We start from the raw sequence: 72,089 nt of genomic DNA, 5'->3' as shown, positions 1-72,089 counted from the left end.
GAAGGGCATCTAGGTTGGTTCCACAGTTTAGCTGTTTCAATTGTGCTGCTATAAACATTGATGTGGCTGTGTCCCTGTAGTATGCTATTCTTAAGTCTTTTGGGTATAGACTGAGGAGAGGGATAGCTGGGTCAAATGGTGGTTCCATTCCCAGATTTTCAAGGAATCTGCATACTGCTTTCCATACTGGCTGCAGTCCCACCAGCAATGTATGAGTGTACCTTTTCCCCCACATCCTTGCCAACACTGTTGTTTGTCTTCATAATAGCTGCCATTCTGACTGGAGTGAGATGATACCTTAGAGTAGTTTTGATTTGCATTTCTCTAATTGCTAGAGATGATGAACATTTTTTCATATATTTGTTAATTGATTGTATATCCTCTTCTGAGAAGTGTCTGTTCAGGTCCTTGGCCCATTTGTTGATTGGGTTATTTGTTTTTGTGGTGCTTAGCTTTTTAAGTTCTTTATATACCCTAGAGATTAGTATATAATATCTGATGTGTAAGGGGTAAAAATTTGGTCCCAGGATGTAGGCTCTCTTTTCACCTCACAGATTGTTTCTTTTGCTGAGAAGAAACTTTTTATTTGATTCCATCCCATTTATTGATCCTTGGTTTTAATTTGTGTGTTATAGGAGTCTTATTAAGGAAGTTGGGGCCTAATCCCACATGATGAAGATTAGCAGCCCCAAAGTTTCTGTGTTAATGCATATATGTTCAACATGAGATGATTAGATTATGAGAGCTATCATCTAGTCAGTCCATCCTATTTTGAATGGACTAGTTAGGTAGCAACTGGAGGCAGGAGGGTGTGGATGGAGAAAGTGGTTCACTGGGGGTATTCCCTAAAAGGGTTCATCTTCCCTGAGACCCCTTCCCCTGTCTCTCACTGTTTCCTAACTATAATGAACTGAGCAGCTGTCCTCCATCATGATGCTCTGCCTCACCTCAGGCCCAGAGTTATGGAACTAGCCAACCATAGACTGTACCTCTGAAACCATGAGCCAAAAGAAACTTTTTCTCCTCTAAGTTGTTCTGGTTAGATATTTTGGTCACAGCAACAAAAAGTTGAGTGAAATTCCCATCTTCCCTTTGTTTACTGGGGGATGGCCACACCAGCCCCTCCTGGAAACTGAGCTCCAGGCCAGGAGTTCCCCACACACATTCTCCTCTCTACTCCTAATGTGGTATAGCCATGTCTTCCTCAGACTAAATGTCATCTCCTCAGAGAGGTCTTCTCTGACCTCTTTATCTAAATTAAGAATAAGTTCCCATCCCCATCCCATTATTCTGTTCAACACACTGCTTTATTTATAACATTTTTCTCAATTTTATCAGTTTTCCTGACTAGAATGAAAATTCTAATAATAAAAGCCAAAGTGATTTTGTTCATTGTTGTTACCCACCACCTAGCAGAGTGCTTGTCACAATAGGCACTCACAAAATAAGTGAATGACTGGCCTAATTCTTTCTTTTCTGGTCGAAAGAATGATGTGTAACTAAATTAAGAGACTGACAAGAATTAATAGCAAGTTTGGGCCTTGCATACATAACCTCAAACATTCAGATGCATAATTCTAAAAAACATGAAGTTGAAAATGTGTTATCAAAGGACATTCATTGATCATGCCCTGGACCCAGAGAACAAGCATCAGGAATTTGGGCAAGTACATGCATAAGTGTCTTATTAGTGCATTTAAGTACAGCTAGAATCATTTGGTCTGGTGCAGCGGTTTCTTGCTTTCAACATTACTGGAATTTTGGACTGAACAATTTTGATTGAGAGGAAAGGTTATGTGCATTGTAGGCTATTTAATAGTACCTCTGGCCTCTATGCACTAGATGCTAGTTACACCTAACTCCTAGGTGTAAAGAACCAAAAATATCTCCAGAAATTTCCAACTATCTCCTAGATGGCAAAAGAGTTCCAGTTGAGAATCAGTGGCCTAGAGGAACATTTACATCTTCAGATGTATTATAGCAATTGACAAACTCTTGGGTGCTGCAAATGGAAGAGAAGAGAAAAACATATGGGAGATAGATGGCTTTTTATTCCTGGCATGAGGGCAAGTGCAAAGTATTCAAAGGCCTGAATGTGTAATCAATCCAGCTTTAGCCTCAGAAATAGACAAAAGATCTACAGGATGAAGCCTGGAGCTCACTAGAGATTTCCAAAAGAAGAAGGAGGTAAATTAAATATGACTAGATAAAATAATTCATGCAACAGTGACAGGATTTAATTATGGGTGACTGCAGTCTATGAATGTGAATCAAAAAAGTGCCAAAGGCAGGCTGTGCAATAATGACTAAAATGATGCTCACCATAAATGACTGGCTTGTGAACCAGGCTTATTGGGTGGAACATGTGGAATAAGCTGCTCTCGCAGTGGCCTTAATCGATAGGCAAGTCTAGGTAAGCAGTTCAGAAGCTGCTAAACTGATGGTATCATTGGCCCATGGCACTGAGATGAGAGTGCTTTATAAATCGTCTTGACATCAATCCAAGCACTAGAAAACCATAACTGAGGCTCCAGATCTTAAGTCTGGAAGGATGTGACAAATACCTAGATAAATCAAGTACAGAAAAATGATAAGGATGGGGACAGAAGCAAAACATGCCCAATTTATATGAAATAAACTTCAAAATCGCATTGCAGAAATTTGTCAATGCAAATTTAGACACAGTAAAGGCATCAAAACAGTTAAGCCTCGAAGGAGCTTGGAATGGAAAAATGATTACAGTACAGAGTCCTCCCAAGGAAAACAGGAAACACGCTGCACTGGGGGAAAAGCACAAAGCCTTTCTTAACAGACAATCCTACATGCAAGTGGAAACTTGAAAGGAGATACAGAGCTGCAAACCCTCACACAAACACTCAGTAACCACATAACAGCTGCCTGATGCAGAGCAGACTCTGTGAATATGTCTTTGAAATTATCAGTGGCAACAGCTGAATAGGACAGAAGCTGTGAAGGCTTCTACTCTGTAAAGAGAAGCTTTTAGAAAAGAGCTGGGAGACCGTGGACTTCATGATTTCAGCAGCAGGGGAAAAGTGTTGTGAAGCTCTAAACCACAGCTTGAATGTAAGAATCAGTAAGAAAATTAAGTTTAATTACGAAGAAATCAGCACAAATTTTCAGTGGGGAAACTGTCCTGTAAACCCTTGAGGTTAACCGGCAAAAGAAAATGTTAATGGATGAAGCAGCCTAGCCAAATCATTTAAACACCTTTCTGGAAAGCATTTGACACCATTCTTCATAAAAACTCTAATCTGCAAAAATATATACTGGCATTTACAAGGCAAGCTATTTTAACTACAATGAGAAAAAAATCCCACAAACCAATTTTGAGATAGGCTATCATATTACAGTCAATACTCTGGCATGGCAGGAAGAACACTGAAGCTCATTTGAAATACTGTGTGCGGCTCTGATAAGGACATAAATATGGAGAAGGTGGAGCAGAGAGCAACCAAGTGATAAAGAGACTCAAAGGAGACATACTTTACATTAGCACGTATCTTGCAAAATCAGCAACTGCACAGCACTTGGTCAGCAAAGGAGGGGATTTATGAGAGAATTTCATTGAGGTGTTAAGAAAAAAAATCAAAAGGGATTACAAATGATAATGCAACAGGGCTGCTTGACTTTGGATGTCAGACCAGGGTCTGCAAATTCAGGTGAACAACAACAAAAACATTTTTAAAATTTTTTTTCCTGTTTATTAAGGGAAGTTTTAGAGTTTTTGAGGCAGGAAATGGGGTCTTGAGCAGCACTGAATGGGAAAGAGGGTTAGTGAGTAACTACCAGCACAGTGGAAAGGATAAAGAAAGAAGAAAATAAATTTTATAGCACCATACAATGCATTTTAGAATCATCCTACCTTAGACTGGAGAGAGAGACATTTGCGGGTCTACTTCAAGGATTTATATATATATATATATATATATATATATATATATATATCACATTTTTTTATCCTTTCATCTATTAATGGACACCTAGGCTGGTTCTATAGTTTGGCTATTCTAAATTGTGTTGCTAGAAACATGGGTATGCATGTATCACTGTAATAAGATGACTTTAATTCTTCAGGGTAAATACCTAGAAGTGGTATAGCTGGGTCATATGGTGGTTCCTTGCCTAGTCTTTTGAGGAGCTTCCATACTAATTTCCATAGTGGTTGCACTAATTTACCATCCCACTAACAGTGTATAAGTGTTCCTTTTTCTCTACCTCCTCTCTAGCATTTATTATTTGTATTCTTGGTGACTGCCTTTCTAATTTGTGTGAGATAGAATTTCAGTGTTGTTTTGATTTGTATTTCCTAATTGCTAATGATATTAAACATTTTTTATATATTTCTTGGCCATTTTTATTTCTTCTTTTGAGAAGCGTCTGTTTAGTTCATTTGCCCATTTATTAAATGGGTTATCTGATTTTTTTGGTGTAAAGTCTTTTTTTTTTTTGTACAAGGAATTGAACCCAAGGGTGCTTAACCACTGAGTCACATTCCTAGCCCCCCATCCTTTTTTTATTATTATTTTGAGACAGGGTTTTGCTAAGTTTCTTAGAGCCTTGCTAAGTTCCTGAGGCTGGCTTCAAACATGCAATTCTCCTGCCTCAGCCTCCCTAGCCTTTGGAATTTAAGGCATGTGCCACTATCCCCAACTGGTGCAAAATCTTTTGAGCTCTTTATATATTCTAGATGTTGATCCTCTGTCAGAAGAGTAGCTAGCAAAAATTTTCTCCCATTCTGTAGGTTCTCTTTTCACATTACTAAAATTGTTTCCTTTGTTATGTAGAAGCTTTTAAATTTGATGCTGCTCCATTTATTGATTCTTAGCATTACTTCCAGAGCTTTAGGGGTCCCATCGAGAAAGTCATTGACTGTGCCTAAAAGCTGGAGTGTTGAACTTACGTTTTCTTCTAAGATTGGCATAGTTTCTGGTCTAATTCTGAGGTCTTTGATCCATTTTGAGTTGATTTTTATGCAGGGGGAAAGAGGGTCACAAAATATTGAGAGAAGGCCAGGAAATAAACCTGGCAGTCTAACAGAGAGATTGTCTCTTCATTACAAAGTTTTGCTATCTCTCAAACGTTAACATGGGATTTAAGTACCAGGCATAGTTCTACATCCTTAAAATATAGAACAACCATCTAAGGTAAGAACTGTCATCCCCATTTTACAGATGAGGAAACCAAAGTCTGAAACCCCCAGACCTTCTTTCCCTCCCTGACAGCTGTCAGTGTAGTCTCTTCTGCAAAACAGTAGGAGCTCTAACATAAAAGAACTCAAATGTCCTGGCTCAAAGACAACTAGAAATAAAGACTGCCCTTAAATATTTATAGGCCCCTGACCTCACCAGACTGATAGAAGACAATCTGTGCATGAGTACAAAAAAAATATGTCAACTCAACATAGATTTTTATTCCCTTTTATTTTTCTAGGATTTAGATTGGGGGGAAGGGAATCATTGGTTTTTTAAAAAACTCAATTAGGAAACTCTTCTTCCTTTTGGCAAGTAGTTCTCTGGCTATATCCACATCTGATGATTATCCTCCATACTGAGTTGGGGAGAGGAGAACATGTTTTTTTTTTTTTTCATAGTTCTGCTTTTACCCATTTTTATTTTTTTCCTGTTTGACTTAAATTTTCAGTGTACCACAAGTCTTTGAGATGAGTTAATACTGTCACAGCAGAAAAGTTCAGAGCACAGAGAAGCTCAAGAACTTGCCTGAGGACACCCACCTGGTAAGAACTGAGCTGGGATTTGAACTGGTGATGAATTTCACTGGAAGTGACAGTAGCGGGACTGCCAAGACTGAAATTGATCTTGTCTTGGAAATTCTAGTTTTTAAATGAAAACTCTCCTGTCAGTATGCAACTTTGTAACTTTTGACAAGCCAGGAACAGGGACATTGATAAACTGCCAGTCCTTCAGCCCACTGACCTGACATCATTGAATCCCTGACAGTATCACCATAGCAAGCCACAGGCAGGCCAGGCAGTATGCTAACACTACCTGAGGTCCACAGTGGAGGGCTTCCCAGGCACCTACACTCCACTCTGAGGGGCCAAGCATGTGGAGTAGGGCAGGACCTGCATAAGCCACTGGAATGTATTGAATTTATAAGGATAGAGCTCCATTTTGTTAGAAAGGTTCCCACAAGGGAAAAAAAGTTGTGCATCTGGACAACAGCAAGCCCTCTCTGTTCTCCACCAACAGATGACTTAATTTACCACTTTTACTGAGCCACTTTGGCTTATAAAAATGTTCCTAATAATAGCTGCCATTCTAGCTGGAGTGAGATGGTATCTTAGGGAATATTTTTCTCATAATATGCAATAAGAATATATTAATTTCTGAATTTTTTTTAAAAATAAGGATTAAGCAATGATAAATTTCCATTAAAAACTTAATTATACAGAAGGCATAATGAAACAACAATCTGTACTTAATGTTTGGCCATGTAAAATGTAATGTGAAAACACCCTGTAGTCGACATAGTCTTTGAAAATAAAAATTTATGCAGCAATATAAAAAAAATGTTCCTAATATAATCTGCTGGGAAACAAGTCTTGCTGTGATGACAAGTGGCCTGCCTCAGAGCAAGATCTGAACTCCTCATTTTGGACATCTCATTTTAGAACCCCTTAAAACAGTCCAGCTGGAAATAAAAGTGAAAGAGGAAAGCAACCATCCCAGGGAATGGCACTGAAATGCAGATTCCCTGTAGTTACTCCAAGAGCAGTTAAGCAAAACACAGTTTGGGAGCTGCTCCTATTTCAACCCTTCCCTTCCTTGGGTAAGCTACCACAGGTCATGTCCTACTACTCCTCAAACTTGAATGTGAGTTACTTTAATCGACAATCACAGTTCATCAAATCCAAGACTAAGGGAGATAGGAAGGCATTGATGTTACTTAAGACAAGTATTCAGATTCCTTCAAACTTGAATGTGTTACTTTAATCAACAATCATAGTTCATCAAATCCAACACTAAGGGAGGTAGGAAGGCATTGATGTTACTTAGATAAGCATTCGAATTCCAGGGCTTTACACTGGCTATGCACATCTTTGTAGGTACTTAGCTTCTATGCCTGGGTTTCTTCATTTGACAAATGAGTGTAATATGTCCATCTTATTGGCTGATGTGTTATGTGGCTACATATGTCATAACAAAGTACCCAAAACAGCAGGAATAGCTTGAAATAGCATGTTTCTGCAAACCAGAAATCCAAAATCAAGGTACCAGCAGGGTTTGTTCCCTCTGAAGGCCCTAAGGAAGAATTCTTCAAGCTTCTGGTGATCCCAGGCATCCTTGACTTCAACAGACCTCCAGTATTTGCCTCTGATTTTATGGGGCCATCTTCTGTATCTACATGTCTTTTTCTTACTCAAAAGAATACCAGTCATAGGATTTAGGGCCCACCCTAATCCAGAATGATCCCTTCTTGATCCTTAAATAACTCCATCTGAAAAAACCCAAATAAGTCAAATTCTGAGGTTCTAAGTGAATGTAAATGGGAGAGATACATCAATACACAATAGGGGTTATGTAAGAAGATACCTCACACAGTACCTATGTGGTATAGGCCTTTGATAGGGTGCGGTTCTTATTGTTTATGTTATTAACAGAGAAAGGTTTGATTTAGAAATGGAAGGGCAGACCTGAGGAGTAGTGGGGAAGGGGTGGCATAAAGGCCCAGCACAGAAAAAGGGAGAGATTCAGAAAGGGGAAGAAAAAGTGCTAGAAGACAGTGCTCCATGGGGTTTGCTTGGTCCTGTGCCCTCAGATGCCAAGGCCCAGGATAAACCATTTGGACTGGATGGGAAAACTGAACACAATCTGGCCCAGTCTGGCACTGTCCCTCCAGTGTGGTCTTACTTCCCTGAGAGAAAGTAAACAAAGAAGAATAGAGTGTAAGAAACTATGTAAGTTCCCACTTCTCCCTTCCCTTCTGTTATAAGCATTTCAAAATCTTTTTCATGAGAGTAGGAGGAGAGAAGATTCTGGAAGAAACACTGCCAGGGTGCTGAGGCTTCTCACTGAGAAGCAAGTAAACCTCAGTGATTTCAGAAGATTCCTGAGCCCTGGAAATGAATCAAGCATAACAAAAAATATGAAAGCAGCTGGGAAAGCTAGGCCTCTTCCTTCCCAAAGCCAGGATGACAGGCACACTGGATGCTCTGAAATTTAGTCAACATAATTCTGAATACACCAAAATTTCCTCTGATGTAAATTATACTCTGCCAAGCATGATAGTAAACAGTTTGATATAAGTGTGGCATATGTTTATGTTACCAGAAGAAATGGAAGGGCAAGAGTTGAGTCATGACTAAAATTTATTAAAGACAAAGATTCAAGATTCACTCCTTCAAAGACCATCCTAGTAGCCTCCCAGCCAGGTATGTGTAATGCCTTTTTTTTTTTTTTTTGGTATCATGAACCTTTTGACAGTGTGATAAACTCCACATAATCTTTCTCAGAATATTGTTTTAAACTAAATAAAAATATATAACAATACAATGCAAAATAGTGATTTCAAAAGACTAGTAATTGGGCTAGGGAACAGCTTGGTGGAAGAGTATTTGCCTAGAATGTGTCAGGCCATTGGTGTGATCCCCAGTATCAGGAAAAACAAACAAACAAACAAAAACCACAACAAAACATATATTAAAAGGCAGTTATTAAAATACCAACAACACAAATCACACATTTGTAATATGGTTCTATATGTGCTTCTTTATTAATGCACTAAATAACAATATCTAGAAGCATGTTCTATAGCTACTGTAATTTTAAAGTAATGAAGGATGTAAACAATATTTTAAGATATCTGCCATAAGTGTAGTAGGATCTGCAAATATCTGTGATTTGTTGCCTATATTCATAATTGAACAAAATGCTAAATTTCGCTTGGAGGCAAGTAAAAATAAACATGTTGTAGTTCTCAAAATTTATGGAGATTTGTGGCACCTCAAGAACCTATTCTAAACAAACTTTTCAAAGGTACCCAGTTTTTGGTGGGACTCTTCCAGCTAGCCTGAGCAACAACTCAGTTATGTTTGCAAAGGATGCCCCCTGCTGGGCAAAAAACTATTATTATTCTCCCCAAAACTCAATTGGCCATGTTAGAAAACAATAGATCAGGCAATTAATTCACTGACACATCAAGAAACAGAGCAGGAGGTTGCTTGTCAACCAGGCCACATGGCATCTAATCAGTACAGATTTTTTAAAAACCTTAGATATAAGAAAAAAGTGCTGATGGCTGGTGCTGTTGGTTATTAGCAAAGGGACCAAAATGCCAGCCTGGCAGGCTATTTTGAGGGTGGCTGATTTCCCCATTATTGTTGGTCAATAATAGCAAAACTTTGCATATTGAATCAAGGTTATATTTCCCAATGGGCTTCTCTGACCAACTTCTTTAGGATCTGCTTTCAATGCTTGCAGCTTAGAGCCAAGTGGAAAGGAAGGAGAGGGGAAATGAATTCAGAACTTATTGTTTGCCAGAAACTAGCTAAATAATTTCACATGTGTTATTGTATTTAATTCCTAATGCAATCCTGCATCAAATTTACTGTTATTGTTATTCTTATTGAGAGAGGTAACTAGGGCTTAGAGAGGAAAGTCACCACTTACCCACGCTCACTCTGAATGAATGGCAGTGTGGGTTGGTTGCTGGAGGTGGGGAGCCCATTTCTAGTCCAGTCTCTATCATCAGGGGTAGTGCCACAGATTCCAACAGCAGTGCCTACTCCTGTGAGTGTAGAGTTCTGGAGCCTATTGTTTGGTTTGGATCCCAGGCTTCATTGCTGCCCAGTAGTATAAACTTAGACTAGTTTTTCAATTATTTTGTACCTCAGTTTCACTCTCTGTAAAATAATACCCATTGTACCCATTGTAAGGGTTGTGAATGTTAAATGCAATGCTCCTAGTGCACCCAATACTTGTAAACCTTCAATTATTGCCAAATTTTTAAAAAATAAAGATGAAAAAAGACTTCTTCAGAGATAAAATATGAAGCTGTTACCAATAGACATGTTCCATAAGAACTGTTCGCTATCACTCCTCAAAGACAGTATTGCCTCTTGAGATCCCAAGAAGTCAACAGCTAACCCAATACTTCTCAATCACATTCAATTTTGTTCCCCAGGGAAAAAAAATGCTGCAAATAGAAAGGCATCTAAAGGGGAGAGGCCAGAGATATCGTTAAACATTCTATAATGCACAGGACAGCTTCCCACAGCAAATGATTATGTGGTCCCAAATGTTAATAGTCTGAGACTAAGACTCCCTGCCCTAAAATGGAACACCAATGAAGCACAGAATATTATAACTATGTGCTGAGCTGCTAAAGTGAAATTCTAATAGGAGGGGATACAGACAATAAATAAATAAATGAATAAATATAAGTAGATCATAAATGCGATGATAAAAACAAAACAGTGTAACAGGATAGAAAAAGATGGATTGGCATTGCTTTAGACTGGATGGTCAGGAAAGTCTTAGAGGAGGTGATATTTCAACTGAAACTGAAAAATAGCAAGTGATCAGCCCTTGAAGATCTGAGCAAAGAACATAGCTGGCAGAGGGGATGGTTCCTGAAGAGCTGCCAAGGTAGCGACCACATTGCTGTGAGAGAGAAATAGAAAGAATGGGAGGTTAGAAGGAATGGGAGGGAGGAAGGGGAGGGAGTCAAACTCCAATGAGTCCTCACAGAATGGCTTCCCTTGGTCAACACTACTTCTTGGTGAGCTCTCCAGAGAGGAAAAAATGCCTCTGAGTCTTGATAACTAAAATATGTGATTGCTTATGTGCTGTAACTTTAAATTGGTTTTAAAGTTGGATTTTTGTTTTCATCTTTTTAAATTTTTTGTTTTTCTGCTTTAAGAAGCAATAACAGGAAGTCTCTTTCCTAGCAGTGAATTGGTTACCCAGGTCCATTATTGAATTTGGTTTGAGATAAAACCACATGGTGTTTTCCTGTTCTCTGGAATATAGAGGGTTATTCAGAGGCAGTATTATAAGAAGGAAGTTAAAAAGAAGAGAGACCTGAACATGGTCCTATTTTGCCCTTTTGAAATCTTTTGGCTGCCCAGTCAGATGCAATATTGCAATGAACATCTGAGAATCAATAAAGCCAGGATGAAAGGATGTGGGCAGGGCAGGCAGGTGTGCTCTTGAACCCATCTAGCTTTGCCCATGGCTGCTCTGTATCACAAAGTCAGAGACTAAGTGTGTTAGTCATCTTTCCTTTACTGTAACAATATCTGAGATAATCAGATTATAAAGGGGAAAGGTTTATTTGGCTTATAGTTTTGGAGGTATCTATCCATGATTGCTTGGCCCCATTGCTTTTAGGCCTGTAGTGAGGCAGCACTTCATAGTGGGAAGTATGTGGCCAAGTAAAGCTGTTCAACCCATGGCCACGATGTGAAAAAGGAGACAGAGAAAGAAAATGGGGCCTCATAATTCCCTTCAAGGGCACATCGCCATGGACATTGAACTTCCCATTAGGCTCCATCTCCTAAAGTTTCCACCACCTCCCAGTAGCACAGATCTGGGGAGCAAGTCTTTTGACCTGGGGGCCACTTAAGATCCAAACTACAGCACTAAGGAAGAGTCAATAAAGGAGCTGATCAGCTGACTCTACTACTATTCTGGAGGATCCTTTTACATGAAAGTAAAAAGTATGGCAGAATGCTTTGTCTACTTCTCAGAAAAGGCAGCAGTAGTGAGATACATGGTAGCAGTTGTAGGATGTCCGTGCCTACATCTTCTCACATAAGAGTGAGCTAGATTTGTAACTTACTAAACAAGTAATTAAGTACATTTCGAATGAATGTTCATTGGACTGATTGGTTTACAAAATGGGAGGATGGGGTGTTTCCATCTTTGAAGATGGGATAAACTTAACCAGGGTCCTCCAGCAGGAAAGTATATGGTGTAAACAATAGGATGCAAACCATCAAAGATCTGGATGTATCAGTTTGATCAAAAATTTTTCTTTGACTCCTCTATTTCATATAAGTATTTAAGACTATTACCAGACTCCAGTTATATACCACCACGGGATCTCTAAGCACTGGCTCTCAGTGAAGTTAGGAAAAGTGATCCTGCCTGTGATTTGGCAGGGTCGTACTGGTTCAGGACTCAAGTAAAAGCAGAAAAAATGACTAGTCATCTATATGACGTCATCTTCCCCTCCTCTTTAAGTTTTTTTTGAGGCAACAATATACACTCAGCTAAAAAACTATTTCCTAGTCTCACCAAAATTATGTATAGCCATATGACTAATTCCTCATCAGTGAAATTAAGTGTATTCTGGTGGGGGGATAGCATCTTAAAAGATAGCCAAGATATATACCCTTTTCCCATTCTTTCCTTTCCTCCGTTTTACTACCTAGAACATGGATATGATGATTGAAGCTCCATCATTCATTTTGTACTGAGGTCAAAGGTCATAACCTAAGGAGGACAGTTGTAACTAGAGGAGCCTGGATCCCTGAATACTATGTAGAATTGGCATAACAGCCCAAAGAAGCTTATCTCTGGACTTTTATTAGTGCAAGAGAAATCACCTTTTTTATTTATTTTTTTATTTAAATAAATTTATTTATTTAAATCACCATTTTTAAAAATTTTTGTTTCATAGTCAGAACTAAGCCTTAAATGATACACCAACCATTTGCATAACTGTTCATATCATGAGATTAAGTGACAAGATCAAGCATTCATATGTCTAAGTTTCTTAAAATCATTATTTTGAACCAATGAACAATATAATCAAATCAACCATATATAAGGTCTTAGTTGACCAGTTGTGATGTCATTTGGTGCCCCCATTAACCTAAGGGGTATAATGTACCTTGGCAGAATTCATCAAATGAAAAAAAAATGGAATTCAAGTGCCCTATAGTCCTTTTCATTTCAAACTGGTTTGACATGTGTGATCACTGACATACAGAAAGAATGACCATCATCCTCAGGGTCCTGGAACACAGTGTTTACTAATTCTCAGCTAAAAACATATAACCAAATATCTAGAAATTTCCTTTTCTTCTGAGCCTCCTGATATATCTAATAGAGTAGTATGTGATTACTGGCTTCTAAAGTAGCCATTCCTAAGGTTAAACAAGAGAAACAATTATTGTTTGTATGTGGTAATTATCATCGCTCCTCATCAAATACTTCAGACTCCACCTTCTAGGAACACGGTGCAATTGTACTTTCTGGATCCCTGTGGTGGAGTATGGCCATGTTTTGGCTATGGAACTGTATTACTTCCAAGTTCCATATTTAATTGCTCATGCAAGATCCTTTAGAATTATATTTTTTTGCCACAGTATCAGGTAATAGCTTCCCATCAGCCTGTATCCAGAGAGAATGTTTAGCTACCGTATCTCTTACTGGACATGTAATTTGAACAAGAAATTTAACAAAATTTTTGCTTATTTCAATATATTGAGATTTAGAGGTTGTTTGTTACTGCAGCATTCTATATTATTCTGATTGATGATCATATGATTTAAAAGAAGCATTCAGAGGATGGGAGGAATCACAGACACACTGAATGGTATAATCTATGGTTCCAGCAATCAAAGAGATGTGGGTACATCTCCTTCACTTTGCTCCATCCATGTCAATCTTTTAACATCAACAAATTATATTTGTAAAACCTTTTTGTGTGGAGCAATTTCTCACTACATATCTATCTACAAAAATTTGTCAGTAAGCAAAGCAATCTTCCCACTCCTCAGTGGCTTCAGATCTTTTCAAACCTCCTGCTAATACTGACATTTAGATTCCATACACAATTAGCTCCACCATGTGGTATTTAGAATAAATGACATTTATATAGGATTATAAAAGCAAGGTCACATATCCAATACCATATACTCCTTGAGAGAGGGAGTGTACATAATAAAAATGACAAACAGCTTGCTAGGGTATCAAATCAAAAGCGAAAGAAAATGTTCCTTTCATGCAAACTAGAAAGTTCAGTAAAAGTAAGGCATGCTCATTTATTCATTCAACTAGCATTTACTGAGCTCTATTATGTGTCCAATATTGTTTTAGGCACTGGGAATATAGCAAGAACAAGACAGAAAAAGTTCCTGCCTTAATTTAAAAGACATACAAATAAATAAATACTGCAATGTCACTTGGTGACATAAATGCAATAAGCAAACAAAAGAACAGGGAGTAATGGGAAAGGGATTATTTATTTCAGAAATAAAGACAAACAGACCACATTTCACATTCCCAGAATTTTTTTAGATAACTGATTCCAATATCAAATAGACATAAGCATGAATATTCCCTTTCATACTTAGAATATGAATACTCCTCAAGATGATCAAATCTTGATTTTGAAACTTCACCATACTCAACACATTCAAGAAACCAGCACTCCTTGGAGAAATAGATGAGAAATATTCTAGGATATGTTTTTATGCCAGAAAAGACAGTACTTAAAGATTAACATCAGGTCACAGGAGTCTTCAGTCTGCTGTGAGGACAGGTTACAGGGGCTCCCACTGTCAAAACTGGAGAATATTTAAGCACCAGCACAAATAAGTGTAACTGATATTATGTCAAATGAATAAAAGTTCACAAATTTGTAGTGATACTTAAGAAAAAGATTAGGGCTCTGTTTTATAGAAGAAGGTCAATAGAAGGTGGCACAGAATAAAAGAATCATAATTTTACAATGTATATTGTAACACTGATTCATACAAGGATGAATTGACATCTTGTATGTCAATTTCTTTTTGCTGATGTAGCAAACTTAATGGCTGACCACACATAGATTTATTATTTTGCAGTTCTGGAGACCAGAAGTCCAAAATGGATGAACATGCCTACATTTTTTAAGTGACTCTAGGGAAAATCTGTTTCTCATCTTTTTCAGTTTCTACATCTATCCACATTCTTCAATCTCATAGCCCCATGTCCTTCCAACCTCTACTTTCATCATGACGTGTACTTCTAACTCTGACCTTCCTGTTCCTTATGAGGACACTTGTGTTCACGTTGTGCCTACCCAAATAATCCAGAATAACCTCCCGATCACAGGATTATTAATTGAATCATACCTGCAAAGTCCTGTTTTTCCATTTAAGACTACATATTCACAGTTTCAGTGATTAGGATGTGGAATGGGGTGTGGGTCCTTCAGCCTACCATACTTTGCAAAAAGTTGCTTCTAAGCAGAATATTGATGTTATCTGTTTTAGTTAATTTTTGTGTCACTGTGACCAAAATACCCAGCAAAAATAACTTAAGAGAAGGAAAAGTTTATTTTGGCTCATGATATAAGAAGTCTCAGTCTATAGATGGCAGGCTCCATTGATCTGGACCAAGATGACGCAGCACATCTTGGCAGAAGGGCATGGTGGAGGGAAGCTGCCAGGAAGTAGAGACAGAGAGACGAGGGGGAAAGGGCCACCAGGAAGACGCACCCTTCCAGGGCATATCCCCAGGAATCCACTTCTAGTCATGACTACCTGTCCAGTTAACACCCAGTCATTCCATTCAATCTAGGATTGACTGATTACAACTCTGTATAATCTAATATCTAATTATTTTACCTCTGAATATTCCTGCATTAGTAGGAGCTTTTGGAGGAAACTTCATATCCAAACCATAACAGAGCATCACCTCACAGATTACTTATTAATGACTTTTATAACTAAGTGTTCTCATTATCATCATCTTAAACCATGGGACAATGAGAAATTATATACCAACTAATGTTATATAATTTAAAGTACAGAAATAATTTATAAGATAATCTTACCAAAAAATTTTAATCTGGATTTAAATAAGCTTTAGCTCTAACTTCCAGCATAAAGAAATGATACCACAATAAAATAATCAAACACATTCAGGAAATGAAACTTATTGTATGTCTACTACTCTATACTCCTCAAAATTGCAATGTCATAAAAAAGGATGGGAGACATTCTAAATTTTTAAAAAGGATGGAAAAGACATAATAAACAAATGCAATATGTAAACTTAAAATGGATATTGATACTTAACAATCATTTTAAAGACAATCAGTGGAACTTTAAATATAGTTTAAAAATTAGATCACATTATGGAATACATTAATAACAGCTTCTTATCAATTTATAGATGATGTCCTTATTTTTTAGAAACACACAATTGTCCCATAGTTTAAAATGATGATAATGAGAACATTTAGTTATCCTTATCATCATATTATAATATTTAGTTATAATTAAACTGAGGTATATGATGAGACTCTATGAAGTCAAGCAAAAAGTGATCAAGGGTTGTGAGCTGAACAGTTCCCAGAAATCCTATAATTTGGGGAATTAATCTGAGTTACCTCTAGCCAGCAGAGAGTCTTATCCTATTTGACCCATTTTGGACTTCTGGTCTCCAGAACTGAAAAATAATAAATCAATGTTATGGTACACCACTTTGTAGTAGCTTGTTACATCAACAACAAGAAATTAATACACACGACGATCCTTGTATGGATCAGTGTTACATTATAGTTTGCAAAATCATGATTCTTTATCACCTTCTATTGGCATTCTTCTATAAAACAGAGCCCCAAACCTTTATTTTTCTTAAAAATCACTACACATTCATGAATTTTATTCATTTGATACACTGTCAGTTACAGTTATGAACATGCTCCTCTTTAAAATGGAACAGAACTCTATTACATAGATTAAAAGCTACTGTAAGTAGACCCAAGCAAAGCTTAACAAAATCCTCAAAATGATCAAATTGAACCATAAATAACCCTAGTCAATGTAACTTGAAGCATACCAAGGCACTTTGAGGAAAAAAAAGAAAAGAAAAAAGGCTTCTATTCCACCCTGATTTACTCTGCTTTGTCAGGCAATTCTGACAATATCCTATGTAAAAAATNAAAAAAAAAAAAAAAAAAAAAAAAAAAAAAAAAGAAGAAGAAGAATAAAGAAAGAAAATTGTCAAATCAAACTCTGCCCAAATTTCCAATTCATGAGTAAAATGATTGCCATCTACTAAATTTTGTTACATAACAGGAAATAACTGGAATAATTTTGTACATGCCAGATGTGATAAATGCTTGACTTTTAATCCTTATCAATTTTTATAATAATGAAATGAGTTAGTGCCCTAATGACTTCCAAAGGTATCCCAAAACGTTTTTGTTTGGAATTACATTCGGAACTAACGGCTTTTCAAAACATGTGATGTATTTCAGCCCATAGAGCCATTATTCTTATTGATGTTCACATTGGCTGTCCTTGCCCAATGGAAGCCCTTTCAAGTTGGCCACTGTGTCCTTTCAACATTATTTTTGTTATCTTTGATCATTTCCCTGCTTTCTTGCCCAAGAATATCTCATTTGTTTTTGTTGTTGTTGTTCAAACCTGGAATTGATCCCAAAGACTGCTTTCTTTTACTAAGAAACCACATACAAAGACCATCATCTATCTGGACATTAGACATCCACCCACCCCCAGCAGAAATATAATTTACAAACAAACATGTACATTGATTATAAATCACACATTCCTCATCCATTTTTAAATCTCTGAATTAGAAATGTATATTCAAATTGATGTCATGTTGCAATTTTTAGTAATATGTACCTTATCTATTATCTACTTCATTTAAGATATCTTTCATCTAAGATTAACTGAAATAATACGAAGATTAGGCCTAAGATTAGATGGAATCTAGATTAGCTTTTTATACTTTATAAAAATAAAACATTTCATCTTATTTTCCTACAACTTATTTTTCTTGCTATACATTTTATTTAGGAATAATTTGCATAAAACACATAAAATGATTAACATATCAGAATGCTCCCACTTTAGGTCCACAGTTTGATGAGTCACAACTTCATAGAGCCGTGTAACCACACTACAATCAAGATACATGCAATTACCATCACCCCCCAAAATCTCTCTTGTACACATTAGCAAATCAAACTGATCTATCTCACAACCATCTCTCCCACCCAGCCTCAACCCTAGGCAATTATTTGTCATACAAACTAGTTTTACCTTTTCTAAAATTTCACAGGAATAAAATTATGCAACAAGTATAATATGTACTCTTTTATGTCTGGCTTCCTGCACTCACTTGTATATCCTTTCATCTACTGAAGATTTGGGGTCTTTCCAGTTTGGAATCATTAAGCAAAAAGCTGCTATAAACATTCATATACGTTTTTATGTGTATGTTATGTTTTCATTTCTTTTGGGTAAATATCTGGGAATAGAATTGCTGGATCCTATGGTAAATGTATATTTAACTTTATAAGAAACTGCCAAACTATCTTCCAAAGTGGCTGCACCACTTTGCATTCCTACCAGCAATATGTGAGGAATTCCAGGTGCTCCATGTCATCACCAATACTTGGTATTGGCAGTAGCAATGATTAGTATGTGGTTTGAATGTGTCTTGGTGCTTCATGTGTTGAAATCTAATCCCCATTGTGGGGTATTAAGAGGGTGGACTTAATCTACTGTATTTGGAGATGGGGTCTTGCATAAGGTCATAGGGTATTAACTACCATGACTGAATTCAAGTGGTTTTATCAGGAGAGAGGACAGGCTGGGTGCAGTTGCACATGTCTGTAATCCCAGTGGCTTGTTAGGCTGAGGCAGGAAGGTTACAAGTTTAAAGCCAGCCTCAGCAACTTTGTGAGAGCCTGCCTCAAAATAAAAAAAATTTAAAAGCTGGGAGCATGACTGTGAATGTAGCTCAGCAATATAGTATCCCTGGGCTGGGCTTGATTTCTAGTACCTAATAATAATAATAATAATAATAATAATATAAAGTGAGAGAGCAGGGGGAGGGGACAGGCACATGGGTGTTTCCTATACCTAGCCATAAGGTCCTACAAGAAAACTATCATTGAATGCAGCTCCTCTACCTTGGACCTCCAGAACCAAACCAAAATAAACCTCTTTTCTTAATAATTCACCCAGTCTGTGGTTATGTCATAGGAAACAGAAAAAAAGATTAATGCAAGCAATTTATGCCTTTTTGGTGGATTTATAGCAGTTTCTTGTGTTTTGCTTTCCTAATGTCTAAGGATGTTTAGCATTCTTGTCAACTTGAGTATCTTTTATAAAGACTCTATACAAAGCTGGGCATGGTGGTACATGTCTGTAGCTACTCAGGAATCTGAGGCAGGATTCCAAGTACAAGACCAGCCTGGGCTATGTAGCAGGACCCTGTTCCAAAATAAAATAGAAAGGGCTGGAATGTAGCTCAGTGGTGAAGCACCCCTGGGTTCAATCACCAGTTCTGCAGTGGTGGAGAAATTTATTCAAATCTTTTGCCCAATATTTATTGGGCTACTTGATTTTTCATCATTGAGCTCTAAGCATTATTCATATATTCTAGATACGTCCTTGGTCAGATGTATATATTAAAAAGTTTCTCCTAATCTGTGAATTGCTTTTTGATTCTTGAACGAGTGTCTTTCAAAGAGCAGTTTTAATTTTAATAAATTTCATTTTGAAAATTTCTTTCATGGTTTATATTATGATCTAAGAAATTTCGCCTATTCCAAGAGAGCAAAGAATTTTTCCTTCTTCTTTTTAGAATTTCTAGTTTGGGCTTTTGTTTAGGTCTATGATTCATTTGAAATCTAGTTTTACACTAAAATTGTATACAAAATGGAGCAAGAATTGAGGTTCACTTCCTACGTGAACAAATGGTAATTCTGTTTGTTGAAAAGACCATCTTTTGTTTATGAATTACTTTGGCATTTTTATCAAAAACCAATTGTCCATATACACACAGGTCAATTTCTGAACTCCATATTGTCCATGGGTCCTTAAGAATTCTTATGGAATGTATCTATTGCTAACAAATTCTCTCACGTTTTCTTTCTGAAAAATCTTATCTTTAATTGTGAAGAATATTTTTGCTAAACACAGAATTCTGGGACAGCAGGAGTTTTTGTTTTTCTCTCAGCACTTATTACATGGAGGTCTCTCACTCGGAGGAATATGTAGACATTCTTATCTTGATTCCTCTGTATGAAATGTCTTTTCCCCCTGCCTTTCCATCTGCTTTTACAATTTTGTTTTGCTTGCTTTCAATAATTTCATTTTGATGTACTTGATGAGGTTTCTTTGTTTTAAGTCTTAGTTTGCTTGTTGAATTTCTTAACTCTGGGCTTATAGTTTTTATCAATTAGGGAAAATTTCAGTCATTTTTGTCTCCCTACTCCAACTTCCAGGACTCCAAATACAAGAATGCTAGACCAACAACAGGTGGCTGAGGCATTGTTCTATTTTTTCTTTTCTTTTTTTTCCTCAAAGTGCCTTGGTATGCTTCAAGTATCCTACTTCAGTTCTGAAACGGACAATTTGCTATAAATCCATCCATCCTTCCTATCTAGCTAGAGACCAGAAAGTAACAAATACTAGCAGTGCTTTTAAAAAATAAATTTTACATACTGTTGGATTAATGGTATAAATGTGTTGGCCATAATAGCTTATTTAAGGACTCTTAATTTAGAAATTGCTAAGTAGTTTTTTTTTTAGTAACTTATCATGTCTATTAGTTTGTAGAGATATAGAGTCAGAAATTATATTAAATATGACACTAATAATGTGTTGTGATTTTTTTCACTTTGACCTCTTTTGAAGAAGGTGATAACAATCTGTGGAAAATGCTTTATTGTATCATGTCAATATACTGCAAGGAGTATTTCAAAATAATACAAAAGTAATCCACACACTTGATTAAGTGAAGATCAGATCCAAATTTTTTCTTCCTTAGTTCTTTATAGCAGTTGCTAAAAGTCCATAAGCTGATTTTTTCCAAGAAAGATTATTCTAGTAACTTTGAGTGTTCAATCCGTGCAATGGTCCAGTCAGGCTTTACTCCTTGTGTAAACTCCCTCTGAAATCTAAGAAAAACATTACAAATGTCAACCTTGCATCAGTCCAAATATTTCTTGGATAATATATAAATTGCAAGTGTGTACTAAAGGCAGTTTTTAACAGTAAGCTAATTTAATAGTGGTAAATCAAAAATCAAAACAAAAAAGTTTAATCTGCCAATTCAATCATAAAAATATACTGGCCAAATTGCAGTACATTCTCAACTGAAGTGAATATTTTTGATGTTCAACATCTGCTAGCCCCTGAAAGAAACCTGGATATAATTCTGTTACTAAATACTAGTTAAATCCTGTCTAATATAAGCAGAAATATACTGGATTCTGGTGAGGCAAATAGCATTTTAAACATAAGATCTAGTAAACAGGAAAAGCTATTCTTCAAATAACTGTTACCAATTTAGTAATAAGCAGTGGAATTTACTTAGCGACATTAAATCAATCTTAAAAATAGCAGAAGAGACAAGATTTAGTATTGATAGTGATCTTTAATTATAAAAATGTCTTCAAAAAGAGATAATCAGGGCTGGGGTTGTGGCTCAGAGGCAGAGCGCTTGCCAAGCATGTGTGAGGCACTGGGTTCAATCCTCAGCACAACATAGAGTAAAAAAAAAAGACATTGTGTCCACCTATAACTAAAGAAATAATTAAAAAAAAGAGATAAACAAAAATTTACATGAAATAAGTATTTAAATATATAAAATATTTTTAGTAATTATATATAAAGCAAGTTTTTTTTTTTTTTTAAACATACTTCTTTTGGGCTGGGGTTGTGGCTCAGTGGTAGAGTGCTCGCCTAGCACGCGCAAAGCCCTGGGTTCAATCGTCAGCACCACATACAATAAAAAAAGTATTGTGTCCAACTACAACTAAAAAAAAAAAAATAAATATTAAAAAAATACTTCTTTTAAGAAAAATAAAACAAATGAGAATATAATTCTCTTTTACCTTAGTGAAACAAAACATTTTCTTTCTTAGGTTATAACCTTTTTGGAATATGTTATTTTAAAGCAAATTTGTATAACTTTGGCAATATACTAATAGTATCCTCTTTAAAAATTAAAGAGACATATTAAATTATGTTTCCGGACTTGACCCAGTTGTTCAGTTTCAAATTTTATCAGCACAAACATATAATACTTCTTTTAAATAAGTTGCTAACTTTCTACAAGTATCTCTTTAAAGGCAATGTCCCTTCAGTTTTGCATTTAAACCCCTACCACAAGATCTGGCACATAAATGATCAATAAACAATGAATGTTCCACATAACAATTATGACAGATTTTATTTTCTGAAGATGACTGCGACCACATCTCCCTCCCAGGTGTATTCAGCAATGTGACACTGATGACTGTTGTTCCATAAAGTGGTGGCTTGCTTCATACCCTTTAAATTGTGCAGGTCATGTGACTGCTTTTATTAGGAGACTGGCAGAAATGATGTTATTTTAATTCTGGGTATATCCCTTTGCTAGCCTAGCAGTTTCCATTTTCTTTCTTTTAGAATATAATTATCAGGTAAAAGATATGACTAGCTTGAAACTACCATAAGCCCAAGCCATGAAGAGAGGTACTGGAGAGTGGTGCACTGTAGAGAAGCCAAGGGGTACCAAGGTGCCACATGTGAGAGAAGTCATTGTGGAAATAAATCCTCCTGCCTCTGCCACCCCAGATGATGTCAAGTGAAGCAGAGAAAACCCCACACCTGAGCCTTTGTATAGTTTCTGAGTAGTGAACTAGAAGGCGAAATCAATGGCTGTTTGAAGCCACTGACTTTTGGGAGTGGTTTGTTACTCAGTAAAAGACAGCTGAAATACCCTCTGATAAAATTCAGCAATATTACCTCTTTCTAATTTCTTTACACTACTAGTTCATATTCAGTGTCTTTACGACCTTTTTTCTTCATAAATAACGTATTAAATTTTAATCCTTTTCTTCCTAAAGCTATCTGTAGTTTTCATACCTTCATATGGCCTTCCATTTTCTAGAGAAAGGAAACACCAAAGCACAATTGCACTTACTCATAGCTTGCACTAAGAAGCTGTTTAGTTTCCACGTTCTGATCCCCCAATTTAACCTGGAATACACTGGCTCCACTCAAAGTTTCACTGGGGATGTTGGCACTGGTTAGATACCAAAAGCACATCAGGATGTTAACGAACTTCCTTCCTTAGAGAAAAAAACAAACACACACACACATACACAAATACAAATCACAATAATCTATCATCCATATAGCCAGACTAAAATCAGAAATTGGCAGTAGTTATATAGCTATTATAGATCAAAGTTTATACAAATTCTGGTATACTGTTAAGATACCTAGATTGATACTTTATTTATTTATTTTAAAATATTTTTTTTAGCTGCTGATAGACCTTTATTTATTTATTTTTAATGTCGTGCTGAGGATTGACCCCAGTGCTTCACACATGGTAGGCAAGAGCTCTACCACTTAGCCACAACTCCAGCCCTGATACTTTATTTTTAGAAAATTTTCTTTGGGCTTGTGATATATTTGTCCTCATCTCTGCATCTCAGTAATAAAGCTACTGTTTATCAACATATACTTTATTAAGCACACTACATGGAATATTCCCAATTTATAGCATTTTTAAAAATTATAACAATTTATAGCAGGTATCTGTTGTCAAGACAAAAACAAACAGGAAAAATCACTTTTTTTCTTTTCTTTGTTTTTTTTTTTTTTTTTTTTTTGCTGCTATGTAATTAACCTATGCTCAATTGCCCAAAAGAAAAAAGGCTTCTATTCCACCCTGATTTACTCTGCTTTGTCAGGCAATTCTGACAATATCCTATGTAAAAAATCAGTAACCACAGTGCCAGGATGAAATATGAAATATTAGGGTTGAATAAAATACTTTTATCACCAAAAATACTTTTACAAATGTTTCAAATTAATATGTGCACTAAAAATTTCCAACCATTGAGTCCTCTATCATACTGCCTTGGGAATATGAAAGCAGAGGCTAGATTTCTGATGTCTCTGGCACATACTACGTATGCAAATCTGTGTAGAAGGAATCAATGAATTCTCAGGAATGCTATAGGGAAAGTGTACTCAATGGACAAGGAAAAGAACTGATAACCACTAAGGTTCCTTTCAACTTTTTTCATTATCCCTAAATCCAATCTGGGAGTTCTATAGTTAACATTTTTTTTTCCATATTATATCAGTCTTGAGCTGATAGTATCTACTTTTTCTTTTACTCTTTACTCCTTCCATATAATGTGTAGCTGTAAATTTAAAATGCTCAATTGTTCCTTCAAGTTAGGAGATCTGAAACAAATATTTCCAATCTGCACCATGGAAGCAGCTTGTCCTAAACAGACAATTTCCAAAGCATGTGATGATGTTCTCTCTTGTGTATTACACAGCAGTAGGGAAAATATCTACATAGAAAGGCATTAAAACCATTAGCATAGCTCAACTTTTTTAGAGCTAGGTCTTAAAGAGTGAATATATCATTTCTTTTGAAGTTCTAAAAATATCTGCTTGTACAGCAAAATTACTATTTTTGTGATTATTCACTACTTAAGCTCATCTGAACAATTGGGGATCATTTAAGATGGACTACTCCAGCATTACCTTTCTCATCATAGTAAATGGAGATGTCTCCTGTTGATGTATAGACAATTTCATCTATGTCAGCAGCAAGAGCATTTTTATGGTTATCAGGTAGTGAAGAAACCTTTTCTTTTAATACATGAAGCACCTAAGTTTGGGAAAAACAAACCATTAGTATACCAATTCAATTTTTGAAAATATTTCAACATATGACCTTTATTATAGAATGAACTTTTCTAAATCTGCTTTTAAATTTACTGTTATATCTACTGATCCTCAAAGGCAACACTGAAAGGCATCTAAATATTCAACTAGGTAATTCCTACTAGAACATTACACATAATAGCAACTGAAAGACATAACATTTACTTATTTATGCCTCAAGTAGGTGCAACCATTCCAGCTTTTATATGACCCAAAATACTCATAAGGAGTATGAGACAATTTCAGATTCTACTTTGGTTGATGGTACATGCACTATTTTTTTTTTTAATTTTATTTTTTTTCAGTGTTCGGTGGACACAACATCTTTATTTATTTTTTTTTTTATGTGGTGCTGAGGATCGAACCCAGCACCCCACGCATGCCAGGCAAGCGCGCTACCACTTGAGCCACATCCCCAGCCCCTACATGCACTATTTTTAACTATAAGTTAAGAGTGTGTATCATTATATTGCAAGAGTCATATATTTATTTTTAAATAAAAATTAAAAGTTTATTTTACCTCGTTGGCCACAAGTTCTTCCAATAGATCAAATTTACACTGTGACAACAACTTGGATACATGAGCAAATGCCTTGAAAAAAAAATAGGAGGGGAGAGTGACAATTATTATTTCAAAATGCCATACAATGTTCATATCTAAATGGCTAACAATAACAAAGGGTATTTTATGGTAAAGGTGATAAATAATGTCAAATACTAATGGATCAATGTTAGGCATGACTTCTTTAAAGTTAGCTGACTGTTTTTATAGTCTCAGAACCTGGAAGATGATAGCATGTGGTGGTGTTCACACTAGATACTTCAATAAAAATACTCCATATATATTTTCTTTTAAAATAATGATAAAGTAAACAACCATTTGACTAATATATAACCCACCTCTTAATCACATAGGTAGCAGTTAGAAAGCATGAAACTCTAAACTGTACTGGGAATCTAGAAATCTGGATTGCAGTCTGAACCTCATTGAGAAAGATAAGGTATGTTTACGAAAGTAGAAAGAAAGAGAAAAAGTTTACAGTTGATAGCTCCTAACTTTGAAAGAGGAGGTCTCATTTTAAAGGGAGGGGGGAGTGAATGCAATTCTCCACATTCCTAACAATGAGAAATGCAACAGTAAATTATGACCCTCTGAGCTGGAGTTGTAGCTTAGTGGTAGAATACTTGCCTACCATGTGTGAGGCACTGGGTTCCACTCTCAGCACTGCATATAAATAAATAAAATAAAGGTTTATCAACAACTAAAAATATATATTAATTTTAAAAAAAAGACCCTCCTTGTCTTCCAGAATCTTTCAGTCTACCTAGGGTGCAAGACATGTTAACTGACAAGTTCAAGAATTATGACAGAACTAAGAACAAGATGATGATTTAAGAGGATTCAAAAGAGCCACCTAACCTAACCTGGAAGGACCAGAAAGGGCTTCCTAAAGGAAGCAATGTCTCCACTGAAATCTGAAAAACTGGCAGAAAGAGATGCATAAACACATCAGACAGAGGATATGGCCTAATTGTTATGGGCTGAATTGTGTCCCTTTCATTCTTTTGTTGAAATCCTAATCCCCTGTATTTGGACATAAGGCCTTTAGAGAAGTGATTAAGTTAAAATGAGGCTGTTAGGGTGGGTTCTAAATCCAATTTGTCTGGTGTTCTTATGAGAGGGGGTAATGAAGACACACAACAGAGATCCAGGGACACAAACATGCAGAGGAAAGACCATGCAAGAATAGAGCAAGAACAAAAGCCAGCTGCAAGACAAGGCAAGAGGCTCAGGAAAAACCAACCTTTCTGATACCTTGATACTGAAATTCTATTGTTGAAGCTGCCCAGTCCATGCTACTCTGCTATAATAGCCCTAGCAAATTAATATAATAGTGGAGTTGCACTTTGAGAAAATGAACTCATCCAGATTAATCCATGGATTCTTTGCAAACATCCTGGAGGCATTCAGAATTCAGAGATACTGCATGTTCTGGTAAGCTTTCATGTGAAAGATGGGTGATAATTTAGGCAAAAGAAGCAAAGACCATAATCATTTTTGTTGAAACCCAACCATTAGAGTCTAATTTGTATAGCCAAGGAAGATCACACCTGAGCAAATTATTCTAAAAAGAAACAGTGAATCATTAAGAAGCTGCCCTGCTAAAGTTCTGGTAACTTACTAACATTCAACCTCTAGAGGCTTCTAGGAAATTGTCTTCTTTTTCTTAAGAAAGGCTAAAATGTACACAATATAAAAAAACAGTATATGGTTTGATAGCAATGATAGGGAAGATATCACGTCATGTGGAATGGCAAGCAGGGTCTGTGAAGCTAACATAAGGCTGGCAGAACACTGGGCCATCAATTCCTCAATGCTAGCCTAGATGATATGTAACCATCTCAGATGCCAGTGATGCTAGAGGAATAAGATTGCTTGTACAGTGCAACACAGGCTTTGTACTTACTAGCTCCACATCCTTGAGATATCTTTTCAGCTTTCTGGAAATGTTTCAGCATATGTAAAGGAAGATTAGACTAGAAGAGGTATCTTTTCAATTTCATGATGTATGATTAAAAAATAAAAATCTTATTGAATATGATCTGACAGTCAAAATCCAACAACATCTAACTTCTGGAAGATTAAACTAAGGAAAAAGAGAAAGACAATGCAGGTAGAGAAACTAGCTGATTTTACATCAAAGTATTCCCAAGCACTAGAATTATACCCACACACCAGAGGTATAATTGCATTATGACAGTTAGTTACAGAGAAGGGGTTTTGGTCATGTTCTTTTATAAAACCATAGAAATTATCTTGGGTGTTGAAGAACCGATTTTCTTGGTCCGAAACACAGGTTTAAGAGACAATATGCTGACACCAGACAGTCTTTTTGAAAATCAGAATAGTTGTCAACAACAAATTGACTTAGATTAAAAAAAAAAAAAAAGTACACAAAGACTGGATGATGGAATAGAAATAGTTTAATCTCAAGGAGAGAGGCTAAAAAAGTTAACAGACAAGGTTAGTGTGATCCAAAAAGTACTCCAATCTCTATGTATTCAGAGAAACAGGGGCTAAGGCCTGATTCCTGCTCAAGGTGGGGAGATGATTTGCATTCCTTACCAACACATAAATGAGCTGGTACAATCACATCTGTTAAGGTGGACAAACTCATGTCATTAGCAGGCACTGTAGAAAATAGCAGGATCACACCAACAACTGACCTTGAGACCCGACATGAGCAGAGACTTAACACTTTATCATGATGCTGAGTAGACATATTAATCAAACTGTGCTTTGGTTTATTTTTTATAAACATATAATAGTCAAGAGTTGACTCAGGGACACAGGAAACAGGAGTTACTACTAGCGCTGATTACATAAAGTTAAAAATATTTATTAAAGGTGACATAACTAAATGGCTGAGATTATAAAAATAATTGGAAATAAATTAGGAGTAAAAAATATCAATACTGTAAAATGATCATACTGATGGTATGATTATAAGCTTTATGTAGGTATTAAATGGAAAATAAACTGACTTGTTTATCAATAGTTACATGATGTTTGGGAATGACAAACTAAGAGAATCTATTAAGATTGAGATGGCCTTTGATCCTACAAAAATGCATGTACACACAAAATCTGCAAATAATCTCAGGGTTCAAAGTGACCATTATGTGGCAAGTGTCAGGCAAGGTATTATCAGTCACTCAGAAAGAGGGCCATAACAAAGTCAGGGGGCTATGAATCACTAAAAGCTAAATATTCCTGGTGTGCTGGGTACTGTGCACTTATCAGAGCCCAGATAGTTTCAGCAAACTGTTTGAAAGGGTAAAACTACTCATCCCCAGGTTATCCTCTAAGGAGTTGTGGAGGCGGTGGGGGGTCCTGTCAAAAAGTTTTAGGAAGGGCTGGGGATGTGGCTCAAGGGGTTGCGCCCTGGCCTGGGATGCACGGGGCGCTGGGTTCGATGCTCAGCACCACATAAAATATAAAATAACGATGTTGTGTCCACTGAAAACTAAAAAAATAAATATTAAAAAACTCTCTCTCTTTAAAAGAAGAAAACAAAAGTAAGTTTTAACTTTCTAACCGAAATGATATTCTAGTAGTTTGAAAGTGTTATCTCATTCCCCACCATAATCTCTTCCACTCAATTTATTCAGTAACTATTTCGGGAGTGTCTACTATGTGTCTTCTCCATTTTGCAAATTTGGAAAATCATGCCCCGAAAAAGACCGAATAGCTTTGAAGTGGCAGGAATGGGTCTCAAATCCATTTGTCTGATGTAAAACCTGTAGAGTGAAAAAGACCACTGGGGGACTTCACCTTAGCATGTTATTGGGACACCTCCTCTGCGACCATGCAAACACACCCAGGTGTCCGAAGGGCTTGGTGTCTGTGTCACCACCAACGTTTGATTAATTTGACTTTGAGTGAGGTGACCCCAATCAAAACACTTCTGTGTGTAACAGCTGAATGCGTGAGAGGAGAACAGTCACCTAGGGAAACAAACCTGCTTCGCCCCCTCAGAGAATTCTGCGATGCTGAACTCCTTGTCGAAATAGGCCCAGATAAGGAATGCATAAATTCGAGTCCGAACCCAGTTGATGGGGTTGGAGAATCCCAGAATTATCATCTTGGTTTTCTGGCGTTGCTGGGGCTGCTCCTCCGTGCTGTAGTCGCGCCGAGAGCAAACAGGGTAAGCAGCGAGGGCTGCGGGGAGTCTCGGGGAGCTGAGCAGGGGTCGCCGGCGGCCCCGAGAAGGCAGCACCAGGGCCTCCAAGTTGCAAGTGCTGCGAGGAAACGGCGCCACTCCGGAGCCAAGGCGGCGGCTGCAGAAGTAACAAAACCCGGCCAACCGCAGCCTCACTTCGGCCACACCGGGTGCCCGGAGTCGGATAAGCCCGCCGGGAAAGGACCCAGAAAACAGCGGACTGAGTAGCAGACGGGAAGCAAGCGCCATATTTATGACCTTTCACCCCTCTGCTTGCCTGTGCCCGCTGAAAGGAAGCCGATGGGAAGCCACCTAGCAGTTTCCAAGCAAGGGACTGGAGAGCAAAGCTGGCCTGTTGCTGCCACCTCTGGTGAATCCGTCCATCGCCGCTCTCTAGCACACAGGCCCTTCGGCTTCCCTCCTGGCGCTCAGACAGCTGTCCTCTGGAGTCCGCCGGACTCGCGGACCTTTTCTCCTCAAGTCTTGTTTCCGAGCGGATCACACGCTGACGTACGCTTTGGAGCCAAAGTTCCGAGGCCTTCGAAGAAGGGAACGTGAGCAACCATGACCGGGCAGCGCATCCCGGTACCTCGGCTCGAGGGCGTTACGCGGGAGCAGTTCATGCAACATTTCTACCCACAGGTGAGGCCCTTGTGCGGGGCACATCCTCGGGAAGCCAGGAGATACACGTCCGTACTATACCGGCTCCCAACTGGTTTCTTGTGGCTCAGGGTGTGGGGAAAAGGCAGCAGGCTGCAGCGATGACAAGGTCGGCTCCTCAGCCAAAAGAGAGGGCGCTTGGGGCATGTCGACTGGTTCATTTGTTTAAAATACCGGAGAAAACAACCAACTCATGGTTTCTGCGGAGCGCGCTGACTCCTGGGTGGAGAATCATTTTGCCTAATTTCCTTACTCGCTGCGAAAAGCGGCTTCATACAGAGCTCTGTTGAGAAGACGTCTCCCATTACCGTGGCCGTGGGTGCTCATCTTCTGCCGGGTTTTCTAAAGTTTAGGGCAGAATTTGCGGCTTCCCTGTTGGTGCGAACGGCACCTGTCAATCACTCCAAGGAGACATCAGGGGAAGCAATAGAAATCTCCAGAAAAAAATTTCCACTGGTCTTGGATTTTAACTAACCTGGATTGTATTCCAGACGTTGGAATCCCTCATTTCTTTAAAAGAAAACTCAGAGAAATATTAAGGCGAAAAAAAATATTTTTACTTGAATTGTACGAAGAGTCTAGACTTAAAGAATTTAGGAACCCAGCAGGTATTTTAATAATAATAATAATAATAATAATAATAATAATAATAAAGAAACGTTACAAAAGTGTGTCTAAGGTACCACAAGACAAAACAATAATAACAAAGATCTCCTAGCAATTTTCCTGGATACTTACATCTGTTAGGGCGGTCACAAAACTGCAGTTCTGAGAATTACAAGTCAGGGTTGAAGGGTTTTTTTCGTTGTTGTTGTTGACAACCCACAGGAGACATTAATTCAACATTTAATTTATTTTGGAGAGTAGGGAAAGATGAATTGTTCCTGCTCTCCTCTAGTCCCCAATTTCTATATACTAGTCATACAATGCCTACAAGACATTGTGAATTTAGAATTATGTATGTGGAAGTGTTTTGTAAGATGCATAACAAAAGATATTTTGTAACTTCCTAGACAAGATATAATATGTCACAAAGGAAACGTTAAGTTTCATAAAGTAGAACATTACAAAGAATCTTCTCTGGTTATACTGCAGTAAAACTAAAAATTAATAACAAACTTGGAGAAGAACTTTTTGCCCAAAACACTAAAAAGAAAAAGATGATTGAATATAGTCCTATCAGATTTTTTAGCATGCTCTAATAACTATAATTGTGAATGGTACCAGTACATGAATAGACAGATCAGAGGAATAGAATAAGAAGTCCAGAGAACTCAATATTGTACTTTCTCTCTGTATATTTTCAGAAATATATGTATGTAATGAGCATGGCATTTCAAAATTTATTGGGGCAAAAATTGGTTTTTAAATAGACTTTATTTATTTGTTTTGGTACCAGGAATTGAACCACTGAGCCACATCCCTAGCCCTATTTTGTATTTTATTTAGAGACAGGGTCTCACTGAGTTGCTTAGTGCCTCATTTTTGATGAGGCTGGCTTTGAACTCGCAATCCTTCTGCCTCAACCTTCTGAGACACTGGAATTACAAGCATGAGCCACTGCACCCAGCTTAGACTTTATTTTATAAAGAAGTTTTAATTTCACTTTGGAATTGAGCAGAAGACAGAGATTTCTATATACTTCCTATTCCCGAACATGCATAACCTCCTCCACCTGAGTGATACATTTGTTACATATCATTCTCAGAGGGTTCACTCTTGGTGTATGTTCTATGGATTTAGACAAACTTATAACACATACTCATCACTGTAGTATCATACAAAGTAGTTTCATTGCTCTAATGTTGCTAAGGTAACTGAAAAGTCATTTATAAAACAATAAAATTAGCTGGGCCTCATGGCCCACATCTGTAATCTCAGTAACTCTAGAGGCTGAGGCAGAAGTATTGAAAGTTCAAGGACAGTCTCAACAACTTAGACACTGACTTAGAATTTTTTAAAATTTTTTTTAAAAGGTTTGGGAATGTAGCTTACTAGTAAAGCACCTCTGAAGAAGACAATATGGATAAATTCCTCTATAATCTAGGTCTCTAGGAGGCCTTATAACAGTACCAAAAAAAAAAGAAAATGATAAAATTAGATATATCCCACCATATGCAAGAATAAACTACAGGTGAGCCCAGCATAGTGGCATACACCTGTAATCTCAATGGCTCTGGAGGCTAAGGTGGAATGATTGTGAGTTCAAAGCCAGCCTCAGCAATTTGGTGAGGCTAAGCAACTCTGAGAGACCCTATAGCTAAGTACAATATTTTTAAAAATGTTTTTAAAAAGTGGGGGGCTGGGGATGTGACTCAATTGTTAAGTGCCTCCCCAGTTCAATCCCCAGTACCAAAAAAATAAAAAAAAAAAATAACTGCTGGTAGATCAGAAGAACTGAGACTATACAAGTTGTAGAAGAAAATATGGATAAATTCCTCTATAATCTAGGTCTCTAGGAGGCCTTATAATAATAACTCAAAATTCAAGTGTAATAAAAGATTAATGTTTGAGTAGAAAAGAATTTTTATGACAAACACTAGAAGCAAAGTTGAAAGATATACAAACTGGGATATTGCAACTTAAATCTCATAAAGGGTGTTAAAAAAACATTGGATATAAAGAACTTTATTTTTTAAATTTTCTCTTTTTAAATTTGTTCTTTTTAGTTTTACATGACAGTAGAATGTATTTTGACATCATACATACATGGAGTATAACTTCCCATTTTTGTAGTTGTACATGATGTGGAGTTACACTGGCCCTGTATTCATATATGAACATAGGAAAGTTGTGTCTGATTCATTCTACTGTCTTTCCCATTCCCACTCCCCTTTCCTTCCCCCCACCCCACTCCGCCCTATCCAGTCTGGTGACACACCACCACCCACTTTTCCTTATATTCTCACCAACATTTATTGTTACTTGTATTCTTGATAATTACCATTCTGACTAGAGTGAGATGAAATCTCAGTGTAGTTTTAATTTGCATTTTGTTAATTGCTCGTGATATTGAATATTTCTTCATAGATTTGTTGACTGATCATATTTCATCTGTGAAGTGTCTTGCCCATTTATTGATTGGGTTATTTGTTGTTTTGGTGATAAGTTTTTTGAGAAATATTAAAAGAAGATTTGGGAGAAGTCCAAAAATCTGATAGGAAAATGAATAGTCAATTTTAAAAACAAAACAAAACTTGAAAATGGCCTTTAAAAAGCTTTGATAATGCCTCTTAGTGTTGCTGTGGAGAAACTGCTGCTGTCATACCCAGTGACTAAACTTATGGCATATTCAACAAAACTACATTTGTTTACTTTCTGACTTAGCTGTTTCTTGTTAGGATTTTATTCTGGAGATATTCCTCCAAAAGTATGAAAATGTCTACATAGTGTTGTTGTACTTGCTAGTGAAAAAAACCTAAATGCCTATGCACAGGAGAATGAGTGGATAAATTATGGCCCAGTTTCACTGTGTTATATATACTAAGCTGTAAAAAGAATGGAAGTATCTGAACTGACAGCATTTTCCCAAGGTACATTTAAAAAATTTTTAAAACCAAGTTACCAAAGAAAATATATAGTAAACTACTTTTCATGTTTTTTTTTTTTTTTAAGGGAGAGCTAATATGTATATTTTTTGAGCACTTGGAAAAAATACAGTAATGATAGAAATTAATGACAATTATCTCTAGGGGATGAGTATGAGATAGAAAAATGTGGATGTATAGTTATGTATAGTTGTGACTTTGGGAAATCATGTCAATGTTTTACATTTCAAAGTAATAATACCAGTAAGGATGAGAAATGATTTTGTTAAAAAAAAAGCAAAACCCCAAAATAGAAATCAAAAAGTAACGAATGACTCTATCTAAGGAATGGGGGAGAAATAATTTAAGACACTTTTTAATATAGTACTTTGATTATATGTCCCTAGTGTAATGATCAAAAGTGTAGGCTTTTTTTTTTTTTTAAATAGTAGTATTACCTTGTAATTCTGAAAGTACTTTCTGTAAATTCTGGAGTTTTGCAAATGATTAAACATTGAGAATGATAAGAATTAAGTTTCTCATTGTTGGAGAAGAGATTACAAATATATGTACATTCGGTATGTATGTGTGTATAAATATAGTACATATATAGAGAGATAAATATATGTATATGCATATGTGTATGTGTGTTTTGGGGGGTATACATATATGCTCATGTATTTCTTAGCTCTGTCCAATGAGAAGGCAGAAGTAATGATGTGCCATTAATCCACTGAGTCCCACGTTTTCAATTCTGTGAATGTTTTGATGAGGTTGATGCAAGTGTGTTAAAGTAGGTTGGAAATCAGTCTAGAGCTTATGTATGTTTTTATATTAAATAATACTAATTTAAATAATATTTAATATTACATGTTATATACCATATTTACATTTTTACAGGTGTTTCATATTTGGGATGATGGGACAAAAATGGGGTAAACATTACCCACTGAAAGAAACCAGACTGTAGGGCTGGGCAGAAAAAGTATAAAAGGATGCTGGATTATGTTATTTTGCCACAAAGTAAGGAAGTATTCAGGTTAAAAAGTCTTAAGAACCAGTTTGAAGGAGCCCTACTGGCCAAATGTAAAATAATTCAAGTTTTAAAATGACATTAATAGATTATCCAAAGAATAAAATAAATGAAAAAGTTAGAGGTCATTTTTTACATTAGTGGAACTTACAACTGTAGAAGAAATTATATAATTTTTTTTTTTAAATCACTGCTTTTTACACTCAACCTAACAATACTTGATTTAGACAAGATTTACCAGTTGAAGTTAACATCACAAATGTTAGGGCAAAATATCAGGTACCACCTAATGTGGTGCCCAGGAAGGGCCACCATATTCCTTCTGTGGTACATTCCTTGCCCAAAATGTATAATCTGAATCTAATCATGAAAAAACTTCAGATAAGCCCAAATCAAAGGGCATTCAACAAAATAATTGTCCATATACTTCAAAAATGTCAAGGTCACGGAAGATAAAAGTTGAAGAACTGTTCCATATTAAAAGACTTGGCAGCTGAATGTAATGTGGCATCTCAGGCTAGATTCTGGTCCAGGAAAAGAAATAATGCTAAATGAAAATTAATGAAATTTAAATATGGACTGTGGATAATAATATTATATAAGTATGAAATATAATTTTGATTATTACTCCATCGTTATTTACGAGTGTCTTTGTTCACAGGAAGAACACTTAGTTTCTAGAGAGAAAGGCTTGTAATGCCAGCATTTTAACCTTAGAACGGTTACAAAAAAATTAAATTAGGTTTAATAATATGTCATTCTCTAAACACACAATGAGAGCAAATGATATAGCAAATGGGACTCAATATTCACAGTTAGTGAACTGGCATAGAGAGTATATGATTCTGTGTAATGTTCTTACAATGTTTTTAGAAGTTTGAAATTGTATCAAAATAAAAAGTTATAGAAATATTTTACTATAAAGTATAAATTTTAATAATTTATATTTTTGACATAAATAACATGAAAGTATATGTAATATTTAGATTTCTCTTCTTTTCTATTGATGATACTACTGTTTTGTTTTCCTAATGTTAACCTTTTGTTCTAGGTCTAATTCATGGGCCTTCTTCCGATTTTAGTGATAGTGTGAATTGTCAGAAATTTTGAGTTTGAGTATCTGGGGATCAAGAATCAAAGCTTATCCCTCTGTTAACAGATATAACTATTGATATATTGTTGGTTTTCACAAACTTTTTGTTGCACTTTTCATTACTTACAGAGAAAACCTCTTGTGTTGGAAGGAATTGACATAGGAGCATGTACAAGCAAATGGACAGTGGATTACCTAAGCCAAGTTGGAGGGACAAAAGAAGTAAAAATTCATGTTGCTACAGTTGAACAGATGGACTTCATTAGTAAGAATTTTGTATATAGGTATTTTCTTCTGAGGTTTACTCTGGGGTACAAATAACGTTTTTAAAACTTAAAAAATATTTTTATATCATTATACATCTTTTGGCTATCTGATGTAATCATGGACTGGCTTACTGATTTTTTAAAGTATAGCGCTTTTTAAAAATATTTATTTTTTAGTTGTAGTTGGACACAATACCTTTATTTTATTTATTTATTTTTGTGTGGTGCTGAGGATCAAACCCAGGGCCTCACTTGTGTGAGGCAAGTGCTTTACCACTGAGCACAACCCCAGTCCCTAAAGAGTAGCTTTTAATAGACAAGAATTCAAAGTTAATATAATTATACAAAGATGTTTCCAAAGACCATTTCTTTAACAGGGTATATACCCAATATTTTTTGGAAGTTACAGAAGAGAGAATTTCCACAATTAAAATTAGATTATATCTAAAGTGGGTGGGTATGCTGTGCTCATTCATTGCTCCATTAATCAATTTATCCTACCACATTGGTAAACTTATCTAGTGTAGGAAATTTTCTAAAAGGCTCATGTTTTCTTTTTCTGTCCTCTATAAAAATGTAGGACAAGCTGTGTTTGGTATAATCTTTCATCAATTTGTTTAACTTTTTTTAAAAAATCATACTTTCTAACCTTCAATACTTTGATTTCTTTCATAGTTGTCATGTTATGCTGTGGAATCTCTTAAAAGGAGCTGAGGATTTAGCTTAGTAGTAGAGTGCTTGCCTACCATGCACAAGGCACCAGGTTCAATACCTTGTACTATCCCCAAAGAAAGCAAATAGATATTCATAAGCTGCTGAATATCTAAACTTGAAAGCTTTAAATATTATTTTATTTTGCAGGTTTTATGTGTTATTTACTCCCCTGAGATTCATTAATAATGTTAAGTTAAAAACCAACAACTTTCAAATTCTGAGCACGTTTAGTTCCCAGCAAATTAATCTATTGAAAAACCACGTAGTTCACAAAATATTTCAGTTTAGAGATGAGTTAAACAGAGTTTCTAATGTCCAGGGGCATTCCTTTCTCATTAAAGTTTCCAAGCTCATGTTACAACTGCCAAAACTTTTCTCAATTTTTTACCATTTGAATGGTCACCATTATAGTTTTGGTTTTTAATAGACCATGAATTGAATTTAATTACCACAAGGTTTTCCAAGTGTAAGAACTTTTCACTTTTTATTAGATCAGGAAAATGCTGGAATGATGATTTTTCAGCCTGCAATTAATGATGTTCATTTTCCAGAGTCTAATGGGTATTGAAAACTCATCTTGAATTGCTTTGATGTTTTGTCATGTCTTCAAAACTTGTTTTTGAAGCACATATATTACATAATAGTTTCTATCCCGGCTTCCTCAAAGCTTTTCCTTAGAGTTATTAAAAAGTTGCAAGATTATTTAGCGCAAGAAAAAAAAAAAAAAAGGTTTAATACTTTTTAGCATTTACCAGGCAGTAGGAAAGAAGGGAGATATCTAGGCCAAAGAGACACTAGAAAGTACAAAATTCTACAGATACAATATTATAAAAATCACTTCAGTTTGACATTGCTCCTCTTCTTTATCAAATATCTGAAGATGGATACATTAACAAGTATTAACTTTTACATTTTTCTTCTTGAGTCAGGATACTATGGACAAGAGAACCTTGTATGATGAAAGGATATTGATATCTTCTGGTTATAGATCTAATTGAAAAAAAGAGTTTAAATTTCAGAAGCTTTGCTGCCTCTGCCTAGGGCATCATGTAATTCTTTTGTCTTGCTCATATTATTTATTGTACTTTCATCAATTCTATTCTTATTTTGTAAAGAGGCCTTTACAAAATGGGTGAAGTTTTTTTTTTCCTTCTTTTTTTTTTTTTTTTTTTTTTAAATTTTGATGACTACTTGCATGCTGCTGAAGGGTATATGTATTTTCATTATTGCTAACCCTAACGTCTGTCCTTTCCTGAATACTCAGGTACTGTGCCAGGCATTCTAGATTTTATTCATTTTAAACTACAAAACAATCTGTGAGGTAGATATTGTTTATATGATTTTACAGATGGAAAATATGAAGGTTTAAAAATATTAAGCAACTTATCCAAGATCATGCAGTTCAAAATGATAGAACTCATACGTATACTCAAATTTGCCTGACTCCATGGCATCCATGGTAACCCTTATTTGATATTGTCTTTCTTACTGGTCTGTGTGCTAGTCCAGAAAAATGGTCCCTTAATAGTGAAGCGTCATCTCCTTCCTAAGATGTTTCTTTTTATCTCTGTTAATAACTGCAACCTACTAGTTTCTGCCTGTGTAATCATGCTTGCTCAGCAGCTATGTCAGGAACCAGAGCTATCTGAAGAAAGAGAGAAATCAAGGTTACTTGCATGAGAAAGTATTGAAACCCAGAATTCTGTACTAAAATGAAAGATATGGAGAACAAAGGGGCTAGGCTCAGCTTTTGGAGAGGACTTCACTGAGCCTGCAGCAGTGCTGAATAAACCTTGCTTTTCTACATCTCCAAGTGCCCCTTGTCTCTTTCTAGGGCCATAACTTTCCATATTTTTTTTTACCATTTTTCATAACAATAGTAGATGGGTTTCTGTTTGGAACATGCATGAGGTAACGAAGTCCTTAGATAGAAAACATTGAATAACAGAATAGCAAGTAAATTTATTGATGTAATTGATCCAAAATTTTATATAAGAACAGTACCTTGTAGACTAATCTGAGTAGATGATGGACTCCTCTTTTCTGCAATGCTCATTCTACATAATTAGCAGTGGTAGCCTCTAGTTCAGATTGACTTTCACATTCACAGGAGCCATTAGCCCATAACCTGGCATCAGAGACACTTAGATTTTCAGACGAATACAAGGCAAGAAGTAGCACTTTAGCAGTATAGTATCAGTGAGAACCTCATTCCTCACTCAATTTGCTTTTCCATGACACTTGAGAACAGGTAGCTATTGAAACCTGAAAGTTTGTATATTTCCAAAAGTTACCAGATACCATAGAAGCATTTTTCTACCAATAACTTGGAATAGAAGGATATTGACCTGTAAGGATCCATTTGTAAAATAAATTTTAAAATCTTCAATTCCACAATTTCAGATAACTTACATCAAACAAGCATACTGCTAAAATGAATTTTTAAAATTTAGAATTCCACTTAATAGGTCATAATAAAAACTATGGATATTGTAAAATGTCATGTTTACCTGCAGCAAGCCTATAGTAATTATATTACTATTTATTCTCTTATGAAGTCTGAGTATTCTTTTGTACTTATTTCAGAACTTTGCCTTTTGACAAGTTGGTCCAGAGGGCAGCTGAAGAAAAGCATGAAGAATTCTTTATTTCAGAGGTAATTGTTTTTAATTTTTTAGAAAGCATTAGTATGTGTTTATACGCTGATTTTATTAGAAAGTATTCATATGCTAAATTATGATCTTATAAAAGATCATTAGATATACAGGAACTATAGCCTTCTCTGATAATTGTTCTTAAGCGTTGGTTGGATATGCATTGCCATTTATCAGTTCTCAAACCTTGGCCATATTATTTTTCTATGCTTAAATACACTCATGTATAAAATGGAGATAATAACAGTATCCATATCATAAGAGTTTGTGAGAATTAACTAAGCAAAATCTGTAAAATACTTAGTAGTATGCCTAACACAGATACTATTTATTATATGTAAGATATTAGTATTACTTCCTTTGAAAATGCTTGGATCTAATATGCCAAATTTAAATGCTAATGAAGAACTTTATTTCATATAGGCTGTTTCTACATTTTTTATTAATATGATTTCTTTTGAGTGGTATAACATTTGTTCAAGATTAAATTAGAAGAATTCTTATTTTCTTTATAGTCCAGCTTTAAATAGTTCAGTTTAAATACCTTGAGACAAGGCATTGAGCTACAATATTTCTATAATTTAAAAAAAAAAATCACTGTGTTATCTCAAAGCTCGTTGCAAAAATAAGCTGCTTTAAGCTTTTAATCAAAAACTGATGTCTATCTAAAAGCCAGCTGGGCTAGGCAGTTTAGTTTAACAGGTGTTTCATTTTCATAGTTCTCTCATCAGGCAGTGGTAATGCTAGATTGCCACCGAAATCCCTGCAAACTTGGAGGTCTGTGAATCTGTACTATGCCTAGAATGTCTTAAACCTAATTCCATTAGCTGTACTACTTTATAGCCATGCTTTGAACATGTGTATTGAGTTGCTGTTTGGCAGCTTTCTGACTGTGGGAAATGAGTGCACAGATTTCAATAGCTGTGAAATGTGAAGTAAAAGAAAGAGAGACAGGATGAAGAATTAAGTCTAAAAATTATGGAAAATCTGTAAACAAGATTAATTTAGACTGTCAGTTCAGTCCTGTGGAAAGCTGAGGCTGAGATAGAATTAGGAGTGCATTAGGGAGTAATGTCTATAAAAGGAAAGGAGAGGAAGCAGGCTTGGGTGGGAGAAGTCATCTAGTATTGTATGTACTGTATGTCAGAGGAGTCCTGCCTTGATTGGCAGGACTACCAACTTAGTCTTTGGTTGGGCCTGCCCTAGGAAAAGTAAAACCTTGTTTCAGGTACTAAGGTAAACCTTAGGAAGTTAACAGCTGGCAATCCTAAGTAAATCACAGTTCTTGCAACTATAATAAGTCCTTTCTTGAATCTTGAATCTGAGCAGTAGATCTCTGCTATGTGAACTTATTTTTTTTTAACCCTGAAACATTAGACTGTTAGAAAATCCTTAGAATTTTGAAGAACATTTTTTGAAATCTGTTTAGCCAGTAACATACTTATAGAATCTATCTGATATGATACTAAAAATATGAAAATAGTGAATCCAAGAATTCTGATAGATTTATGATCATAGATATAGGGGTTTAATGTAAATAAGATGTATTTTGAAGTTGTGTTATAATGGTTCATACTGGTTTCAAAGAGGCAGATTTCTTGAGTTGGTTTGCCCCTGAACTTGACCTAATATATCTCAGTTCTCTAATTCATGGAAAATGCAGGTAACAATGAATGGGTTTTTGTTGTTGTTGTTGTTGTCGTTATCATTTTTTGCAGTGCTGATTCTCAAACCCAGTGCTTTACAAAATGCTAGGCAAATGCTATACCATCAAGTTATACTCCCAACCCTCCAGTGAATGTTTTATATTTCAGGCAGATCCCTATTTAGCTACTCAGTGAAGTATAAATGATAATTTAAAAAATTATCCATTTGAGTTTACTAGTATGAAATGATAATGTTTCTAACTCACACCTGAGCTGACTCTTAAGGATTTCACTTTAGCATTTCTGTTGTCAGGGATAGGTTTAGCCTGATAAAATGCACTGTAACAAGTTTTTAAAAGATTTATTAAAAGCAAAGAGTATTTTTCTTATCTCTTATTTTATATTTGTATTAAATTAAGAAGTTTGTTGTTGGTGTTTAATAATATTTTGAGATCATGTATTCTATACAAATGGGGATCCTTTTATTAAGCATTAAGAAACTGTTATAAAATCTAAACAATTATTTGGAGTATAAAGTGTAAATCATTGTGGTTTATGCATGGTGTGTTAAGTGTTGCCTTTAGAATTTATTTTACTTAATATTTTGTGGATCCATTCATCATCATGAGCCACATACATGAAGACATTTCTTCATATGGCCACCAGAGAGCATTAGTAGAAAGGGTAAGGTAATTGAACTTTTTAGAAAAATACTTCACTGGGTCAGATTTTAAGGCTTAATTCCTTCCTTCTTTACTTCCTAAAATTTTTAAATGAATGCTGTTATTTTTCTTTGGGATGTTTAAGGATGAGAAATACTACTTACGGTCTCTTGGAGAAGACCCTAGAAAGGTAAGAAATGTAGACTTAAGGTTGGGCACAGTGGTATATACCTGTAATCCCAGTGACTTGGGAAACTGAAGCAAGTTCAAGGGCAGCATGGGCAACTTAGTGAGACCCTGTATTAAAAAATGAAAGGGAATAGGGATGTAGCCTAATGGTAAAGGGCCCCTGGGTTGAATTCCCAGTTTAGAAAAGAAAAAAAGAACTGTGGATTTAAAACAGTTGCTTAAAGCCTAAGTGATTATATGTGTTTTAACTTACAGTGTAATTTTTATAGTTATTGATTCACATATAACTTTTCTTACTCTATTCTTTTCTCAATGATTTGTGCCCCTAATTAAAATTATTGAAAATTGATTACTTAGTTCTTAGGTAGGACTATAGAATCTTAGTGTTTAAATAAGAAATACAATAAGAATAAGAAATATTATTATACAATAATAAATCCTTTCTATTGAATATTTTATAGATGGCCAGTCAACTAATAAAACACTAATCCAAAATAATTATAGAAATCCTGAATAATTCATTATATAAGCTTTGATGTATATTTGGAGTCAAATGTATAGAGCCACATTAGAGTAGATGACAATTGTGTCAATCTTGCTTAAAGTAGAAAGAACCTTTCTATTAATGAAGTACATAGAGCTTAACAGTGTGATACTGTTAAATCTGCAATCTTATTTACACAGTCTTTATTTCTTCATTAGTAAGATAATGTGTTAACAGATGTTCACATCACAATATTTTAAAACACTGAGCAAAGTTTTACCCTTTTCTTTCTTTCTTTTTTTTTATTTATTTCTTACATACATGACAATAGTGGAGTGCATTACATTCATGATTATCCATTCACAGTACAATTTTTTGTAACTCTGTATATAAAGTATGTTCACACCAAATTATGCCATTATACATGAGCGCTCTTATTTTTTTTGCATACAATTCTTAATAAACCTTTATACTACCCTTTATCATATATCTGTTTATATATAAGGTATGTTGACACCAAATTCACATCTTCATACATATATTTTGTATAATGATGACCCTCTTCCACCATCCTAGCTATTCCCCTTCTTCCTCCCATTCCCTCCCACTCCTTACCCTTTTCTTATTATGTAGTCTCATTAGTAGCCTTAGATAAAATATGCATTTTAAAATTCTTTCCAGAGGTTGTCTTTTTATCTAATATTTTGTTTTTATGTTTCTGTCAATACAGGATGTTGCAGATATCAGAAAGCAATTTCCTTTATTAGAAGGAGATATTAAGTTTCCAAACTTCTTCAAAGACGAACAGTTCTTTTCCAGTGTTTTTCGAATTAGTTCACCTGGATTACAGCTTTGGACCCACTATGATGTATGCTAACTATGTGAAAAATCTAAATCCACATAAATATAGCATTTACAGATTTAATATTCATAATTTTAACTTTTTAAGCTACCCTAAAGATCTTTGTGGTGTAATTTGCTTAAACATTGAGTTTTGAATAAGCAGTTTATAAGGCAGTGATGGGGGAGTGAATTATTTAGCTAATGGCAAAGTCTAGTTTTTCACATTTTATTTCTCTGTGGTCTTGTTTTTGATTCATCCTTATATATGTAAGTTTTATGAAGTGTATTGGGGTCTTCTGTTTTTATTTCTTAATGGGTGAAAGATGACCATCAAGTAAAGCACTGGAGGGGCAGACAGGTGTGTAAATGATACACATGACTCTTGCCATACAGTCACGTTATTCAGGAGACAGGCAGGAGCTTATGGTGAACTATTTCTAATTGTAAGAATTTGGGGGTATCTGAAGAGCTTAGTATTTATATCTTTGTCTACTGTATTTTTAAGTCAGAAAGTAAGTTTAGGTGGTTTTTTTTTATTATTTAGTCTGTGGTATTATAATTTTATTTGCTTAAATATACATATATGTATATATATTTATACATTTTTTTAAAATATTAAAATGCTAGTATGGTGTGTGATTTGGTGTCAGGAAGTGGAGAAACAAGAAGCTGAAGTAATACCTGACAGGTTTCCAAAGATAAAATAATTTTTTAAAAGGTTCTAAATCAAACTGCTATGTTTTATATGTATATTTTATAATTCATTTAAAGACCTCTTGGGAGGATTTTAGCATAGTCAGTAAATTTATAATTAAGTGAGACAGACATGAAACCTTAGCACATTGTTTTTTTTAAGATTTTACATGAATGACATGGTGAGAAAAATGATAGTGACTCATAACATTTTTAGCTATAAGTTCTATGACTTGAGAACATTTTAAAATTTTAAGTAGTTTTCCTTTTACCTCAACTTGTAAAAAAGTATATAAAGCTTTTCTTAAGAAATGCTAGTTATAATTATATGGTTAAGGTTTATATAAGTAAAGGGTTACTGCTAAAAGGAGAAATGCTTCAGTAGTAATGACATGTGAATAATCATGAATATATCTTGCTCAGTGTATATCTTAATTCCTTAGCTGAGAATCATGTGACTCTGCCTTTTAACATTTTTAACAGTCAGTACGAAGAAGGTGTATTTTTGCATATATAGGAAACATTAAGATTACTCTATGAAAAAATGTATTAAGAAAATTTGCAGGGCCAAGGTTGTAGCTCAGTGGTAGAGCACTTGCCTAGCATGTGTGAGGCACTGAGTTCAATCCCCGACACCACATAGAAATAAACAAATAAAATAAAGGTATTGTGTTGATCTATAACTAAAAAAAAAACTTAAAAAGAAAATTTGCCAGATTATATTCCTGTGCAAATAATTTGATAAGGAAGATATCTATAATCATATTATTGTTAGACATGTATTAAGAGTTAGCAGTGGTTGTAACCGTACCCATTTTCCTAACACCTAATTTTTCTAAGGGCTTTTACTCTGTTCTCTAATGTTGGTTGGTCTTAGAACATTCCTTGAAACTTAAATAAAGAAGTTATTAACTAAGCAGAGTATCAAGTACAATTTAACTATTTTCACAGTCAATTAATGGTTGGATAAGGGAAATTAGTTTCGTAATACTGGACTTCTGAATTTGCCAGTTCTTCCTATTTTAAGGTAATACTGTAGAAATACCTTCAATACAGGCATAGCTATATGTGGAATATGAGGATTTCCATTGTTAGATTAGAATATGAGTTTTAGGTAGTGTAAGTCAAGTCTTATAAAAGATTGGGGTTTAGTCTGGGTACAGTGGCACATACATATATATTCCCAGCTACAGAGGCTAAGGCAGGAGGATTGCAGATTTGAGGCTAGCCTAGGTAAGGGCAACATAGTGAGACCCTGTCTCAAAATAAGTAAATGAAAAAGAATTAAGGTTTGTAGTTAATTATGTGGAAAGTTGTTGGTTCTATTTATTTGAATTTTAGACACTGCTTACCAATAAGTTTTTATTGGTCTTCAGGTAATGGATAACTTTTTAGTACAAGTAACAGGAAAAAAGCGTGTTACACTATTCAGCCCTCGAGATGCCCAGTACTTATATCTATCAGGTATGTGTTTTTTAAAAGTTTTATATTTTTAATGTCTATTCAGTTACTCCTTTTGAGAAATCTCTATTCACATTGAGGGGGAAAAACATTTTGGGGCACTTCTTGCTATGATTTATTGTATTCTCCATTGTATATGTGTAATACATACAGGAGTAGTCTGCCAGAAGAATGAGATTTTCATATTCTTATCTTAATTGCATGGATATCAGTGTTCATAATTAAAGAACGGGTCATGGAAAACTGTCTTAGGTTTCAGGAGAATAGTCATGGCCCTCATGGTGTGAGTACAGTGATTGAACAGAAAAGAATTAATTTTCATATTTGTATTTGTAAAAATACTTTATCTAAAAATGCTAACTTTGTCCAATCTTTGTTTTCCTTTTTTTGAATTTTTCAGGTACTAAATCAGAAGTACTAAATATAGACAACCCAGACTTAGTTAAATATCCACTCTTTTCCAAGGCTAGAAGGTACGAGTGTACCCTTAAAGCTGGTGATATATTATTCATTCCTGGTAAGATTTCTAGACCTCAGTAATGTGCTGTTTATAAAATCTGCACTGTGACTCATACTCTATGTGATTATTTTTCTCTATGTGTGTGTATGTTTAAAGAATACCTCAGCAAACTCTTAGAAATTAATAGTCTTGTTTCTCAAAAGCAATCTATGTTGCCCATACAATTATATGTAGTATGTAATATTTGATGATAAATGACTGTTACTGGTTTTTCTCTATTTACTATATTATACTTTTAATCATTAGAGTATACTGCTACCTATATATATAAAAAAAAAATGTTACCTGTATAACAGCCTTGTGTAGGTCCCTCAGGAAGTACTCCAGAAAAAAACATTGTTGCCATAACAGATGTCAGCTTGCTTTGTTATTCCCCTGAAGACCTTCAGTGGGACAGGATGGGGAGATGGGAGGCAATGATCCTGATCCTGTGTAGATATAGGTGAAAGTATGTTTGTGTTTTGTTTTTTTCAAAAAAGTTTAAAAAGTAAAAAAAAAAAAAAATTATTTTAAAAATAGAAAAAAGCTTGGAGGATAAAGATATAAAGAAAGAAAAATAGTTTTGCACAGCTGTATAATGTCCTTCATGTAATTGATCATCTCTAAAAACTGGATGCATTGATTTCTCATTCTTATATTCATTGAGAATAACCATTACATCAATCTTAAAATCAGTTGTCTTTTCTAAAATTTGCATTTACATTTTTGATTTTTGTATCTTCAGAACATGGTTAAGGGACATGCACTTTTCTGTTATTCTACATATAGGTTTTTTAAAAAACAAAAAGTCCCCAAATATTAAACATTTGCATATATTTTGAAACAAAAGCAAAAGTCCCATCTTAGGATTTAAATTTAACAGAATGGTTAGTTTTCTTCTTTTAAGAAAGATTCTAGAAAAATTGAAGTGAAGATTAAAACTGAAGACTACTTCTGCATATCAAACTATGTTAATCTTTTCTTTTTCCTCAAGCACTCTCAGAATGAATTTGATTCGAAAATTTAAATCTTTCTTTCTAAACCTTGCATAAGATTAAACATTGTTTGACATGATTAGTACTCCATCTTTGTTACATTGTTGTGTTGCTTTAGCATGCCTCTGGCACTTATATTTTGAAAATGTATAGACTCAATTGAAAACAAAGTAAACTTTTTAGTGAAAATAAAAAATTAATTAGGTATATAATATATTTTACCCATCGCCTCCACCATCAAAATATTTGCTGTAGTTTTGTGTACTAATTGTTGTAAAGGAGCTGAAATATAACATGATTATAATTGCATTAGAAATATAAAACTGAGGAAGCTACAATGAATGCAAATTTAAGCAAGTTAGAAAACCAAATTACAGCTTGAACATGAAGTCTTTGAGAACAAAAGTCTTGTACTGAATCAGAAAAGGTCATACTTCTCAAATAATTGAAATGTTCTGTATACCAAGAAAAAAAAAAAGTTTTTTATGTAGTTGTATGACTCAGGAAGTGTAAACAAGTAACACAAAACATAACCCCAGACGAGAACTACAAAACAAATACAGCTTTATTATGTCCATCAAGTTATAAAGGAAAAATTGTTATTTCTAAAGATTTTTAAACTAAGGGTTTCGACACTTTAAATTGGTTTGGCAATTCATAAAAGTTAAAATGATTCTGTTAGAAGCTGGGAGTGTGCTAACGAAGGGATCTGGTTACAAGAATTATTTCTTACATTGGCTATATGCAATTCGTGATATTTCAGTGACATTTTGGTTTTTTTTTTTTTTTAACTGTAGGTTTTATTTTTAACTTGTTTTTTGAAACTTTCTCCAGCTTTATGGTTCCATAATGTAATTTCTGAAGAGTTTGGAGTGGGAGTGAATGTCTTTTGGAAGCACCTTCCATCTGAATGCTATGATAAAACAGACACCTATGGAAACAAAGATCCTAAAGCAGCATCAAGAGCTGCACAAATTTTAGACAGAGCCTTAAAAACACTGGCTGAATTACCAGAGGAATACAGGGACTTCTATGCACGGCGAATGGTCTTATACATTCAAGACAAAGCCTACAGCAAGAACTTTGAGTAAATAATAAAGTGAATGTGATGAATAATCTTTTAATAAAATTTAGTTCAGACATTGAGAAAGTATAACAAGTTATAAATTTTTAAAGATTCATTCTTTGTTAAAATAGGACAGATAAATCAGTCTCAGATTTACAGATTAACTAAATATGATGTGGGTCTTGGTATGGTTTCTACTTGATACAGATTGTTAAAAGAGTTTTAAAGAGTGCCATACTAGGACTACTCATTACCTGTACGATGCAAATTATTGGGCTAGGGATATAGGTTGGCGATACACACATGCTTAGGGTCCTGGATTTGATCTTCAACACCAACAAACACACAAACAAAAAAAACCCCAAATAATTAAAAATCCAACTTAAAATGATTCCAGCAATAAGAAACTATATTGACTCTCATTACATGAAGTCTCTGATAGGTTTCAGTGTTTCCAATCCATTGATTTGGTAATGTCACCAAACTTTGGAGATTTTTTCCCCCTTTCTCTAGCCACAGCATTGGCAGTTATCCTAAGGCTGGCTACCCTTGTGGTCATGGGATGATTGCCAGTAGTTGGGGCCTTGTGTATCTTCATTTAAATGCAGCAGAAGAATCTGGCTGGATTCCAGTGGTTCTGTGTTAATATGGAAATTTGGTAGCAAATTTCCCAGAATTTGCTACCAAATCCTTGGGTCTTATTGATGTATAAAGTAGCTTAGATCTGCCCATCCCTGAGCTAGTCATTAGGCAAAGGATATAAAATAACCCTTAGGCTAGTCAGGTCTCCTGGAGCTGGGAATAGAATCGTTTTTGAGGCCTATGAGGTATGGATGGGGCAGAATGGATAATTTTTAAAACCAGGGTTCTGATAGGAAAGGAAAAACAGTGGACAACCATCTAAGTTTTCTACTACATTTGCATGTAATCAGAATCTTTTGAGGCATTTTTTTTTGAACACTTATATGCCTAGGCTCCAACTATGTTATATGTTATATTCAGTACATTTGGGATTTGGTATAGGTATCTAATAGACCTTATAAGCTGTTTTGATGTATAATCAGGACTGAGAATCATTGGACTATAGTGATTTGTATTATTAGTTTTGTGATTTATCCAAAACAAATGTTTAATTGATCCTGGTTTTGATCCTGATATGTCAAATCAGCCTCCTTTTAAAATTTTTTTATATAGAAAATAAATCAGTTTTAGTTTATATGTATGGCTAAATATCAACCTAATTAAAGTTTCTCCTACTAAATACATTTTTACCTAGTCTTTTTCTAAATAAATGTTTGTTTGTTTGTTTGTTTTTAATGAAAGATCCTAATGTTGTCTTTGAAGACAATGGGCCATTGTGTGTCTTCTATGCTATTCTTTGTTTTGTACCTAGCCATTATGTTGCAATGTCACTGGAACAAGACCAAGTATATTTATTGAACACAAATGTGCCCATCCAAAGCAATCTCTGTGAGTACATCATTTTTGGTGCATTTTAATTAATTTTCTCTATTGAAGATAATCCATTCACTCATGTTTTATGCTGGAGTAGTTTCAGGCATAAAATGCGAATCACAATAAACAAGAAAGGAAAAGTTCTGATTTTCCTAGGCATCTTTTGAAAAACTTACTGAATTAACTAAGATCAACAAAGGTGATAAAAAGTCTCTCAGAAAGGAACTGTTTTAATATACTAGCCAAATCTAATTACCAGATTTTGTCTTTATTTCTAAAACTAAGCAAGGAACTTCTTCAGTGATTCCTGTTGTTTCAGGAAGAAGAAAGACAAAATTCTCTTAGTTTTGTACAGTATTTATAGTCTGCTTTTAATAAACTTTCCTCTCTTTTGAATTTCCCTTTTCTTAACCAATATGAGAATCAGTGCAAAGTATAAATGTGGCAGTAAACCAGTTACAATTGGCTTACTGAATATTCATTTTATTTTGTTTTGGTTAGTGGGGAAGAAAACTGGGTGAAGTTAAATAACCTCTGAAGATTATTTTCCTCATCTTTAAAATAGAACTAATGCTTCATAAGTTTCTACAAAAAAATATGAGGAGATAGTTAAGAGCAGAAACAGTTGATGGCTAGTGCTATTTAATTTTCTTGCTAAGAGGTGTGAGGTAGCTCCTTTTGTAGTATTACATTTGGAAGGCTAGAGATAAACCCTCTGGGAAGTTTTAAAATTATCTCTAAGGTTGTATTTTTTGTTAGGGTCTGTTCATTTTAAAATTGAGATATTTTAATCTTTTTTGCCTTTGGGGTTAAGGCCAAATGAATGAAATATTTCTCAGTATATGTTAAGGATAACCTCACAGGGATTCTAATCAACCCAGATTGTATAAATGCTTGTCCAGATCCACACAGCTGTGATAGAAGATGGGATTAATTTCAGTGGTAGTGACCATATTCTCTCTTCTTAATGTGTAGCATATCTCAAATACTTCTGAATGGATTGGATAGCTTTTCTTTGGCTAGTTTGGGAGCTGGACCTGATGTACAAAGGAATTTTCTTCTCAACAAACCTTCATATATACAAGGATTCAAAATAAAACTAATAAGCAGGCAGACAGTAGAATATAATACAAAAAATGTAACAGTGCAGCTGAAGAATAAAGCAAAGGTATATGTACTGGTGTGGAATTTTCCCAATGTAACGTCATACAAAAGGTGTCAAAATATGCTGCCATTTGTGTAAAATAAGGTGCTGTATGTAAATATTTATATAGGCATGAATTAGCTCTGCAAGACTTTACAAGAAACTAGTGATAGTGGTTGCCTCTGAGAAGAGGCTGAAGAGCCAGTGGCAAGACTGGCAGTTTTGTATTACTTGAATTTTTGTTCATATCATCCTTTCAAAATACATTTTTAAAGCATTATGTATGAAGTGTAATTATTAAATTTTCAAGAACATTAACGATATTTTTCTTGGAACATGAGTACATTTGAATTCTACTTACTCAGTAATTAATTTCAAACATCTTTCATGAGGTATCAAAACAAAACCAACAACGCTTAATTTGTATCTTCATCCTTCTCAAATAGCTACATGAACCTAAGTTCTTAAGAACCTAGTAACAAGGTTTTTCTCTCACCTATAAAAAGTTTTAACAGATATCCAAGATGAATGAATCAGAGTTTAATAACAACAAAGAAAAAAGTATTGGAAGTCAGAAAGCAGGTCTGGATAGAATTGGAACTGTGCTGCATGCGTCCTTCCTCTGGTGCTAATAGATATGGTCAGAAGGAACTAACACAGATAAGCAGTCAGGCATACATCTCTGGTGTTGCGTATCTAGTTTCGAGCATACATGCCATGAGTGCTAGGGCGTCTTAAATATATCCATAAGTGGAAACTAAAATGACCTCCCTAAGGAACTGCCTATTATGCTGGGCCTCTCTGCCCTTGTATAGAGCAATTAGACTTAGAAATTAAGCTATTTATATCTCATCCTCTAAGGCATGTTTTTCTTAAAGACCCTCAAATGAAAATAAAACACACTAGCTTATGACTACTACCTTTTGTTCTATATTTCTCTCTTTATATCCATTCTAGATTTCATCTATTACATATTTCCATAGTAACACACTGGGACTTTGTGCTATATCCTTATGGTCTAGACTCTGTTTGCTCTTGGTGGATGCCCAGACATTGGTGCATGAATGAAATGAGAACTGGATCATACTACATAAATTCTAAGAAACTCTGAAGGAGCTAAAATACAGATACCTGAAATGATGAGCAAAGAAAAGGAAGAACTTAAAAGAGACTTAGTGCTCTAAAAAATGCAACAGAAAAAAAATGGATAGAATGCAAATTTTTATGGAGTAATTTAAAAAGGAGAATAGTTCTGTTTTTACAGAAAAGATTTTTCAGAGTTGCTCACTCAAAAAATCATGGAGGTTAATGAAAGCATATATAGAAACCAAAACTGGCAAGATAGAGATAAAGCTTCCATTCATTCAAATGATATGAAGTTTTAACAATGTTGACAACATAAAGCACATCAAAACACACTTCTGTAGATTATTAATTTTAATACAATTATACATTCATGCTGTGGTGGTAACAACTTTCACATTATTTGTAGGACTACTTTTCTCAATTGACTCTTTCATCACAAAGGCACAATCCAAGAGGATATACTAACATTTACAATAACAGTTCTAAATGTGGAGAAAGGACCAATCTAAAGGGTCAAACAAATGTTTGTATATGGATCACCTAGAATATATTTCACTTCTGAAAATATTTTTACTTTTCAATATTGTCTCACTTTGATGTGATAGCAGTTTTAGGTACCCAGTGGGTCATTCTTAATATCTCCTCCATTTGATATATAACAATTATAATTAAGCATTCATGTAACTGGATAGCTGAATTCAGATTCAAATATTTCATATTTTTAAAATGAATTTGTCTATTAAAAGTCCTATTTTTCCAGTTTAGTTAAGCCTGTGAAAAGAAAAGCCTTTTCTTTGTCCCTTCTTAGCTCATTTCAGTAACTCAGCTATTTTATTAGATACAAGTGAATTTAACAAAAGAATTATTAAATTGAAAAAAAGCCACCCAATCATGGTGCTTTAAGGCAGGTAACACATAAAATATTAGAATCTATTGAACTTGTTTCTGTGATAGAAATTTTTGGTCTGGAAAGAAGGTATTTTAAAAATTTAGATACTACTCTTGTACAGTTAATAGAATTATGTTTGTTTTAAAGTATCTGGTTAAGAATCCTTTCTCATGAGTCTCTATTTGGAATGTATTTACAGAGTAATTAAGATGTAATTCTGGGAAGAAATCAATAAATAAACATTTTTGCCTTATATTGTTTAATAAATTTAGGTCCTCTGGGTCATTAAGATAGTCATCTTTAGCATTTTACTTTGTTCAGTCCTAAAGCAGCATGTTACTTCCCTGCTTAGTTATTTCATGACCTGCAAAAGCATTATTAATAAACTATAAAAAAGTGACTGGTCAGCTTTTATAATCACACAGCCATATTCCAATGTTGGTTAAAATTCATTAGATCTTGGTTTCTCAAAATGTATTTATCTAGGTCAAGAAAAACGGGCAGAAGGAAATTTCACCCAAATTATGTAGTAGTGTTAAGCAAATTCAGTTTTTGAGCCAAAATTAAATCATTTGTGTCTTCAAACTTTCCCTTGTAATTTTTCTTATAGCAATGTAATTTTGCATTTTGGCCAAAGAGAGCTATTTTCTTTTGGCAGACAAAATCATGTTTCTGGAGAAACACTGATTTAGATCTATGGAATCTGTTTCCTTTTCAATAGAGCAGCTGATAGAGTATTATATATTTATTTTACCTAAGTTGATCTCTTTCAAAATACTAATATAATGAAAATTTGAAATCTACTCTGTAGTATATTTTTATCAAATACATATATATATATATATATATATATAAAATTATATTCAATTTAAACCAATTTTCAAAAACAACTGTATTTTGGCCAATATTTAAGAAAGCCCAAAACAGTCAATTAAAAACTGTCAATTAAAAATTAAGCCACAGTGCATAAGTGTAAAGCTTAAAAAATCAGCTTTATGCTATTACACATTCTTGGAGAACTGGAAATATATTTGACTCTCAAGAAAAAAAAAAACTTGTTGTACATTAAGAATGAATTCATAAGTTTATAAAACGTAAGAGGCAGGATTGTTACTCCAAAATGATGGAAAACATCAGGGTGCTTTTGCTTTGTCTGAAGAGAAATGAAGTGCTTCCACTCAAGTTTTCAGTGCCAAAATAGCTAACTGCTGTTATAATGTCACCAAATTTAGTTTGAAACATTACTCAAAGAATCAACTATTTCCAACAACAGCAATTTTAGTTGTCATTAACCTTCATTTTTAAGGGTCCTATATTTTCTCATAGAATTATCACAAACCACCTTTTTAGATTTCAAATTAACTAATCTAACCCAATCCAAATTAAAAACTGTTCACAATCACAAGCAAGGAATACTATTGCATATTACACCCATATTTTAGGAATGTGTGCTTCTCCCTAACCCCCAGACTGACAATGCATTTATGAATTGCATCTTACATGTCATTATCTGAATTTACAGCACTCAAAGTGCATATGCTTTTCCTCTAAACAAGTACATTAATATTCTTGTAGTCTCAAAATACCTCATGAACCCTGAAGTGATTCTCTATAGAAGGAGCTTCCTTTGTAAAATGAATTTGACTAGTCACCTGCATACCAAAATCCTCAAGTATCTGAACAAATTTCTTATGCTCCTTTCCAATCCAAGATCTCATTGGATCACGTACTTGGTAAGGTGTTACGTGGGTATGAACAATAATCCCTGTTTGTGCAAATTCTTTCAAGACTTCTGGATATGTAACCCATGTATTGCTTCCTCCAGAATGACCACCATCCAGCCAATACATCGTTCTTATGCTTTTGATGAAACCATCTATGTTCTTGTCTTTCTTGGCTTCTTTCAATTCAAAAAGCAACTGATTCAAAACAACACAACCTTTACTGAATCCAATCAAAGTAAAAGATGCACCATTTAGTGATGGTGGATTAAAACTCGGGGCAGACTCATCAGATTTTTCACAGGTCCTCTCTTTTTCTCCCTGGCAACCATTACTAGTAGTAGGAGAAGAATTAGATCTACAGTTAGATGTTTTGGAGTCCTTATTCCAAACATTGCCATTCTTCGATAGCAAACCATTCTGACTTAAGTTAAAAGCATTAACCAATAACATATAAAGGTGCTTAAAAGCTCCAAAGTCAGTACTGTGTTCTGGGGCACCAAACATGTTGCTTTTCACAAAATTGTCATAGCAGCTGAATTTGTGCAAATGCATTCGGGAACACTTTATCACCCAAATATAACTATTGGGGAACCGGTGGGCTAAAATGGTGGCAACGTTTTCTAGACTCCAGTTTTCCCACTGGTAATTCTCAGGATGACGAGTCATAATTTCATGGTAATTCTGAAAAGTAAGAAAGATGAAATAAGCATTAAATATATATTGACATAAAATTATTTCCACAAAATAGTTTCCCATCTTTGTGGAGGAAATCAAGAGGTTACAATGACCTATGGCTAATGTTCTAGAAATGAAAACAATTTGTTTTTACTTTTCTGATTATAAGATTTTGAAAAAAATAAGTCTCAAATCTATTTAAGAGAAAGGGTAATTGAATAGTAATTTTAAAAAATAACTGAGAAGGATATGTTTACTACATTTTATTTAGTATACATATGATCCAATTTCCTAATAAATGAACTGAAAATATAAATTTGGTTCATTACACAGACTTTTTGTATGTGAATACCCAAATTTAAATGAACTGAAACTACAATTAAGAGTTTAGTTTCTTTTCAATTTCAAGTGGTTAATAGCCACAAGTGATTAGAAAGGGGTAAATGCTAATACTAAGTGGCTAGTGGCTATCATACTGGACAAGACATATTAAGTGGTGGTAAGTGCAACAGAAATGAAAGTAGAGGAATAGGAGGGTAGAAAATCAATATTTAACACAGAATGATCAGGAGCTGCTTCTCCAATAAGATGACTGTTAAGAAAGAATTGAGGGAATGTGCCCCATGCATAGTTCAGGCAGAGGGAAGTACAGCTGCAAAAGGCCATCTGGTAAAGACATGTGGGATAAAAGCAAGACAAAGCCATGAGGCCATTGTGGCTCTAGTAAACAGGAGCAAAAGTGATCACAAGGAAGGCACAAAGATGTGAGGACTTGGCATCTGCTCTGAAAGGTTTTGGAGCAGTGGACTGATTCAGTCTATATTTTGAAAGGATTACTCTGCCTCCTCTGTGTAAAGGGGCAAGAGCTGAAGGAGGGAGACAGAGAATCCCCATGAGAAGGTGGTTTGAAATAGAGTGGTAGTAGATACAGAGGTGCTGAGAAATGTTCAGACTGTGAATTATTTTAAAAGTGGAATCAATAGGATTTGTTAAGGGACTGAATATACAATTTATGGGAAAGAAATAAGATAAATAGTACTGCAATGCTACCATTTTTGTTTTCTAAAAAAATGCAAAAAACATCTCTGGAAGGACAGAGATTTAAAAGTAAGAGTGGTAGCCCTGGGGAAGAGAAATGGGAGACTAGAGGGACCCTCCATCCGTACCCATCCTTAATGCTAATGTTTATCTGCATTAATATTTTAAAAATCTTTGCTACTATGATAAAAATGATGTCTTAGTTTTGATTAAATTTGCATGTTTTGATTCCTAATTGGGGTTTTGTTTATTAGCAATTTTCATTTGTTAATTCTCTATTCATGTCCTTTGATACTTTTCCCACTGGTATGCTCAACTCCTTCATAATAGTTTTATTCCATTAATATCAGTAGTTTTCCATATATATGTGTGTGTGTGTGTGTGTGTGTGTGTGTGTGTGTGTGTGTATATATATATATATATATATTTTTTTTTTTTTCCATTAAAAAGAATTTACTGAAGAATATTCCATTGTGTATGTATACCCCATTTTCTTTATCCATTCATCTACTGAAGGGCATGTAGGTTGGTTCCACAGTTTATCTATTGTGAATTGAGCTGCTATAAACATTGATGTGGCTTCGTCACTGCAGTATGTTGTTTTTAAGTCCTTTGGATATAGACTGAGGAGTGGGATAGCCTGGTCAAATGGTGGTTCCATTCCCAGTTTTCTAAGGAATCTTCCATATATATTTTAAAAATTTATTCTCAGAAGATTGTATCATTTGACTTTTCTATGAATTTTGCTCTTACCTTCTGTATATTCATATTTATGATATACACAATTATCATAAAATCATAGGCACTTAGATCTGGAAAGGCTTATCTAAATTCTTTTTATAGTTAAGGAATCTGATGTCCTAGGAACTATACAGTTACTATATTTATTACATATTTATTTAATGAACCAAAATGAACCCAGATTTTATGACTGTCACTTTAGATTCTACCACATAGAAGGTACTATAAATTGAAATGGTGTCTCCCTGGATTAGCCCCAGGTTATATGATTAGAAAGGGGTAAATGCTAATACTAAGGAACTATGTGTACTAAAATGAAAAGAATGGGATTGTTACTGTCAAACCCCAGATCTAAGAACAATGGATAAGTTCTTCCATATTCTGAAAAGAGGCACCAGGCATTCCTATAGGACTTGCTAACAGACAGCCAAAATTGCTTCTGCAGCCCAGGCTATTACCTGTTGCCAACCTGCATACAGAGAAGGGCTTTCTTTGGAGAGGATATTCATCCTAGTTGGGAATGTGATGCACTTACTATCCTTGTAGGAGTAAACCATGAAGGCCATGCTTCTCCTCATCCCCAGTGAGGCAGGCAACGAGAGAACCTCTGGATATAGACTGAGGAGTGGGATAGCCTGGTCAAATGGTGGTTCCATTCCCAGTTTTCTAAGGAATCTTCCATATATATTTTAAAAATTTATTCTCAGAAGATTGTATCATTTGACTTTTCTATGAATTTTGCTCTTACCTTCTGTATATTCAGATTTATGATATACACAATTATCACAAAATCATAGGCACTTTGCTACTATGATAAAAATAATGTCTGGGAGATCTCTGGGAGAGATTAAGAGGTGCTTACTCCAGTTAGATGCTTGCTGACTTGCAAAGACTTACAGAACCACCACATCACTGCCATTGAATTAAGAGTTAAAGGATTTTCTGAAAAACTTGAACATGTCTCTGAGAGTCCAGAAACCTTCATAAAGATTTAAACTGGGTGGTCTACCCTTACAGCAGAGTGAGGAGAACTACCTTAAGGTATAAGCTACAATTCCATCAAAAATGCATCAAGAGAGCATTTTTGCTGGCATAAAGTGCACATCCCAAGTAAGCAAGCTAGAGTGACCAGAACAGGATCCAACCTAAAAGGGCTGCCTGATAGAGCACAGAAAGCCCCAGGGTACATGGCTAGGGCACACTGCTTAGGACATGGACATCTACATATCCTACTCTTTAGCAAAGCAAAATTTTTAAAGTTAAAATTGGAATTTATCCAGTTATGAAAGGATTAACAAGTTATATATCCATACATAGTAATAGTCTGGATTTGTAGATGGATTAGAAAATGAGGTATGAAAGAAAGATCTAAAGGATGACTTGAGCAACTGAAAAGGTAATTTCCGACTAGAATAAGGAAGATTGTACTGAGGTAAATATCCAGTGATTTTAGTTTGAGATATCTATTAAATACCCAAAAGGAAATAACTGCATGCAATTGGCAAGCTTAAAGTTCAGGAATATGTTTAGGCCAGATACACAAATGTCAAGGGTTGTCTTGGTGTAGGTGATAAGTAAGAACACAAGACTGAGAGATCACTAGGGGAGTGAAGATAGAGGAAAAAGTACAAGAATGAAACACTAGGGTATTCAAATAATTTAAAAAGTGCCCAGAAGGATGAGAAGGGACTGGAACTTATTAGGTAATAACATATTTAATCTCCATTAACTCTATAAACTATTACTCTCATTTTATAGCTGAAGTAGCTGAAATATTGAGAGATTTAAGAATTGCCAGAGATTTCATAGCTAAAATATAGAGAATTTGGGTTCAAATCTAGGCAATTTGACCTCAAAGCCTATTTCTCTTCTAGAAGACCTAATGTTTGTAGAATACTCCATGCAATGCAGAAACTAAGTGTATCACTATACAAAAATCTAATGGAATCTGAGACTACATAAAGAAAAGATGTTCAGATGAAACTACCTGTAGAACTCTTTAAAACTCATCTGAAGACTTATATTCTCTCTGGTACCCTTTAAAAACAAGAAACGCTTAATAAACATTAATTATCATTCCCATTATCATCATTGCTATAGGCATGCCTGCAGTAGTTGGTCACAAATCTCTGGAAATCAGTGTCAGAAATACCAAATGCTGTTTTCCCAACCAGACTACAAAGGAATCAAATTGTAAATTTTCTCATAAATCTAAATACTAGTTTTTCATAGGCCAGATACACAAATGTCAAGGGTTATCTTGGTGTAGGTAATAAGTAAGAACACAAGACTGAGAGATCATTAGGGGAGTGAAGATAGAGGAGAAAATACAATGTATGCAACTGGCAAGCCTAAAGTTCAGGAATATGTTTGGTCAACCAAACGAGTCCCTTATTTTGAGGGCAAGGGAAAACACTACACATATTTTACCGTTATTTGACTCATGGGTGGAAGTTAAATATATTGTGTTAAAGCATCAATTTCAAAAACAAGAATATTGTTTCATGGCATAAAAAACCCATCTAGCTATATTTTAGCTTTACCTGTCTACTAGTGCTAACAGAACTTTATGTGATGATAGAAAGTTTCATATTCTATGGAAATAGTGCCTATCTGCACTGTCCAATACAGTACACACCTGCCACCTCTAGTAACTGAGCACTTGCAGTGCAACTAGGATGACTGACAAACTGGATTTTTACTTAATAATTTTACTTAATTACAGCTAATGTGTTAGACAGTGCAGTTCTGGATTAACACCCAGCTTCCAAGACAGCATAACCATGAATATTTGCCTGCAGCTATCGAAGTAATAATAAAGACAAGCCTGCAGCTATAAAATTAATAATAAACATAAAAAACAAAAAGAAAATTTAGGTGAACATCAAAATATGGACATACTTAGCAATTACTGTCCCTTTTCTTCCACCATCATCCAACATTTTTAGGATTATTGTGTCATGCCTTTGTAATGGGTTTTTTGTTTGCCTGTTTTAAAATTGCCATCAGCGTTTCCTAAACACTATGTTCTGGTGCTGAGTTAATCTAAAAGCCATCTCTCTGTCCCCTGCCTAACACACATACACACTCACACACCACAGTGTCTTCTAAGAAACCAAGTTAAAAATGAGCATACATTACACGTCTCATTCCCTGTACATCTCAAATTCCACCCTGTGATGCCTGGATTGACAGCTGGCTCTTTAGCAATGGTCCCTCCAAGGACAATTCCCCCTGGGTTTCCATGGGAAAGGGGTCAGGGGTGTAGAAGGGACGATTTGGGATTTCATGAAATAACGGAAGCATGAGCCCAACTGTGGGTGTGTTCAGGAAGGGAAGAAACCGGGCAACAGCCACAAGAGAACCCAGTGAATCCATAGGGGGAAACAGGTGCCTAGGCCCCAATTACCTGTACATCCCCGGGAAAATAGAGGACGTGATGCTGGGGCGGCGGTTGCGGTTCCTCCTTTGCCGGGTCCCTAGGGAGGTCCTGCCGTTCTGATCCCTCTCTCACTGCCGCCAGCAGGAGCACCTCGTTAGTGCGCTGCGGGTCGGCTCCTGGCACAGTGGACAACTGCAGGCACTGCTGGCGGCGTCCCTCGACCGCGGAGGAGCATCGTGCACCACTGCTGCCGCCCGGGTTCATGGTTCTGGCCTGCAGGCAGGACAAGGCGTCTCCGATTCCGAGCTGCGGCAGCAGGAGGAGCAGCGGCGGGGACCGCAGGAACCTGAACCCCCACATGGGTCGCCGCCACTAGAGCGGTTCCGAGGTGGGGGTGATTTGGGGGCGGGACTTCGGCAAGCAGCCCAACGGCCAGCGGGAGTGGCCGAGGAGGTAGCCGGCGCCGGACGACAATGACGTCAGAGGCTGATATCAGCGCGCAGCGTGCGTAAGGAAAGGAGGGGTGTGCGCGAACCTGAGCTCGAGTTCTGGAGGGGGGTGATGGCAGGGCGGGGCCGGAGGGGGAACGTTTGTGATTGGTGAAGTGAGTCGCAACCGGGAAGTTCGAATGGAAGACTGGGAAAGAGCCGGAGAAGAGTGAAGGCGCGAGAACAGAACCAAGCGCCCTAAGCCAGAGTGGGCGGCAGTTATGGCGCCTGCGCAACAGCTGGGTGGGCCTTTCAATCCGGTAGTACGTAAAGTTTTGAGTACAGCGTGCTTCCCGTTTCAATAGGTTCACTATTCAGGTGAGATTTATCTAGTCGTTCGAACCTTAAGAGGAAAGCAGCCCAAAGGCATAAGTAGAGTAATTCAGCCGCGAGAAGAGAAAAAAGTGAAAGTCTTTTTCGTGGCCTGCATGAAGGGAATCTCTTATCTCGTACCTTGAGTTTCCATTAGTTAGATGTACAAAGATTTCAAGTTTCATGGGGAATTTGTGGTTAGAGAAGTCTAGCGCATCGCTGGTTGGTATCAGGGTGCAGGGCACGTGGCCAAGAACGGGAAAGAGCAGACAAGGCATTACTTTTTGGCACATTTCTTGTGGGTGATGTTTGCAGCTAATGGAATTTGATATTTTAGTATTTTCAAAAAAAAAAAAAAACACACACACACACACAATTTGAACAGTGTAGGAAAAATGTGGGTGACCAGTTATCTTATGGCCAGTTGTGCAGTAATAGAATTTAGCAAAATTTGTTAGACAGGGAAGGAAGACGTGGGCGGATCCAGTATTCTAACTTGCTTGTGAGGCAAGGCACTGTAAAGAAGTCTCTGTGAGAATTAGTGAAAATTATAAAAATTAGAGCCAACATTTACTGAGGGTTTACTATAGTCAAAGAATCTAAGCATTTTGTATATAACTGAGTCAACATATGTATATACTTAAGCACGCATAACTGTTTTCTGTGTTCCATTTATAAAACGAATATTAAATAGCTTGAAGTAGGGACACAGTGAACAAATAATAAAACCTAACTTCTTTATATAGTTACTTCGTGGTTGCATAGAGGTGTAATATGCCTGTCTACTCCGATCTAAATTATTGAAGTCCACCTGACACCATAACAGTATAATAAATAAATTATTCAATTACTAAATCTGCTTTCTAAAAATAACTGGTTAAAAAGAAGTAGCAGTTAATTGTACAATTAGTATATAACCACATTAAGGCAACCAGCCTTCATTCTTGTTTTGAAAATTGCATGCAAATTACTTCCCTCTCATTAAGGAGAGAATCGCTAAAATATAATCTGAAAGTCCAAACATGGCCATGCATTGCTAATGCAACTTTTCTCTTGATTTTGAGGTCTTATTTTTCCATTGAACTTTTTAATAAAATCTCTCCTTATTGAAGGGGAGGGGAACTCTTGTGTTTGGAAAGAAAATTAATTGCAATAAACATTAAATACTAAAAAGTTTTCTCAGTATATGTAAGACAATTGAGGCCATTGAGAAACAAGTAAAAATTTAAAAAGCAGAGTAAAGAAACAGAGGGGCTGGGATTGTGGCTGAGTGGTAGAACGCTCATCTAGCACGTGCAAGACCCTCAGCACCACATAAAAATAAATAAATAAAATAAGGGTATTATGTCCAACTACTTCTAAAGAAATAAATGTTTTTCTTTTTACAAAAGAAATAGATTGAAATAAAACAAGGTTTTTCCCACAAAGATTTATACAGTCCTACAGGAGATACTTCTCAGAGAAACTAACACCTGTCTCAATCATTTTGAGGTATATATGTTATTTATGGTAAGTCATTGACACTCAGTTCCTTTTTATAGGTCTCCTTGATATTACTATACTTTTTACTTTCTCTCTCCCTCCTCTCTGTCTTCCAAGAGACCAATTTTTGTTGATCTCTACTTTTCTAACAACCCTGAGCACAGATGGACCATCACTTTCCCACTTTTATTGTCTCTCAAAGCTAGGCTTTTCAAAGCCGCAAGAGGTCTTAACATGTACAAAGTTACTATAACCAGTTTGTGAATTTTCCCCTTTTTTCTAGCTGGTAGGGATCTAGGAATGTTGTTAGTTATAGTGCCCAAAAGGCTACAGCTCATCTCTGTCCTCTTGTCATTTCTCAAAGGATCCTATAGAGCTCTAAGAACTTTTATTTTGCCTTTTAATATAAAAGAGGAAAAAAAATTGCAAAAATTTGGAAGGAAGCTGAAAAAGACTAATATACATTGGAAAGGACACCTATTAAAAGCACAAAATTCCATATTTACAGAAGTCAGGTCTATATTATAAAAGGTAAAAATAGCCATGTGTAGTATAGAGCCAATGGGCAATAGTAGAAGGCAAAAAATCCAGTATTTACAGAATTCAGGTTTTTACCACAAATAGTAAAAATAGCCATATGTAGTACAATAGAAATTTATAAAAATTGACAAAGTGATATGTCATATTTGAAAAAGTCACTATTCACTAATACCATTTGTGAAATGAAGGCAGCACTTTCCAACCCTTTAAATTTTTTTCAAGAGAAATCAGATACAGAGATTTTTATGTGTCATTTGCCAACTTATAAATGTAGACAACTAATTAAATTTGTTTATTAAATGTATCCAATTAAATGTATGCATAGGTAAGATTTGTCCTACAGGGTACAAATGTACAAGTTCTCTTCTAAAAGATAAAATGAATGGATACAGGAAGGCAGAGAATTGGGGGTGGGGGAGACAAGACAAAAGTCCTTATATGTGGTTTCCTATAAAAAATTACTAGGGAAGAAAATGAAAGAAAAAAGGTTTTCAAATTCTTTTATGGTGTTTGACTTGGATCTCATTTGATTTTCTTGTGGACATTCCACCAAGTATTTTAATTCTTTTCAATTCTTGGTTTTAAACAGGTATTTGGGACTCATTGTGTGTGTGTGTGTGTGTTTTAATAACCCTCTGTGCTAAAACTAGACCTTGAGAGTAACAGGCTTCAAATGAGGTATATGACTCTAATATATAATTTTGCCCCAAAATGCTTAATTAAAAAAATTAGACAATAAATAAAGCCATTTGGCAATTTAAAGTCTTAATTTGAGAGACTAGTTTCACTGAGATCTTTCTGCCATTCTATCAAGGCCTTATAGATTATCTTTAACATTCAGTGAATCCTCAGATGCAATGATTAGCTAACAATACTTGCATACACTGTACTTTACTTACTGTTAAAGCGTAAGATAAATATAATTAATTAAAGATGCAATCCTTAACAAAATACTAGGCTAGCCTAATCCAGCAACATATAAAAATAATTACTCTCACAAAGTGAGATTTATCCCAAGAATGCAAGGTTGATTTTACACCTGAAAATCAAATAACATTATTGTTATGGTTTGGATGTAAGGTGTCCCCTGAAAGCTCACATGTGACACAATGCAAGAACATGTGGAGGAGAAATGATTGGGTTATAGCCTTAGCACCTAATCAGTGAGTTAATCCCTGATGGGATTAACTGAAGTGGGAGGGTGTGGCTGGAGGGGGTGGAAATTGGGGCGTGGCTTTGGGTATATATTTGTATCTGGAGAGTAGAGTTTTTCTCTCTGCTTCCTGGTCACCATGATGTGAGCTGCTTCTCTCTGCCACACTGTCCTGTCGTGATGTTCATCTCACCTGAACCCTGAGAAATGGAGCCAGCCTTCTATGGACTAAGACCTCCAAAACGGTGAGCCCTTAATAAACTTTTCCTCCTCTATAGTTTTCTGGTCATATCCTTTAGTCACAGCAGCGAACAGGCTTACTAAGACAATTATATACTATATTAATAGCATAAAAGCTAAAAGTGACATAAATCATCTTAATAGACACAGGAGAAGCATTTGACAAAATGCAGCACCTTTATATGTAAAAAGAAAAAAAAAAACTAGGAATAAAAGGGAACTTCCTTAAGCTAGGTATGGTGACATATAACTGTAATTCCAGCTACTGCGGAGGTTGAGTCAGGAGGATCACAGTTTGAGACCAGCCCAGGCAATTTAGTTAGACCTTGTTTCAAAATAAAAAAAAATAAAAGGGTTGGGGTATAGTTCAGTAATAAAACTCTTGCCTAGCAACCTGGGTTTAATCTCAAGTACTGGGGGCGGGGAAGGGGGGAGGGTTCTTCAACCTAATAAATGGTACTATGAAAAACTCACAACTAACATTATGTTTAACAATTGAAAGGCTGAATGTATCCCTAAGAACAAGAACAAGGTAAAGATGTCTACTCTTGCTATTTCTAATTGGCATTGTAATCGAAGTTCTAGCCAGAGAAATTAGGAAAGAAAAACAAATAAAAAACATTCAGAAAAAAGTAAAACCATGCAAATAACATGATATTTAGAATATCCTAAGGAATCCACTAAAAAGACTTTCATAAAAGTGAGTTCTGCAAGGTTGCAGGATACAAATCAATTTATAACAATTGTATTTCTACACACTTGCAATGAGTAATCCAAAAATAAATTAAGAAAATTTCATTTATAATAGCATAAAATACTTAGAAATAATTTAAGGAAAGAATTACAGAACTTAAATACTGAAAGTTACAAAACATTTTTCTGAGAAATTAAAGAAAACCTAAATAAATGGAAAGACATCCTATGTTCATGGATTGGAAGACCTAATGTTTTTATGATGCATTTCTCTCCAAATTGATCTGCAGATTGAAAAAATTCATATGAAAATTTCAGCTGCTGTGTTTTACAAAAATATTCAAGCTGATCCTAAGGTGCATATGAAAACACAAGGGGCCCAGAATACAAAACAATCTTGAAAAAGATGATAATAGTTGGAGAATTCATACATCACCATTTCAGAATTAACTACAAGCTGTAGTAATCAAGACAGTGTATACTGGCATTAGATAAACATGTACAAGAGTGGAATGGAGTTGAGAGTCTAGAAATAAACCTTAAATTTATGGGCACTTGATTTTTCAATAAAGGCATTGAGATAATTCAGTGGGAAAAGTCTTTTAATAAATGGTGCTAGGATGACTGGACAGGCACAAACAAAAGAATAAAATTAGACCCCTTCCTTACTACATGTACAAAAACTAAATCAAAATGATTCATAGATTTAAGTCCATGAGCCAAAACTACAATGTTCTTAGAAGAAAATATAAGCGTAATCTTCATGACCTTGTAATAACCAAAACCTTTTATATGACACTAAAAGCACTAGAGTCAAAAGAAAATAATAGACAATTAGATTTCATTTAAAAATAAGTTTGAGCTGGGCACAGTGGTGCATGCCTGTAATCCCAGTGGCTCAGGAGGCTGAGATAGGAGGATCTTGAGTTCAAAGCCAGCCTCTGCAACAGCAAAGAGCTAAACAACTCAGTGAGACTGTGTCGCTAGATAAAAATACAAAATATGACTGGGGATGTGGCTCAGTGCTCAAGTGCCCCTGAGTTCAATCCCCAGGACACCCCCCTCAAAAAAAATATTTGAGTACTTTAAAGGACAATAATAGAAAATAAGACAATAGCTCACAGAATGAAAGACAATATGGTATTTGGAAATCATATTCTAATAAGGTAGTTGTATTTAAAACATGTAAGGTATTCTTATTACACAACAATAAATACAACCCAGGTTTTAAAATGGGAAAAAGATCTTAACAGACATTTCAGAGAAGATATAAAATGGACAATAAGCATGTGAGAAGATGCTCAACATCATTAGCCATTAGGGAAATGCCAATCAAAACCACAGGAGATACTAGTGGAGGAGGGGGAAGAGGAAGTGGAAGATAATAACAGGTATTAACAATGATATGAAGAAGTTGGAACCCTCATTCCAACTAGTGGGAATGGTGTAGTTGCTTTAGATAACAGTGTGATAGTTTAGCAAAATGTTAAACAAATTTATCATGTAACCCAGCAATTTTACTCCTAAGTATATATTCAAGAGAAATTAAAACAACTACATAGCAAATGTTTAAAGATGTTCCTATCAGCATTATTCAGTTAGCCAAAAAAATGCAAATAACTCAAATGATCATTAACTAATGAATGGTTAAACAATGGACCATAAGTTGATGAATATCCATACAATGTAATATTTTTCAACAATAAAATGGAATCAATAACATACATGCTACACCATGAACCATTCTTGAAAGCATTATGCTAAGTGGAAGAAAGCTGATCACAAAAGATCATAAAATGCATATATTCACTCATATAAGAGGTTCAAAAACAACAAAAACAAAATCTGCCTTTTATTTTAGAAATAAAAGGTAGATTTGTGGTTGGATAGGATTGAATAGGAAGGAAATTAAAAAACTAGTTGCTAAGTACACACTCAAGAGAAAGAGAATGAGGTGCTACATCTTGAAAGGGAGAAGTATCAAACTGTTAAATGCATATTTTAAAACAACAAGGTTCCACTTTAAACCCACCAAAATTTGGTATGAATTCCATGTGAATTATTAAATAATAAAATAAGAGATGAAATAGGCTTGGCTAAGACTGGATTATTTTATGTGACTAAAATTAATTTATGGTTTATTTCTAGACTCTCAACTCCATTTCATTCTTGTACATGTTTATCTAATCCTGAAAGAATTGGGAAGCCACTGAATAATTTTAAACAGGGAAACTATAATCAGATCTGTACTTTAGAAATACCTCTGTTAAAACAGTATGGAGGGGGCTGGGCCTGGGGCTCAGTGGTAGAGCACTCGCTTAGCACATACGAGGCCCTGGGTCCGACCTCAGCACCACATAAAAATAAATAAACAAATAAGGTATTGTGTCTATCTACTACTAAAAAATAAATATTTTAAAAAAACAGTATGGAGATGAAATTTAAGGATATAGAAATGGAGCTAATGGGAGTCAGACAGCTATTTTAGTAATTTCTAAATATCTGTTATCTATTATCACAAAAATTCAGTTTAATAAAGCAATCTAAAATTCAATGACCACAAGAGCATTTATCACTGCTTATGAATGTAAAGGTCAGTTGGGCAGTTCTGCTGATCTGGGCCAGTTTAAACTCAGCTGTTTTCTGTGTTCATGTGCAGGGGGAGGGCTCACCTATGATATCTTTACTTGCATGTCTGATGACTGACTACTGGCTAAGGCAACAAGGATGGCTTATGTATCTTTCTTATTATCCAGGAGATCAGTCTGGGCATGTTATCATGGACACAGTGCCTAAGAGAGTGAGCAAAAAATAAGACTAGACTTAAAGCTTGCACCTTATTATTTCATCCATATTCTATTAGCCAAGCAAGAAACAAGGTCATCTCAATTCAAGTGATGGGGAAATAGATTCCACTTCTTAATGGGAGAAACTATAAAGTCATATTGCAAAGAACATACAAATATAGAGGGGTGAGGAATTGTAGCCATTTTGTAATCATCTCAGTCCACCCTCTGACCATAATTGTTCACATTGCTCTTCTTGATGGGGTTCAGGACATACTAACCCAAAATATAATATCTTGCATTTGATACAGTATGAAGCCAGGCTGGAGTAGTACAGCACTTGCTTTGAAAATGTGAGGCACTGGGTTCGATCCTAGCACCACATAAAAACAAATAAAAGCATTGAGTCCATATACAACTAAAAAATAAATAAATAAATAAATAAATAAACAACATAGAAGCCAAAAAGCCATTCTCACCCTCCCCACTTCCTCTCATATTTCTTCCCTGGTGTAGACCATAAAATCTAGAATACAAGACCATCATGTGAGAGGTGCCCTCCCTATGCCCAGAAAACAGGAATATCCATGTCTCAAGACATGGGATCACAGAGAAGAATCTGAACAAACAGGCCTTACTAAGTTCTTCCAGTTTATTATCATTAAGTTACACCTTCTTTGTCCAATCATACTTCTCCAGAACTGTCAACTTCTTTATCAAATATAACATAAAATACACCGGTTTCTGAGTTTTTCCAAAGCTTCATTTCTGAAGACTCTTATATCATGTAAAATATGTTAAATAAATGTGTATGCTTTTCTCTTTTAATTTGTTGTTTCTAGAGGCCTTGGCCATGAATCTGATAATGGATGTGACTGACATCTTTTCTCCCTCATGCTCAAATGTGAAATACATTCACTCTATCCCCTTAATACTCATTTCAAACCCCTTAATACTCATCCAATCATGTTTCACTTTCTTAACTTCAGAATCTCATGTTCTATATCAGATACAGGTGTGGCAGTTACTCTTAATGTGGAAATCTATAAAGTAAAAAGATTAGCTACCTGTTCCTCACATACCCAACGTTCAGTGGCGAAATAAGAACAGGAAAATCATTCAAAAAGGGCAGCACAATGCAGTCATTGGTTACAAGCAATTCCAAAATTCATCTAGGCACCTGAAGCTAAAAGCCCCTTCTCCTAGTAAAGGCAATATTCCTTATTTGGGTCCCAGCTCAGCTTTCTGGGAGTGATTCTCTGGACCATTGTGTTCTGTGACTTTTATTTCTGGGAAATATAGTATAAGACACTTTTCCTTCTCCATCACCCTTTGGATGCACTAAGGGAAGAAGAGCTCATGTTGGCAGTTGTCATAGATAGGCGTTTTCTTCTTCCTCCTGCTAAGTACAGCAATCCTGGACATTATTTGTAAAACAAACAAAAAAACATTTGAAAGCTGGAAAGAAGAAAGCAGACCAGTTAGGAACTTCAGTCCTCAGGGAACAACATGGTTCCCTGGTGATGGAGATGAAGGGTGCCGCATCTATTGTCCTATCTATTGCAGAATTGGAGCTGAAGAAACTTAGCAATTCAGAAATGCCAATAGGCACAGACAACAAAAGCCTTAAGAAAAAAATAAAAACTGCTTTCTCTAGACAAATGACCAGAAAAGGGAAAATGTTCATAAGACTGAAAGCCTGGAAAATAACTGCTGTATTCCAGCCAGATATCACAGATAAAACAAGTAAACAAACTGTGGTCCTACCCACACTAGCAAATGTTGAATGTGGAATTTCAACTTCTGCTCTCTTCCATAGGTAGCATTTAATACCCAACCTACTTCTCTAACTTCCAGTACTCTCTTACATGCTCAATGGGACTACTCTATGATCTTGTATTATACTCTCTATTTTACTTTATCAGGACTATAATCTAGACTATTCCTTATATATTCCTTATATTATCTAGTCTATTCCTTATATTCCTTGCTATATCTCCAAGTATTGTGATTCCTTTTGTTACAGTCATCTCAATTGCCATCTTTTCTCTCAAACTTTCTCAATTCTGTACCCCTTTCCTACCCTTAAGCTGGAATTTAGTGTTCCCTCCTTAAAATATCAAAGAATTTCATTTGAACTTCTTTTGTGGCATATCTTATGCCTTATGTTTTAGTTATATGAATTTGATTCTTGCCACTAGAATGTCCCCTTCTCAACATGCATACAACGTAGAACCTGGTTTTCATTAAAAAAATTTTTGGAGCATATAATATTTATACCAAAACTGTACTAAATATTTGGATTACAAATACAAAAGACCTAGCCACTGTCTTAATAAAAATTCACAGTCTAGTAGAAGTCAGACCAAAAAGTAATTACTTTTCTATAATTTAAGATCTACTATGGAGGAAAACCTCTAATACTGTGTGTGGAGCACGGAGTACAGAGTACTTAATGCTGTTTGAGTTTGGGAAAGAGGGAAAATTTATCAAAGGAGAATAAATAGGACTTAGCCTACTCATTTAACATCATATGCATGCAGTAGCATAAAGGTCTAAGAGAGCATTGCATATTTGGGGTGTAAAAGTTTGGAACACTATGGTGTTTGAGTTAATTTTTAAAAAGAGGTAGGATGGGGCTATATCTTGAAGAAATTTCTGAATCTTACAGAGGATTACATTGTTATCCTGAAGGACATGAAAGCCATTGGAAAGTTTTAAGCTAGTGAATTGGATGATCTTTTCTTAGATGGGTGCTTCTAGCAGTTATATGAATAACAGATTATAATTATCTAAGTTTAATGGCAGGAAGGAAAACCAGCTAGCAGGATGTTACAGTCATTTAGGTTAAATAGTATTAGTGTTTGAATAGGCCAGGAGAAGAGATGACCTATTTGAGAGATATTTGGAAGCTAAAATCTATAAGATTTTGTGATTTATTTGATATGAAAAAGATGAATCAAGTGTTATATGCAGGTTTGTTTGAGAGAATAGTATAACAATGTTCTCCCTTATATCCAATCACCAAGATCAATACTTTTCAAACTTTTGCCACATTTGCCTCATTCACTTAATCTACTCCTTTTTTCTTTCATATATTTTCTTTGGAATTTTAATGCAAACTCACATATTAAGTCTTATATCCACTATGTACTTCAAGGTCATTTGTTCTGTTAAATGACTCACATTTTAGATTTATCTGTTTACTTCTTTATAATGTAATTTAATTGGTTCTATACTCATCCACATGTCTTATAAATTCTAAAAGATCTCAGAACTTCTCAGCCTCTACAATTGTGTGAACCAATTCCTTATAATTATATAATAATTGTATATATTATATAATTATATATTACATAATATTTTATATATTTATAATTATGTAATTATTATAAATAACAATAATTCCTTATAATAAATGTTCCTGTGTGTATATTCTGTTTCTCTGGAGGAAGCTAATACAAAAGGTTATTTTTTTCATTAATTTACTAAGTAGTAATCTGCCACTTTTAGTATAATATGTGACTTAATCATTTTTTACCATCAATAGGTTTTTGTGTATATACAATATAGTTTTTCAATTTATATAATGCTGTGCCCTGCCATATGTACAATAAAAGTTGGTTAATCTTGCCAAATCAGAAATGTACATTTCTAAATAAATAACTAAGGATGCCAATAATACTCTTTACTTACCCTACAAGGAAACCTTAAAAATTTGAAGGTTATATTTAAATCTGCAGTTTTTCAATCTCACTTAGAAAAAATATCCAGTTGGCTGAGGTTGTGGCTCAGTGGCAGAAAACTTGTCTTCCACACGTAAGTCACTGGGTTTGATCCTCAGCACCACATAAAAATAAATAAACAAAATAAAGATTGTGTCCATGTATAACTAAAAAAAAAATTAAAAGAAGAAAAAGTATCCAGTTGGTTCTCTGTTTTTCAACACTTGATTCATAAATGAATTTAACATAATTCGGTGATGGAATAAAGTAATTCTTCAAGACCTCAAATTCTCTACACTGGGTACTCACCAAAACAGTTGTTTTATCATGTTAATTTAAAGAGTTTTTGTTTTTTCTGTTCAACAGTATTCCTCCTCATTACCAATAGCTGTGTTGCCAAGAGAGCCTCTGCTGCCAGAAGAGCTTCTGTCTCACTGTCAGAGACTCTAGAAGATAAAATGAATTCTTGCTCACATTACTGAAATTAGGAGAGATGTGCTTCCAAAATGGAATTGAGAAATCAGTTTTTTTCTTAGAAACAACATTATAAGGTCCTTCAGTCTATCATGTGTGGAATGACTCTTTATGATCTACTCTAAGTCTATGAGCTTCTATTAC

At 35.2% G+C, this 72,089-nt stretch overlaps 3 protein-coding genes across 5 annotated transcripts; 1 reads left to right on the top strand and 2 right to left on the bottom strand.

Annotated features, from left to right (window-relative positions):
* Nucleotides 1-14,217: 14,217 nt before the first annotated feature.
* Nucleotides 14,218-29,844, bottom strand: Maip1 (matrix AAA peptidase interacting protein 1). 2 transcript variants are annotated; one of them, XM_048808252.1, is made up of 6 exons: nucleotides 29,233-29,844; nucleotides 25,230-25,301; nucleotides 24,527-24,653; nucleotides 22,938-23,085; nucleotides 20,914-20,925; nucleotides 14,218-16,516 (listed from the first exon to the last, which is right to left on the bottom strand). In XM_048808252.1, the coding sequence occupies exons 1-6, from the start codon at nucleotides 29,680-29,682 to the stop codon at nucleotides 16,480-16,482; spliced, it is 846 nt and encodes a 281-aa protein (XP_048664209.1). In that variant the 5' UTR covers nucleotides 29,683-29,844; the 3' UTR covers nucleotides 14,218-16,479. The 2 variants fall into 2 exon arrangements, with proteins under 2 accessions (XP_048664209.1, XP_015336690.1); XM_015481204.2 differs by lacking the exon at nucleotides 14,218-16,516 and having other exon boundaries at nucleotides 20,676-20,925.
* A 5-nt stretch (nucleotides 29,845-29,849) lies between these two features.
* On the top strand, nucleotides 29,850-50,797 carry Tyw5 (tRNA-yW synthesizing protein 5). 2 transcript variants are annotated; one of them, XM_015481203.2, is made up of 8 exons: nucleotides 29,850-30,075; nucleotides 35,876-36,030; nucleotides 39,313-39,382; nucleotides 41,834-41,878; nucleotides 43,092-43,229; nucleotides 45,274-45,361; nucleotides 45,759-45,875; nucleotides 47,687-50,797. In XM_015481203.2, the coding sequence occupies exons 1-8, from the start codon at nucleotides 29,998-30,000 to the stop codon at nucleotides 47,941-47,943; spliced, it is 948 nt and encodes a 315-aa protein (XP_015336689.1). In that variant the 5' UTR covers nucleotides 29,850-29,997; the 3' UTR covers nucleotides 47,944-50,797. The 2 variants fall into 2 exon arrangements, with proteins under 2 accessions (XP_015336689.1, XP_048664208.1); XM_048808251.1 differs by lacking the exon at nucleotides 41,834-41,878.
* Nucleotides 50,798-51,721: 924 nt separating this feature from the next.
* On the bottom strand, nucleotides 51,722-60,535 carry CUNH2orf69 (chromosome unknown C2orf69 homolog). Its single transcript, XM_015481202.2, has 2 exons — nucleotides 60,080-60,535; nucleotides 51,722-54,897 (listed from the first exon to the last, which is right to left on the bottom strand). Exons 1-2 carry the CDS (start codon nucleotides 60,410-60,412, stop codon nucleotides 54,070-54,072), a joined length of 1,161 nt encoding a protein of 386 aa, XP_015336688.1. The 5' UTR covers nucleotides 60,413-60,535; the 3' UTR covers nucleotides 51,722-54,069.
* Between the last annotated feature and the right edge of the window lie 11,554 nt (nucleotides 60,536-72,089).

The sequence above is a fragment of the Marmota marmota genome, unplaced genomic scaffold (assembly GCF_001458135.2).
Source record: "Marmota marmota marmota unplaced genomic scaffold, marMar, whole genome shotgun sequence".
Classification (NCBI taxonomy): domain Eukaryota; kingdom Metazoa; phylum Chordata; class Mammalia; order Rodentia; family Sciuridae; genus Marmota; species Marmota marmota.
The sequence above is the reverse complement of the archived record's forward strand: the minus strand, read 5'-3'. Positions and strand labels throughout refer to the sequence as shown.

Coding starts and splice junctions, on each gene's coding strand:
- Maip1 (XM_015481204.2), bottom strand. CDS start 29,682: ATGGCGCTTGCTTCCCGTCTGCTACTCAGTCCGCTGTTTTCTGGGTCC. Junction 25,302..29,232: donor TCTCTGAGGGGGCGAAGCAG/GTTTGTTTCCCT, acceptor TTTTTTTTCAAG/GCATTTGCTCATGTATCCAA. Junction 20,926..22,937: donor CTTCTTAGTGCAAGCTATGA/GTAAGTGCAATT, acceptor TGTTTTTCTTAG/ATTTCAGAGGGAGTTTACAC.
- Tyw5 (XM_015481203.2), top strand. CDS start 29,998: ATGACCGGGCAGCGCATCCCGGTACCTCGGCTCGAGGGCGTTACGCGG. Junction 41,879..43,091: donor TTGGAGAAGACCCTAGAAAG/GTAAGAAATGTA, acceptor CTGTCAATACAG/GATGTTGCAGATATCAGAAA. Junction 45,362..45,758: donor CCAGTACTTATATCTATCAG/GTATGTGTTTTT, acceptor TGAATTTTTCAG/GTACTAAATCAGAAGTACTA.
- CUNH2orf69 (XM_015481202.2), bottom strand. CDS start 60,412: ATGTGGGGGTTCAGGTTCCTGCGGTCCCCGCCGCTGCTCCTCCTGCTG. Junction 54,898..60,079: donor ATTTTCCCGGGGATGTACAG/GTAATTGGGGCC, acceptor CTTACTTTTCAG/AATTACCATGAAATTATGAC.